At 53.1% G+C, this 52,645-nt stretch overlaps 5 protein-coding genes across 12 annotated transcripts; 3 read left to right on the plus strand and 2 right to left on the minus strand.

Annotated features, from left to right (window-relative positions):
* The first annotated feature begins 2,923 nt into the window (after positions 1-2,923).
* ZNF575 (zinc finger protein 575) lies at positions 2,924-6,372 on the plus strand. 2 transcript variants are annotated; one of them, XM_045986928.1, is made up of 5 exons: positions 2,924-3,426; positions 3,707-3,801; positions 4,279-4,358; positions 4,833-5,845; positions 5,935-6,372. In XM_045986928.1, the coding sequence occupies exons 3-4, from the start codon at positions 4,284-4,286 to the stop codon at positions 5,493-5,495; spliced, it is 738 nt and encodes a 245-aa protein (XP_045842884.1). In that variant the 5' UTR covers positions 2,924-3,426; positions 3,707-3,801; positions 4,279-4,283; the 3' UTR covers positions 5,496-5,845; positions 5,935-6,372. The 2 variants fall into 2 exon arrangements, 1 of the variants encoding a protein (XP_045842884.1); XR_006816130.1 differs by lacking the exons at positions 2,924-3,426; positions 3,707-3,801 and having other exon boundaries at positions 3,808-4,387; positions 5,777-5,845.
* Positions 6,373-10,175: 3,803 nt separating this feature from the next.
* Positions 10,176-32,353, minus strand: XRCC1 (X-ray repair cross complementing 1). 2 transcript variants are annotated; one of them, XM_045989290.1, is made up of 17 exons: positions 32,176-32,353; positions 31,710-31,802; positions 22,180-22,290; positions 15,587-15,745; positions 14,637-14,711; positions 14,436-14,541; positions 14,100-14,209; positions 13,914-14,025; positions 13,414-13,669; positions 12,994-13,110; positions 12,711-12,804; positions 12,441-12,573; positions 12,106-12,157; positions 11,874-12,013; positions 10,860-10,950; positions 10,487-10,562; positions 10,176-10,382 (listed from the first exon to the last, which is right to left on the minus strand). In XM_045989290.1, the coding sequence occupies exons 1-17, from the start codon at positions 32,224-32,226 to the stop codon at positions 10,269-10,271; spliced, it is 1,890 nt and encodes a 629-aa protein (XP_045845246.1). In that variant the 5' UTR covers positions 32,227-32,353; the 3' UTR covers positions 10,176-10,268. The 2 variants fall into 2 exon arrangements, with proteins under 2 accessions (XP_045845246.1, XP_045845245.1); XM_045989289.1 differs by having other exon boundaries at positions 12,106-12,160.
* Positions 32,354-33,449: 1,096 nt separating this feature from the next.
* On the plus strand, positions 33,450-37,272 carry LOC123931809 (phospholipase A2 inhibitor and LY6/PLAUR domain containing). Its single transcript, XM_045989401.1, has 5 exons — positions 33,450-33,519; positions 34,637-34,753; positions 36,394-36,546; positions 36,766-36,909; positions 37,118-37,272. Exons 1-5 carry the CDS (start codon positions 33,450-33,452, stop codon positions 37,270-37,272), a joined length of 639 nt encoding a protein of 212 aa, XP_045845357.1.
* Positions 37,273-39,581: 2,309 nt separating this feature from the next.
* On the minus strand, positions 39,582-47,339 carry IRGQ (immunity related GTPase Q). 3 transcript variants are annotated; one of them, XM_045987943.1, is made up of 3 exons: positions 47,213-47,339; positions 45,956-46,487; positions 39,582-44,768 (listed from the first exon to the last, which is right to left on the minus strand). In XM_045987943.1, the coding sequence occupies exons 2-3, from the start codon at positions 46,483-46,485 to the stop codon at positions 43,412-43,414; spliced, it is 1,887 nt and encodes a 628-aa protein (XP_045843899.1). In that variant the 5' UTR covers positions 46,486-46,487; positions 47,213-47,339; the 3' UTR covers positions 39,582-43,411. The 3 variants fall into 3 exon arrangements, with proteins under 3 accessions (XP_045843899.1, XP_045843900.1, XP_045843898.1); XM_045987944.1 differs by lacking the exon at positions 47,213-47,339 and adding an exon at positions 46,953-47,038; XM_045987942.1 differs by lacking the exon at positions 47,213-47,339 and adding an exon at positions 46,803-46,943.
* On the plus strand, positions 47,019-50,465 carry ZNF576 (zinc finger protein 576). Of its 4 annotated transcripts, none has more exons than XM_045987947.1 (3): positions 47,019-47,146; positions 47,948-48,048; positions 49,734-50,465. In XM_045987947.1, the coding sequence occupies exons 1-3, from the start codon at positions 47,085-47,087 to the stop codon at positions 50,159-50,161; spliced, it is 591 nt and encodes a 196-aa protein (XP_045843903.1). In that variant the 5' UTR covers positions 47,019-47,084; the 3' UTR covers positions 50,162-50,465. The 4 variants fall into 4 exon arrangements, with proteins under 4 accessions (XP_045843903.1, XP_045843905.1, XP_045843904.1 ...); XM_045987949.1 differs by lacking the exon at positions 47,019-47,146 and adding an exon at positions 47,346-47,467; XM_045987948.1 differs by lacking the exon at positions 47,019-47,146 and adding an exon at positions 47,474-47,632.
* Positions 50,466-52,645: the final 2,180 nt, after the last annotated feature.

Raw genomic sequence — 52,645 nt, forward strand, 5'->3', positions numbered from 1 at the left:
CACTTGAGGGCTCCCATGTGCCTGGCCCAAGCTGGGCAATTCTGGAGACCCAGAGGTGAGTCCTGTCCGGTTTGGGGGTTGGGGGGAGGGGGAATGGTACAGACACTGGGGCCAAAATAAAGGAAGGTTCAGGGATTGCCAGGAGCTCAGGGGAAGAAGGAAACAGGAAAACAAGGATCCTCAGACACTCTTTGCTGTGAGGGTCCCCCCAAATAAAACCTCCTCACTCCTGGGGCCCATTCCTATTGTTTTGGCAGGACTGCTAGACCCTTGAAGGTATGCACACCTTCTCGGTCAGCTGTGAGATCTCCCAAGAGGTAGAAGCCTGTGCATTGCCCTTCCCAGCTCTGTGACCTTGGGCTCAAGACTTACCCTCTTCTGGGCTTCAGTTTCCTCCTCTGCAAGGTGAGGCTGACGATAGCTCCTCCCTCATTGGGAAGATCTAATAAGTTCAGATATGTAAAGAGTCTGGGAGAGCACGCAGCACAGAACAAGCTCTCGATAGGAGCCCGCTATCATGCTCTCCTCACCCTCCTTGACTCCTTCCTCCTCTGCCACGTCCTCCCCCTTCATCACTAGGCCCTGTTACATTAACCTCTCCGATCAGGCCACTTCGCCATCATGCCCACAGCCCCAGTCAAGAGGCAGCAAAAAATACATGGAAATTGCATGGATTCCAGGGCCTGGCTGTGAGAGTTCAAATTCTGACCCTGCTACCTCCAGGCTGTGTGACTCCCGCCTTGTGCCTCTTTTTCCCCTCTTGTGTGGGGGGGGGTGGCGGGGGGAATGGGAGCACCTCCTCTTAAAAATCCACTGCCAGGATGAAATGAAAGAATGTATACAAAGTGCCCAAGACAGTTTCAGGAATATAAAAAGTGCCAAATAAATGCTGAATTAATAGCGTAATTAATATATAACGGCCACCTCACTGGGCTTCTGGCTTCTGCTCTCTGCCTCCCTACAATCTATTTTATGCAGCAACCAGAGCGAACCTTTTAAAATGTCAAAGAGACTGAAGAATCACAGAAAACACACAAAAGTGTGGATCTTGTTTAGATACCGATGCAGACACACCTAGTGTAATAAAAAGATACTTATGGGATATGATGTCACATGTAGCTTCACAATCATCAGAGAGGAGTGGGTGGGAGAAGTGAAACAACATGGGCCATCAGTAGAAAACTGTTGATGCTGGTGCCACTGGTATTATTATCGCAAAGAACAATTCTGTTTTCTCACACTTTCTGTATGTTTGAAAGAGAATATTGTTCTGGAAAGGAAACACACACATACAGACACACACACACACACACACACACACACACACACACACAAGATATACAGGGGGCCGGGGGAGAAATGTGATAATGTAAAGAAATGACTCTAAAGTTTCAAAGTTTAGTAACGATACTTTGGGTTGTGTTTAAAGATAGAAAGAAAGTCCTTATTTTTTTTAGAGACACACACTGAAGTGTTTCTGGATGAAATGTGTGGAATTTGCTTCAAGGACCTTAAGGGGCAAGGGGACGATGAAATAAGATTTGTCATGATGAACCTGGGTGATGGGCTGGTGACGGGCTGATTATACTCTTCCTCTTTCTTTTGGTTATGTTTGAAATTTTCCATAACCTAATAAAAAGTTTTTTAAAAAGAGTATATGAAAAGTTAAACTCATTCATGTCACTTCCCATGTTTAACACCCTTGGTTTCCCATTCAGCTAGGCCTCTTTCTAACTCCTTGACCTCAAGTTCTCCATTGTCCCCATCATTCTATCTTGCCATCACGGAGAGTTTATGGCTGTTAATGCTTTTCAGCATTTCTTTGATACAGAGTTATTGGACACTTCCTATGTGCTAAGCTCTATTCTGGACAGAGTGATAAACAAGATAGGTTGTTCATCTTAACAGAGCATATAGTATAGAGGACAGGTATGCTGTCTTATGTAGGGAGGGAGATGTGACAACAGAGTAATGGAAGGAAGGGGGCTCCACGTGCTAGGGTGGACAGGGGAGGCCTTCTACAGTGCCAAATATTTGAAACAAGATCAAGCAGGGGGGTCAGACAAACAATGTGATGGAGAAATGACCTTGGGGGGACAGAGGGAGCCACTAGTGCAAAGGCCCTGGGGTAGGAGGACCAGGGTATACCGGCACTGAAGTAAGGTAAGTTTGGAACATCTAGGTAGGAAAGATCCTCCAAACACAGCATGCTCTTTCCCACCTTGAGCTCTCTGCACTTGCTGTTCTGGGACGACGCTGATCCCACCACGGCCTAGTTCAATGCACAATAAAAAAAAAGAGGTAATACTGGTAACATGTACTGACTACTGTAGGCACTGTTCTAAACTTTCCATTGATTATTGATTTTCGTCCTAAGAACCCAGAAAGGTGGAGAGACTTGGCCAAGATTACACAGGTAGAAAGTGGCAGAGCCAACCAGTTACTCAGGCAATCTGGCTCCAAAACTCGAATAATCCCACCGTCTAACTCCCACAGCTCCCAGGACTTGCCAGACCTTGTGGGTTATCAGACTGAAGACCCACCCATGCAGGGCATTTTAATGGGCACTTCGCGGTCACTCCCATGGTGGGCGGAAAAGTGCACCATCACCGCCCAGGGAAAGGAGCCAAGCGTGCCCCCCTGGGCCTGGCTCCAGGAGCCCCAGCCCTCCCAAGAACTCCGGCAGTGATGCTTCGGGAACCGCTGGCCCCATTCCCACGCTAACACCAGAACCGCGGCATCGGGGTGGGAGGGGCTGAGATTCTTGAATCACCCAATGACGAACGATGCCAGGGCGCTATGCAAATAACATGTGTTTTATTGGGCGTCAGCTTGCTCTAAGCCTGGCGTTCCGCCCCGCCCACTCACGAACTGGCCTGACTTCCTTGCAAACGCTTTGAGGAGCGAAATGGACAGCCGGCTCTTCAAACTCCCTCCGGAGAGGGAACTCAAGCTGCCGACGGGATTCTCGAAAGGGAGGGTGCATAGGAAAGGAAGGCGCATATGTTGGGCACTGTCTCTGATCTCTAAGCTCAGTTTCCCCCAGTTAGGTCCTGCACGTGCTTGACTCCAGTCAGCCACCGTATGCCCCGCAAACCGCAATGTACTTTCTTACGACCCTTGTACCGGTATCTCCGCGCTTGCTCACAAACTTGCCTGCCTTGCGCACCCACCCCTCCTTCCATTTCTTCTCCCCCGCAGCAGCCTCCGCGGGCTGCGACTGCGCATGCGTACCGACGCCCCACACCGGCCTCGCGTGGGAGGAGGGGATGGAAATGAGGCTGAGCCGAGCAGCTCACGCGCGCTCCCTCCCCTCCCGTCGCTAGGCACGCGGCCGGCGGTGCAGCTTTGCCACGTCCGAGGGCAGCGCTGCAGCTGGCTGCAGCCCCGCCTGGAGCCCCGTCCCCGGGGAGGGGCCTTCTGCAGGTGAGGCGGGCTTGGGTCCGGGCCAGGACGCCTGGGTGTTCGGGAAGTGGATTGGGGAATGGACGCCAGGATCTCCTTGAGAGGAATCGATTGGCGTCCTGATGCATAGGTTCCGGAGGGACTGCATTGGTGCCTGAGCCTTGGTTGGGTGCATTGGTGCCCGAATGCCATGATTCCGAGGCATGCATTGAGGCCCGGACGCTTGGAACCCCAAGGGGAAAACCATTAGGGCTCTCTGGATCGCCAAGACACGCCACATTCTTTCTGCATCTCCCCCTAGGTCTCCCCTCTACCCTCCACGCTGGGGATGAAATTTAGCAGCAAGAAGGAAGCAGTTCACGTGGCGTCGATGGACTGAGACTAAACCAAGACTCGGCCGCCCACTCCGCTCAGGCTCCTCCCCTGGGATAGAGTTCTAAAAGACCCTTCCTCTCTGCTCCAAGGCCCCTCCCCTGGGTCTGAGTTGCTTTGGGACCTGTCTATATATCGTCGCCCATTCCCGGGTTCGCTTACACGGCTGGGAGGTTCTGGTGGGGGAGGTCCCGTACATTCTAGAGGCCTAGCCAGCTCCGCGCTCAGGGCGGCCCCCGAGTTTAAGTAGTAGAGTCCCCGCCCACTCCGCTTGAGGGCTCCTGCGCGGGGTCCAAGTCGCAAAGGGTCAGGTTTGCATAAACCCCGCCCATTGTGCGCTTAGGCTCTGCCTTCGCACAACCCCAGCCCTCGCCTCTGGATCCTAGGCTTAAAAAAACCTTGCTCCAAAACGGACTGGTGCCTGATTTTAGTTCCACAGCCCTATCCCCATCAGCCTGGTAATAACCACCATTGCCTACCTCTCTCTGGGTTCCTGGACCAGCACGATGCTGGAACGAGATGCAGAGTCGGCCGCCGGGGTCTCCGACCCTAGTCCCACTGGCAAGGAACCAGTAACCAAGGGAGGAGGTGAAAGCGGTCCCGCCTGTGGGTAAGGGGGTATTCTACAGGAACTGGGGCTAAGAAAATCATATTTTGAGGGACTCTCACGGTGAAAGTTTGAAGGCCTAGGGTCTTCTGACCATTTGGGATACTCCACAAATATATTCTGGGGAATCCTACTATTGGCTTTGGGGAACTTCACTGATTTTTAGGGCTCAGAAAATTAAGCGTCGGAGAGTTTGATATGCGGGATTTCAGGGTGTTCACTTGGGAATATACTAGAAACGGACACCTCAGTAGCTTTGGGGTTCCAGTCAGGTAACCCTTAGAAGCTCCTTAGGATGATGCATGGCAGAAGGTGGGGAAATAGAGACTTGTCATTTGAGGAATCCCAGATGACATCTGAGGTTGGCTGGGGGAAGGAAAGCCTGGCCTAGATTCAGGGTGTTGGCTGATGCCTGGAGCCCACTAGCCCTCCTGTCCTGTAGCTCCCCCGCCGCCCCCCGCAGGGCTCAACGCAGAAGCCCAGCCAGTCGGTTCCAGGGCCTGCCTCGTCTGAGGGGGTGCCTTCCCGACCCCGCCGGCGGCCCCCACCCCAGCGCCCACACCGCTGCCCCGACTGTGACAAGGCCTTCTCGTACCCATCCAAGCTGGCCACACACCGGCTGGCACACGGTGGCACCCAGCCTCATCCGTGTCCCGACTGCCCCAAGGCCTTCTCCTATCCCTCCAAGCTGGCAGCCCACCGCCTCATGCACAGTGGCGCTCGCCCACACCTGTGTCCACACTGCCCCAAAGCCTTTGCCCACCACTCCAAGCTGGCAGCCCACCTCTGGACCCATGCACCCGCCCGCCCCTACCCGTGCCCCGACTGCCCCAAGTCCTTCTGCTACCCCTCCAAGCTTGCAGCTCACCGCCACACGCACCATGCCACCGACGCACGCCCCTATCCATGCCCGCACTGCCCCAAGGCTTTTTCATTCCCCTCCAAAATGGCCGCCCATAGCCTCTGTCACGATCCCCCGATGGCACCGGGCAGTCAGGCCACAGCCCGGCATCACTGCTCCAGCTGTGACCAGGCCTTTGGCCAAAGATGCCCTCTGCTCCTTCACCAGCGCAGCCACCACCAGGCTGAGAGCCAGGGGGAGCACGAGTGAGTCCTCCCCTGGGCTTACGGCCCCCTCTGCCACTAGCCGGGGTCAGTGAAGAGGTGGCATTTTTAAGCTGGGCTTTAAGGACTTGCCTCGAGAAGACAGCTGTCAGGGAGACTGACTCCACACTGGGTTCCAGCCCAGAAGGCTTAGGAACAATTTGCTTACCTGTCTTGGGGGAGGGGAAGGTGTCATCCACAGAGACTTAGCGCTGGGCCCCAAACCACAGGCTTGGAGCTGTGGTTGGAAAGCAAGCCCTGACTCTGGTTCTTCCCTCCATTTATAAGGCGAAAGTAAGAAGTCTGCTAGCATCGTTGGTTGCCGAGGAATGTGGGGAAACGGGGTCTCTCCTTATTGTAAGTTAAATCGGTGCCTCCATTTTGGCCATTTGTCCACAAAAAATTTAAAAATGCTCACATGCTCGTGTCAACTATTCCACTTCTAGGAACTTACCCTATAGATAAACTCAAGCACTGAAAAAGGCATAAAGATGTTGGGAAACCACCCAAGTGCCCACCAAGAGGGGACCAGCTAATGAAACACAATACAGCCAGAGAACGGACTATGTTGCTATAGGAAATAAAGCTCTCTTTGTCCAGTTGGGGAACAAGTCCCTAAATATATGAAATGATAAAAGCAAGAACAAAGTGCATACTGCCAACAGTGTAAACATTTTTTAAAACTCAAGCTTTGGAGCCAGCCCGGACCCACTGCTTCTGAGCCAAGGGACCCTGCACAACTTTGTCACTTCTCTGGACTCAGATGCCTTATCTATAACATGGGAGTGCTAGGCCTTTGTAAGGGCACAAGCATCATCTCTCGCAGCACTTCCTTCCTGGAGCCTGTTTCTCCTGCTATAAAATAGGAACGAGCTAACAACAGACTGCACTTCATTCTTCAGGTGTGTATTAAGCCTCTGTAGCATGCTGGACCCTGCGCAGGGTGGTAGGCACACAGCAGTGAACAAGACAAGCCTGGTCTAGTGACAGGGAGTGGGCGCTAATCAACTGGGGGTCAAAAAAAAAAAAAAAAAAAAAGCAAAGAGGTCAAGTCCATCTTGAAAAACAAAGTAGGGAAGGGAGCCTTGCTCCCCAGCCCAGGTACCAAGAAATGACTTCAGAGTCATAGGAAAGACATCTGTGGTGTTGGTGTGGGAACAGACAAGTGGAAGAGAACTGAAGGCTCTGAAATGGCCCTGTGCTCACAGGAGGTCCTGACAAGTGACAATCCCCACAAGTAGATCAGAGGTTGGCACACTTCTTCTGGAAAGGGCCTGATAGTATATATGTTTAGGTTTTGCAGGCCACAGTGCCTGCTGCAACCACCCAGCTCCGCCCCTGGAGTAAAAAAAAAAAAAAAAGCCACACACATTATGGTACACAAATGAGTGTGGCTCTGGTCCAGTGAAACTTAACCAGAATTGTAGGTGAGCTGGAAATTACCTATGGGATGTAGTTTGCAGATCTCTGCTGTAGGTGAATGGGGCAAAGACAGGCTCATCTGTGAACGAGCTGAGAGATCTGGAAGGAAAATTAAGTGAGATCCTGTAGAGGCAGAATAATGGACTCCCAAAGAGGTCCATGTCCTACTCCCCAGAACCTGAGTATGTTAGTCTACATGTGGCAGAAGGGACTTTGTAGATTAGTGATTAAGGATCTTATCTTGAGGTGGGATTATCCTGATTATTCCAGGGGGTCCAATGTCTTCACCAGTGTCCTTATATGAGAAAGAGGGAAGCAGGAGTCAGAAGGGATGTGCCGATGGAAGCAGACACTGGAGGGATTCAGGGCCATGATTCAAGGGATGCAGGCAGCCTCTAGACACTGGAATAGATAAGGAAATGGATCCTCCCCAGAGGGGACATGGCCTTGCAGACACCATGATTTTAGCCCACTGGGGCAAAAGTTGGACTACTGACCTACAGAACAATAAGCTAATACATTTGCTTTTAAGGGTATGAAGCTTGGGATAATTTGTTACAGCAGCAATAGGAAACGTACAGATCCCAACCTCATACCATATATAAAAATAAGTTTCTGGTGATTTAAGATCTTTAAACGTGGAAAATAAAATGGATGCAAGTAATAAAGGAGACTATCTTTGTAACCTCAGAGGTACAGAAAGAATCCTTAAGACACAAGAAATGACCATCAGGGGTGCCTGGGTGGCTCAGTGGGTTAAGCCTCTGCCTTCGGCTCAGGACATAATCTCAGAGTCCTGGGATCGAGCCCCGCATCAGGCTCGCTGCTCGGCCCGGAGCCTGCTTCCCCCCTCCTCTGCCTGCCTCTCTGCCTACTTGTGCTCTCTTTTGCTGTCAAAAAAAAAGAAATGAAAATGACCACCACAGAGGAAGAGAGTGTAGATTTAACCATAAACCAAGTTATAACTATGGCAACAGATACAATATTATATAGAGGGTTAGAAAAGACCTTTTTGAGGAGGTTGAGTTTTAGCTGAGATCTGAGATCTGAAATGAGTGGATGAAACGAGATGGTCTGTGGAAGTATCCAGCATCAGGGGTGGCACTGAGCAGGCAAATGCAAATTAGCAGGCTGCTAGACCAGCTGCTAGCTAGACCCAGTCCACTGGGCAAGGCCTTGGGGAAAGGTCGTGTGAAGGGGAGGGTTAAGTCCCTTCACACTGGAAGTGCAGTTTCTATCAATGTTTAAACATACAGCTGTCCTGGAAAATTTCCTCCACAACAACCACACCACCATCAACGTTTCAGGGACACAAATGCATTTTGAGAGGTGTCGATCTTGTCCAACCACCATGGTACAGATGGGGAAACGGGCCAGGACAGATGGGTTTTGCCTGCACCCACACAGCAGGCCAGTGCTGAGCCAGGGGGGATCCTGGGTCTCCGACACCCTGACCTCCCGCTGCTCCTTGTACAAGTCAAGCCAGTTCCTGCCTGGGGGCCTTTGCACCTGCTTTTTCCTCTGGGAATGGTTCTGCCAGACTTTCCCTCACTTCTCCCAAGTCCCAGCAGAGGGGTCGGTCCTCTGACACGCCTTCCCTGCCGACCCTCTCTGAGCCACACTACCCTGTGTTCATGCTCAATGCTGCACAACACACGGTCTCTCTCCCAGCAGAGTGTCAACACCCTGAGAGTGGGGCCTCATGTCTATTTTTGTTTTTAAGATTTCATTTATTTATTTGACACAGAGAAATCACAAGTAGGCAGAGAGGCAGGCAGAGAGAGAGAGAGAGAGAGAGAGAGAGAGAGAGGAGGAAGCAGGCTTCCCACCGAGCAGAGAGCGGGACGCAGGACTTGATCCCACGACCCTGAGATCACGACCTGAGCTGAAGGCAAAGGCTTAACCCACTGAGCCACCCAGGTGACCCTAGTGTCTGGTTTTCACAGCGCAGTTCCATGGATCTCACACACAGTAGGTGTAGGAGGCAAAGTAACAGCCTCCCAAAGATGTCCCCATGCTGACCCCTGGAACTCAAGAATCTGCTTTGTGGCAAAGGAGAATTAGGATGGAAGCAACCAAAGTTGCTAATTGGCTCACTTTAAAACAGGGAGATTATCGGTGGGCTCGTGGTAAACACAAGGACCTTTGAAGGTGGAAGGACGAGACAGAAGAGTCAGCGTCAGAGCGAGTGCCATGAGGAAGACTCCACTGGCCACTGCTGGCTTTGAATACAGAAGGGGAATTGGGGAAAAGACAGGAAAGTAGATTTCCCCCAGAGCCTCCAGAAAGAGCACAGCCCTGCTTACACCCTGAGTTTTCGTCCATTTTGGACTTCAGACACCCAGAACTGGAAGGTGATAAATTTCTGTAGGTCTGAGACATAAAGTCTGTGTAATTTGTTACTGAGCTCTGACTGCCCTTGGCTCTGCTCCAACCCCTTCCTGACCTCCCCAGCTGTGGGATAATGTCCAAGCTTCTCAACCTGGAGCTCACAGCCCTTCAGGACAGCCCTGTCCTTTCGCTTCTAAGTGACATGAATGTTCTTTATCTGCGCGCCGATTACAGCAGCCACTGCGCACTTGAAATGCGGCCAGTGCGATCGACACAGTAAACATTCCCTTCATGTCACTGGAGTTCACTCAGATAGCTACCCGGGTCCGGGGGCTATGGTGTCAGAGAGCACAGCTGCAAGGACTATGTCCATCCTTCCAGACAAATCTGGCCCTAAACCCTCTTAAACAACTGGGGAGCCAGGCTAGTTCCCACCTCCCGGCCTCTGCCCGCGCCACGGCCCTGGCCTAGAACTCCGTCCTAGCTTCTGCCCAATTCTCTACTATCCCGTTCAGTTTCCAACTTAGCTGCGGTGGAGGCTGACGGTTCTACAGCCACTTTTGTGAAAGCCCTGGAGAAAGGGAGATATCCCTGGCCTAGGGAAGCTGAGACAGACTTCAGGAGAGAAGCCCACCTCCCGAGATCCAGGCCTCCAGCCCAGGACCCACAGAGGGACAAAAAAGACCCAGGAATGGGTTCAGAGGGCTAGAACCCCAGTTCCCTGCCACCTGGGACCACAGTAAGCCGCCAGGGAGAAGTAACAAGAGCTCCTTCCCTACCAAACCCCTGAGAGAGAGTTCCCCGTTCTTCCCAGGACACGGGTCTCACGGCAGCCAAGATACCTGACCCTCAGAAGGGAAGCACAAACCAAACAGAGGACAGAAAGCTGGGAGCCTTGAGGAGGTTCAGGAGACTTCCGAGTAAGAGCGGCAGCTGCAGCAAACCAGGTCATCTTTATTAAGCTCTGTGTGTGTGTGTGCGTGCGTGTGCACACGCATGTGCAAACACACACATGCAAGCACATATTTCAGGCCTGGGGCACCACCCCATACAGCTGGTGTGGAAGCAACTTCTGCTTCTCGTTGCAACTGTAGATCCACCGGGGGCGGACAAACACCAAGGAGGGGTTGTCCATCAGGGCCTGCAAGGTGGGGCAAGGCGCATAGGGGAACATGTGAGTGAGGAGAGGAGGGAGGTGACACAGGGCAGGCTGGGTGTCCCCTCCCCTGCCCCTCTGGAACCTACCTCCTCAAAACTGGGGTCCCACTCCTGTGCTGTGATCACAAACTGGACCCGGTCGCTCATGTAGTCCTCAAGCTCCCTGGCAGGACACGGAGAGAAGCGGAGAATTGGTGTCCCCAACCATTCTCCAAGGTACCTGCGGCGGGCCCCCACGGTGCTCCCAGGCCAGCCTTGCCACAGCCACAATACCGAGGGCTCCCACCACTGCCACTCCGTTCAGAAGCCGGGAGGAGTCCCGTTTTAGAGATGAGAACGAGAGGGAAAGCTACTCGTGCCCAGCCTGCAGGGTGTGCCCCTTCTCTGGCTCCCACTAGCTTTCCCTCCCACAAGATAGCACCACCCCTCCCTACCCCTGCCCCCACCCCTGTGCACTGACCCGTTGAAGGCTGTGACATAGCGGCTCAGAGTCCGCCGCTCATCCCCAGGGAACTCTCCGTACAGAAAGAAGTGTTTGCCCTGGAAGAAGTCTGCAAGGGAGAGGGTGGAGGAGCCGAGCGTGAGGCCCCCCACGATTTGAAGCCCCAGGCAGGAGCCGCAGAACACTCGGAGCAAGACAGAAGGAGGCCGGTGCTGGGGAGGGGTGTTCACGCAATCCTGGCAGAGAGGTCCAGGACAGACGGTGCTTCACAGCCAGGCTCATCAGAACCTTTTTCCGGGAGCGGGGTGTTTTCCGGTACCTTCTCGGGCTCTGACCTTCAGGATGGCTCTTTTCTTTGTTCCATTTTAACATGGTTCTCCAAACCATGAAGTTGCTGATGCCATTTTTGGAGCTTTAGAGGATCAAAGTGCTTTCCTGCTCATCACCCACAAGGAGCCGGATGGACACGGCCTCTTCCAATCACCACTAACCCTCCCCTCTGCTCAGACCCTGGCTGCCCAGCTTCCCCCTCTGTGCTCTGCTGGCCAAGGCTCTGACCCCTGCCCCCACCCCGCACCCCCTGCCTTCGTTTTGGGGTGACAAACAGCAATGCCATCACCACCTAGGTGGCCACAGAGATCAGTGCCCACGCCATGTGTGCACCTGGGTGACCTCCCACTTTGAAGACACCAAGCGTGCAGGGCAGCTGAGGGAGGTGCCGTTCGTACTGGAGCGGAAAGCCAAAGGGGGACATGCCCAGCACTGAGCTGTGATGGATGTGGTCACAGCAGGAAGTCAGGAGGGGGAACAGAGAGGGAAGGCATGGGAGGATGGATGCCTGTTTCCTAAGGCAACAAGAAGGAAGCAGAGGCAGGGAATACAGGGGAAGGAGGTGGGGAGACAAGTCACGTCCATGGGGAGACAAGCTCCCATGACTTGGGAGCAGCTGTGATCTGAGGGCTGGCTGGGGGGTCACAGCTGAGAACTGAGAAAGACAAATCCCACTTCAGGAGGCAGGGAGGGATTTCCTACCTGGGAGCTCGGGAACTGGCAGTTCGGGAGACTCTGGGGAACCCTCATTGTCTGTGTTCTCATCTGTGGATCCTGCATACGGGTCCTCGCCATTCTCCCCCTGGTCAGGGGGCTGCTTTTGCTCCCTCTGCTCGGCTACTCTGGGAGAGCCCACGGGGGTGGGGAGAGCATTCAGACCAGATCCCCCTCCACCCAAGCCTGGGGCCACCTCAAACCCCGAGCCCCACCTTACCTTCTCAGCTCATCCTCAGTATCCCCAGAATCTTCTGCCCCATTGCCCTGTTCTTCTGCGAGTGGAAGCTTAGTCAATGCAAAGCACGTGCTTGGTAACCCTCCCTCCCAGTCTCCAGTCCAAGCACGGACACAGGCATGCCAACCACCGACCTCAACTGCCCTCCACGTGCAGTTATCTGGGACCCCCAGCCCCCTTAGATGCAGGAATCTGGGTTTCCAGCCTTCTCCTCCCTCAGACCCTGGAGTCCAGGCCCCCAGCCCCCTCTTCTCTCAAGCTGAAGACCTGAGACGCCAGCTCCTCCTCCCTCAGACCCAGGCCCCTCAGTCTCTGACCTGACTGTTCCCCATCAGTGTCGGTGTCTTCCTGGGGTCCTGGTGAGGCTGGTTTGGTCTCTTCTGGGGTTTTGGGTCTCTGAGGTGAGCTGGGTCCTGCTGCCTGAGCGGTCTTGGTTTTGGCCTGGGGGCGCTGCGGAGGGAGGGGGCAAGCCTGCATGTGAGAGTGTGTTCTTGCAGAAGGCAGGGCTGGAGAGTCTGGGGTGCCATGGTGGATCCAGGGCCCCCTGCACTGCACCCTCCCCTACATCAGGGCAGGAGGCATAGGACCTTCTGGGGAAGCTTGGGGGCTTCATCCCCGCTGCTGCTGCTGTGAGAGCCCCCTTCATCCTCGCTGCTGGAGCTTGGTCCTGCCATGAGGTACCTAGGGCAGGAATATGGGCTCAGACAAACAGCATATGGTGTCTTCCAGGGGAGATGGGGCAGGGGGCGGGCGCTCAGCAAGCCACAGCGACTGGCATTTACTAATCACTCAGGATGCCCTGGCCTCCAGCTCTGGAAGGATCCCACTGAAGCCGTCGGTCGGCACAGCCAGCCACAACAGAGACCTCACCTCCGGGAGGGCAGTCGCCGCCGCATCCGGTGACAGTCCAGCACCCACTCTTTCCGCACAATGCGGCCTCCGAGGCCTAGGACCTGGCTGTACTTGGGGGTGTTGGCAAAGGCGCAGCTGGCAGGGAAGCAGAGGGGAGGGTGTGGTCAGTCAGGTGTGGTCTGAGCAGGGAAAGGGAGAGAGAGACAGGACAGGGGAAGAGAAGTCAGAGACAGAAAAAGAGACAGATCGGAGACAAACAGAAAAAGACATTAGGAGACCAAGGGAAAGATGTAGGAATCAGAAAAAGAGGCAGAGGAAACAGAGAACTGAAAAGAAAGCCAGATGAGTAGACAGGGAGAAAGAGAAATGAAGACGGAGGAGTCAGAAGGAGACGGGGGAGCAGCGGGGGGCAAGGTGGGGAGGCAGGCACAGGCCTACATGAGGTGGGTGCTGTCTGGAGTCCAGTCCGGCCGATACTTGGCCCCCAGCTCTAGGGCCTTGTCCCGGAGCTCCGAGCGGAAGGGGTTCTGGAAGCCACTCAGCACCACCACGACACCCTGAAGGATCTTCCCCAGCTCCTGCGGGCCAGCTCGGGGTCCCCTGGGCTCGGTGCCTTCTCGGGACTTTCCTGGTACTGTGCCTCGTGCTGGGGCAGGGACTGAGGTGGTGGCCGGGGTGCGGGTGGGAGCTGGCACTGGGGAGGCCAAAGAGTGGATTCACTTAGTACTGCTGGGACTAAACCCAGACCCAGGGTTCCTGCCCCCAGCCCCTCCTCGCTCAGACCCAGAGGTCCTAGGCTCAGCCCCTCCTCCCTTAGACCCAGGAGTCAGAACCCCCGGCCCCTCCTCCCTCAGACCCGAGGGTCCAGGCCCCCAACCTCTCCCCTCCGAGGACAGAAGAGCACAGGCCCCTTTGAGAACAAGGAAGCCAGCGCTCACATTTGGGTCTCTTGACAGCAGGTGGTGAGGGCTGGGCTGATGGTTTGCTGGGTGTCTTCCTTTCTTCTTGGTTCAAATCCAACTTTCTCTTCCCTTTGGGGGACTCCTGAGGCTGAGAGGTTGGGATGAGCTAAGCCTCTAGCCTCTCTCCGCCCTCTCCATCCCACCAGGGTCTGACAGTCTCACCTTGGAGGTGGCGCCTACTGCCCTGGAAACGGGAGAGGCTGAAGAGGCGGCACTAGAGGCCTGCAGGGTGGCAGCTGCGTAGCTGGGTCCTGCTGGGTCACTGGCTGTGGCTACCGAGGGAGAACGTGGAGCCGGGGTGAGAGGACTGGGCCCTGAAACCCTTCTGCTTCTACCCAGGGTACAGAGTGTTGTTCTCAAAGCCCAGTAGTGATCCGGGAGTCCAGGCCCCCAGCCATCTCCTCCCTCTGATTCAGGAGTCCCTAGGCTCCTTCTCCCTCAGACCCACGTTCAGGATCCAACCCTGGGCTCACTGAGGACTCAAGCTTCCACACCCACCTGGGGGCGTCTTATTGATCCAGCTGAAGAAGAGGGCGCCGGGTCTCAGGGAGTTGGCACCCTCATCCTCCTCCTTCACGCGGAACTGGCCAAGCTTGGTCACCTTCTAAGGTCTCACAAGGTCGGCACAGTGAGGGGCTGTTGGCAGGCAGGGGTGAAGCAGTAGGGAGAAGGCTCTGGGGGGTGGCGGGTAGAGCTTACCTGGGGTGAGGCCTCTGCCTCCTCTTTGTCTGGGGGGCTGTGAAACCGTATAAAACTCAGGCCATAGGGGGAGTCCTAGGAACAAAGGGCGGGTATCAGGAAGTCTGGCCAAAGACAGAGGCCTGGCCCCAAACCCCTTTCACTTGGAGAGACCCTTTATGGCTCTTTGCCTCTTGTGGACAAACATGTCTAGGGAGGTGCCCAGAGGACAATAAGGACGATAATAACATCAAGCTGCTAGTGAGCCCTAACTCTGGGCCGGGCTCGGCTGTAAGCCCTACATGCACCAGCTCCGTCAGCCACGTGGCCAGTAGCAAAGGCTGCTGAGGGTCCAAGTGAATCCTCTCTTGCACGCCAGAATTCCTAACCACAGAAGGGGAGGGAGCACTAAGTGCCACGTCTGGAACACAGAAATGCTTTCCAGGCTCTTTTCCACTCTTCCGGCTGGACGCAGAGCCCAGGTCCCTGGACAACTGGCCAAACACCCCCGAAGACAGGACCCCGGGAGGAAGTCTACTTCCACAGTGTGGTGTCATGACATACTCGAGTCTTGCTGTTACCACAGCTTAGCATCCCTACCTCACAGCAACCCTACAAGGAGCAGGAAACTGAGGCCAGAAAGGTTAAGTCACTTGCCCAAGGTCACACAGCTAAGAAGTGGTGGACCCAGCGTCTGACTCCAGATCCCATGATGGAAACTGTCAGACTGCTCCTCTGCCAAGTCAGCTGCCCCCTTCTCCCATTCCCCTGAGATCCTGCAGTGCGCCCTTCCCGGACATCCTCTAGGGAATCACTTATGAGAAGGATCACAAACCCACTTCAGTGACCTCTGGGAACCAGCCTCCTCCTGATGCCCGGGGGAGACCGGCTGCCCCGTCCTCCCAGCCCTCTGGGACTCCATGCTGGCCCCAGACTGAGGACCCTGCACCCACAGCTCCCGCCCCAGGTACCTTGCTGTAAGGCTGGCTGCAAACGATTTTGACGCGGTCCCAGCGCTTCTCCGCTGCTGCCCGCACCAACTTGTCGGGCCCGAAAATGCGAACACGGTTGGGGTTTGAGCCACTGCGGCTCTCAGAAGGGGACATGAAAGACGAAGTGACCAGCAGGACCTGGGGGAAGGATCACTGAAGGAGAACCAGGACTGGCTGACTTCAATGACACCTCCCTGGGGCCGGGAAGAAAGCAGGGGCCTGGGCAGGGTCCAGAGAGTCGCCAGATGTGGCCTGCACCTCCACATGCCTCAAAGCCTCTCTTCTCCCTTGCTTCTGGGCCACCAGTCAGTTCCCCCCGACACAGGCCCTGGGGATCCCTCCACTTCCAGGGCCCTATGAACCACAGCCCAGTTCTTCCACAGGCTCTTCTCTCGCTGGCCACAGAGCCCACTCCACGGACCCTCCCAGCAGTGAATAATCACAATGGTTGACACAATGTTCAAACACCTTTTGAAAATGCACAGCTGAGTTCATGGAAAGCAGAGAAAGTACAAGGGAGGCCAGGCCCGGGAGAACGGAATCCAGGAGCCTAGGAGAGCTGCACCAGCTCTAAGTGGTTCTCCTGGGGCTCAGCACTGGGACGCTGGGCAGGAACGTGGCTCCTGTCCAGCCGCTCTTTCCGGGGGGCCCTGCCAGTAGGGGGAGCCACAGAGAGGGCGAGAGGCAAAAGGAGGGAGGAGAGACATGCTTCTCCCGCAATGGTTTCTGGCGGCCCCTGCAAGCATCACCCCTGGTGCGCTTCTGCTTTGGCAGCAGCCCTCCCCAAGGCCGCGGGCAAATCTGGTTTCAGCATTTTAACATCTGCAGAGCTGGCATCATCCGGACCCTCTCAGGGATTCCAGCTGGTCTGCGTTTCAGCTCTGTGGAACTTCCAAGCTTCTAAACATTGAGATTTCAGGAATTCCAACCATGTCCTTTTGCTCCCCCCACCCTAGGGGTGGCAGCTGCTCCCTGCATTACTTCTACACTGCACCTGAGTCTTCTTGCCTCCTGGGTTCAATACATAGTTGCTAATTCGTTAGTTAAATTCTCTGTTAGAATAACTGGTGTGGTTTCAGTTTCTTGGCAGGACCCTGACCCACAGGGCGGGTGGCACTGAGGTTGGTGTTTGCCTGGGTGCTGACTCTGGGTACCAGAGAATGTAATTTTAATGGGTGGTGGGGGCAGTGGTTGGGAGCAGAAGACAAAGCCTGGGCTCTGGTCAAGGAAGAACAGTAGCTCCTCACGGACCATCACCCAACTCCAACAGAGCTGAGCCTCCTCAAAGGGCAACACCCTCCGTGAGTAAATTAGGGGAAAATGCCTTGTGGAGTGAGTCGGTGGGAGGCCTTTGCTCTGGAGAACAGAGATCTGGAAGAATCCTAAGCACAAGTCTGTACTCTCAAGGATTTGGAGCAAAAAATTCCTATGAGCTATCTGCACAGAAAAACCCAAGCTGAAGACTTTAAGTGGTCCTGATGTGTGAAACAAAGGCAGAAAAAAAATCCTTAAATTTCCTTAATACCTACAGCCAGCCCACTGACAAGTCCTTGAGACAGGCAGAGTGACATTCCTCTAGGAACTCAGCTGCCTCGATGCTAATACTTTGCTAAGGACAAAAGGCCATCTCAGCCTGACCCCCAGGATCCTCTAAGTGTACTTTTTAAAAGATTATTTATTTCTTTATTTGACAGACAGAGATCACAAGTAGGCAGAGAGGCAGGCAGAGAGAGAGGAAGGGAAGCAGGCTCCCCACTGAGCAGAAAGCCCCATGTGGGGTTTGATCCCAGGACCCAGAGATCATGACCTGAGCTGAAGGCAGAGGCTTTAACCCACTGAGCCACCCAGGCACCCCTCTCTAAGTGTACTTTAACAAATAAAAACTCCTTTGGAAACTTCCTTTATCTCTGTCCCCCAAGATATATGTTGGTAGTCATCCACCAAGCATATGGCTCACTGATATATATCTGAAGAGTTAAAGGACTGAGATTTTACTAAAATAAATGACCTTTTTCCTAACAATAGCTAGCCCCCTCAGGATCCGGGAAACCTTGTTTCCAAAATACCTGGGAGGCTTACACTATCCCTAAGCCCTTTCCAACTTGAAAGTATAATGGGCCACTCCTCATAACCCCAGTGCAGCTCTTTCTGTCCCCCAGGTCCTGTCCCTGTGCCTTAATAAAACCAGCTTTTTGCACCAAAGACATCTCTGGAGTTCTTTCTTGGCTTGGCCATCGGCTTCAAACCCTAACATCTTTCCTCCAGCAGACCTATGTACACAAGATCACCCACACGGTGGCAGATCCTCTTTGGAGGAATGTACTTCAAACCAGGTCTTCAGACATTCCCCACAGACACATTCCGAGATCAGAGGGACACACACACACACACACACACACACACACACACACACCCTGTGAGGCATATGGAAACAAGCAGCAGAAACCACAAACTGCAGACTCGGACTCCCAAAGGCTGCATCCATTTAAATTATCAAACACAATACAAAAGTACATTTAATAGTTTAAAGAAATAAATGGAGATCCTGACAGTATGATGAGGGGACAAGGAGAATCAAACGGACAAGGCAGTTCTGAAAAAGAGTGGAAGGCCTGTGTGCCCAATACTGAAGGATGAGCCATGCTTGGTCCAAGCAGTGCAATTCTCTCTACCAGTGGCTGGTCGGGGTCGGGCACATGACCCAACTGGCCAATGTGATGTTAAGAAGAAGGCTGCTGGGGCTTCTTATTTATTTATTAAGTAAGTAAGAGAATGTCTCTCTTTTTAGGAAATATCCGCTGTAGTGTACGGGGATAATGTGGAATCATGTTTGCAACTTACTTCCAGTTCACTGAAAAATATGTACCCATGTATTAACATCTGGGGAATCTGAGTGAAGATTATCAGGGAATCCTTTGTACTACTTTTCTGTAAGTCTGGAATAAATAAAGTTATTGACAAGCTGGTTTTATGATTTACATGGAAATAAATGCTAAGGATCTAGAATAGTCAAGAGACTACTAAAGACCAAGACGGAAGCCCAACACAATCTGATTTCAATATTTACTATTAAGACAGTGTGGTATTGGCACAAAGATAAACGTACATATCAATGAAACAGAACAGCGAGTACAGAAATCAACCTACACATATATGTCAATTACTTTGCAATAGAAGAGCCAAAACAGTTCAGTGGCAAAAGGAAAATCATTTTTTTAAAGATTTTATTTTTAAGTAATCTCTATACCCAATGTGGGGCTCGAATCTACAACCCTGAGATCAAGAGATGCATGCTCTACCAACTCAGCCAGCCAGGCACCCCAGGAAAATCTTTTTTTAGAGTATTTTCAACAAACATTAAGAAAAAGGAAAAAGGATCTTATCCTCTACTTCACACAATATACAAAAATTCATCTGAGATGGACCAGAGATGTAAAATCTAAAATTATAAAGCTTCTAGAAGAAAACACAGAAGATGACGGTAGGAAGAATCATGGCACCCCACAGAGGTCCATGTGCTACTCCCTGGCACCTGTGAACATAGCAAAAGGGACTTGGCAGATGTGATTAAGTATCTTTTTTTTTTTTTAAAGATTATTTATTTATTTATTTGACAGACAGAGATCACAAGTAGGCAAAGAAGGCAGGCAAAGAGAGAGAGGAAGAAGCGGCTCCCCCTTGAGCAGAAAGCCTGAAGTGGGGCTCGATCCCAGGACCCTGGGATCATGACCTGAGCCAAAGGCAGAGGCTTTAACCCACTGAGCCACCCAGGCGCCCCTGTGATTAAGTATCTTGAGGTGGGGAGATAAGCCTGGGTTATCGAGGTGGACCCAGTGTCATCACAAGGGTCTTTATAAGGAAGAGCGATGCAGAAGAGTCAGAGAAGTGAGGACGGAAGCAGATGTTAGAGTATTGTCATCACTGCCTTTGAAGACGGAAGGGGCCACAGGCCAAGAAATGCAGGCAGCCTCTAGAAGTTGTGGTAGGTAACGAAATGGATCCTCCCCTAGGACCTCCAGAAGAAACCCAGCCCTGCCGACACTAAGATTTTAGCCCACCGAAACAGAACCGTAAGAAAGTTTGTGTTATAGCTTTAAGCCACTGAGTTTGTGTCATTTGTTAGAGCAGTGATAAGAAATTAATACAGAGTATCGTGACTTTGGAAGACAGACAAATATTCCTTACAGAACCCAAAAGGCACTTAGCAGTAAGAAAGAAAAGAGGAGAAACATAGAAAGAGGGAGAGAGGAAGGGAAGGAGGAAGGAAGAGAGAAAGAAACTTAAAAAAAAACAACAAAACACCTTGATTGGACTTCATCAGCTCAATCAAAAGGCACTGTTAAGATAATGGGAAGGTCATGGGGTGCCTGGGTGGCTCAGTGGGTTAAAGCCTCTGCCTTCGGCTCAGGTCATGATCCGAGGGTCCTGGGATCAAGCCCCGCACGGGGCTCTCTGCTCAGCGGGGAGCCTGCTTCCCTCCTCTCCTTCTGCCTGCCTCTCTGCCTACTTGTGATCTGTCTGTCAAATAAATAAACAAAATCTTTAAAAAAATTAAAAAAAAAGATAATGGGAAGGTCAGTACACAGACCACAATGAGCACTGAGTGAGGCACAGAAGTGTTGGATCATTACATTGCACACTTGAAACTACTATAACACCGTATGGTAATTATGCAATTAAAAATTTTTTAAAGATAATGAAAAGGCAAGTCAGAGACTGGGGGAAAATCTGCAACACATGTATCTGAAAAAAAAAGAAAAAGAAAGAAAGAAAAAAATAAACAAGCCCATGATTAACATCTAGGACAAAAAAAAAAAAAAAAAAAAAAAAAACAATAAAAAACAAGCAAAAAACCTGAATAGACACTTCATAAAGTAAGATAAATGAATGGCTAGTAAGTACATGAAAGGTTACACAATGTCATTACTTGTCAGGAGAATGCAACTTAAAGCCATGATAAAATACCACCGTGTGCCCTCTGAATGGCTGAAATTTAAGAAATTAACGATTGGCAACATCACGGACAGGTAAGGATACGGAACAACTAGAACTCTCAGCTTCCGCTGAGAGGAACGTAAAATGGTACAACCACTTTGGAAACTGTCAAGTCCAGTAAGGTTAAGACATCCATTCACCCTAAGAGAACGTAACTGCACTCGTAGGTATTCACCCAGAAGAGATCTCCATGAAGAGGCCTGTACAAAAACGTTCACAGCAGCTTGTACCCACCCACAAGAGAATGGAGAAACAAACTGTGGTCTCAGCAATATGGAAGAATCTCGAAAACCAGGATATGGTGAAAAAAGCCAGCCATAAAAAAAGAGCAAATTCCGTTTATATGAAATTCTACCACCAGCAAAACTAGTCTGTAGTGACCAAAGAGACCAGAGGCTGCCTGAGCTGGTAAAGGTGAGGGGATGGGGTGTGACTGCAAAGGGGTGCGAGCGACCTCCCCAGGATGCTGGTAATGCTCTGTGTCTTGACTTGGGGGCCAGTTACATAGGTGCATACAGTTGTCAGAACTGAACTCCTTGACCTGTACGCTAAGATCTGTGCATTTTACTGTACGCAAAACATACTTCAACTAAAAACAATTTCTCACTGCAAGGAAAAAACCCATCTCATAGAAAACTGGTTTACTGTTTACTTAAATTGTAAACTTGCTTTTTCAAGTAGGTTTATTTCTATCCCAAGACATTTTGTGGATTAAACAGCTGGCTAACTATGGTCTCACCAACACAGCTCTAATAAATTTAACCAGTTGGGAAAAGATCGTACCAACTTTTAAAATATTTGTAACAGAGCAGGGCACCTGAATGGTTCAGGCCGTTAAGTGGCGACTTCTGATTCTGGCTTGGGTCATAGTTTCAGGGTCCTGGGCCAGAGCCCCATGTCGGGGCTCCAAGCTAAGCAGGGAGTCTGCTGGAGATTCTTTCCCTCTCCCTCTGCCCCCAGCTCTTCACGCTGGCACATTCTTTCTCCCAAATAAATAAAATAAAATAGGGGTGTCTGGGTGGCTCAGTTGGTTAAGCATCTGCCTTCGGCTCAGGTCATGATCCGGGGTCCTGGCATCGAGCCCATGCCAGGCTCCCTGCTCAGTGGGAAGACTGCTTCTCCCTCTCCCTCTGTCCTCCCCCACTCCACACTTGATTTCTCTCTCTCTCAAATAAATAAAAACTTTTTAAAAAAGTAAAATATCTGTAATAGAGCAAAAAGCATCCCTTCTTGTAAACATCTGCCCCATATGAAGTGACTAACAGAGGCATCCCAATCAATGCAGAATCTCAACTTGCCAGGACATCTGTGAGAACCTCGGGGACCAGAGAAGAGCAGTTTTGCTCTCAAGCAGCGGCTGTCCCTTAGACAAGCATGTCTAGTTATGCCCCCGCCCCTGATGCAAATGTGGGTCTCTACCCTGGTGTGCAGTTTTTCACCTGTGCCTCCTCCTCCAGAGGGCAGAGGGCAGTGTGACTCATCTCTACACCAACCTGGCACCTACCCCAGGGGGCAGGGGGTGATGGGGGCACCTGGGGCAGGGATCAGCATGGGGCCCATCTTAAAGCCCTGCTTACCTCGTAGTCTTGCTCCCCAGCGCCTCCGGCTGAGCTGCCCACCAGCACCTCCACGAAGGCCGAGCCGTCATTGCCGATGTCCACACTGTGTATCTGTTCCTCCTTCTCCAACTGCGGGATGGGGAGAGCCACTGTCAGTGCCTGCGCTGCCCCTGGCCTCACTGCGGAACCTCGGGAGAGGGATGACCCCCCATCTGGGCTGCCGCATCTCCTTGTAATGTCAGCTCAGTGACTGTGGGGGCGAAGGCGAGGGGTGTCACCGTGTCCCCGCATGTAGCACAGGACATGGCCCAGAGGTGGAACTCAGAAAATCTTCCCTGGATGAATGCATAAGCCCCCACGCTTGCCTCCCCAATGCCTCCAGACTCTGCCAGATCCGTGTGAAACCTGCCACCTTGGAGCTCTCCTTGGCAGTACCTGCCAGGTTTCCAACTTCATTCAAATAATCATGCACACAAATGGCACATTTGTCCCCTGTCTCCCTGGTCACACAGGACTCTGAGGAAGCTCTCTCAGGGTACAGGCCTGGTGCGGTTCTGCTCACCACGGATTCCTGGGTTTGAATCCCAGCTCTGCCATACACTGCCAAAATGGCCATGTCAGCCAATCTCTTGGATTGGTATCCTCATCTGTAAAATGGGGATAATCCCCAACTCCAGGAGTACACACGCGAATACCAGGCCACACTGCACAGCATGTAGGAGGCACCATGCCCAGCCAGTCAGGAGGCACTGTCAGTCAATCCTCCATAATTACTCTTCTTTTTTTTTTAAGATTTTATTTATTTCAGATAGAACAAGAGTGAGAGAGAGAGAGAGAGCACAAGCACAGGGAGCAGCAGGCAGAGAGAGAAACAGACTCTCTGCCAAGCAGGGAGCCTGATGCGGGGCTCGATCCCAGGACACTGGGATCATGACCTGGCTGAAGGCATATGCTTAACCCACGGAGCCACTCAGGTGCCCCCATAATTACATTTAAAAAAAAAAATTTTTTTAAGATTTTATTTATTTATTTGACAGACAGAGATCACAAGCAGGCAGAGAGGCAGGCAGAGAAAGAGAGGAGGAAGCAGGCTCCCCACTGAGCAAAGAGTCCAATGAGGGGCTCAATCCCAGGACCCTGGGATCATGACCCAAGCCGAAGGCAGAGGATTTAACCCACTGAGCCACCCAGGTGCCCCACTGTAATTACTTTCTGAAGGAAGAAAAGAGTAATCTATGTGGAGGAAGGCTCCCTGCCAAGGCTCTGCCATTCCTGTCTTGACAGTTAAAGAAACAGAAAGCCATGTGAGGGTGGAAGACAGTTAGAAACGGCTGACGCAAGTCTGCTCTCCAGTTTTGGGCTCTCTCTTTGGCTTCTAGAATGACAAGCCATCACAGCTCTCAAAGGTACCTAGTCCACCACCCCAGGAGCATCCACCGCTCCAGACGGCCCTATCACCCACCATCGAGAGGTCGCCCAGACTTTGCCTACCCGCTGCCACAAACAGGAACATCCCTACATGGGAGGAAGGAGCCTGGACTTCGGGGAAGGCGAGCTTGGGTTCAAATCCAACCCTGCCATTTCCAAGCTGTGCAAGCCTGGGGGCCGCACAACCTCTCTGAGCGATGGTTTCCTTTTGTGTGGAACGGGTGGGCTGTCATAATAACCCTCCTCCTGAAAGGAGCTGAGATGACTCACAAAAATAACACCGCAGGAGCACTTGCAGCAAGCACTGAAGCACTCACGTTGCAGCAGACATGTAATCCGTGCATCTCCTCTCCTCCCAATTGCTCTGCCAGGCGGGGGCTATTATTACCTCCACTTAACACACGAACGACCGGAGGCAGGAAGCGGTTATGTAACTTCCCCACGGTCGCACAGCTGGTGAGTGGCAGAGCGGCGCCTGGAGCTCAGGCAGGCTGGTTGGAGTCCACATGCACTCCTCTGCCACATCACAGGTACGCTGCGGAAAGAGGCGGTGCTGAGGGAAGGGGCTCCCCTGTCTCCACAGCTCTGAACCCTGGGACAGTGTGCGGTGCTGCCGAGATACACAGGTCCTAGTCTGACTTCTCAGCCCCCTGCCACACTTCATGGCTCTCCTCCAGCTGTGCTGGCCTTCCTTCCATCCCAAGCCTTTGCACTTGCCATTCCCCCTGCCTAAACCACTTTTCTTTTTCTTCAGTTATCACCACTTAATATTATGTAACAATGCTTTTTGCTTGCATTTGTCTAGCATCAGTTTCCTCCACCAGACTTTAAAGCTCCATGAGGGCAGAGACAATATCTAAGTCATTCCCCACTGTGTCCTGAACACCGAACAGTGTCTGGTCCTTCCCAGCTCTGGATATTGTCTGTGTAATCCTAGAGCAAAGAGTTTTACCTCACCCCTTGTGCCTCAGTTTCCTAACCTGTAAAATGGGCATTGTGACAACTTCTAACTTAGAGAGTTCTGAAGATTCAAATGACGGCTACGTGTGAAGCCCCTTGAACCCTTGAATAGTGCCTGCCACAGTCCAAACGCTCCATAAATATCAGCTGATACTGTTCCCACAGAAAGCCTTTCATAGGTTCCTGATGGACAGATGGACAGAGAGATGGAAAGCACCTAGTAACCATTCGCTGAAGGATCAAATGCCCCCTGAATTGTAACTTGGGCTCTACCCTTCCTGACCAAGTGGCTTTGGTGAGGTAGTTTCCTCAAGGTCCGCATTTGTCACAAAGGAATCATCGTGACCAACACTTTCAGATTCTCACTGTGTGCCGGGGCCCTGGTGTCCTTGTTTCCTACTGCTGCTGGAACAGATGACCACAAGCTCACTGGCTGAAAACAGTACCTCTTACAGATCTGGAGGTCAGAAGCCTGAAATTTGGTCTCAGGGCTTCAATCCAGGTGCCAGTGGGGCTGCATTCCTTCTGCAGGTTCTATGGGAGAATCTGTTTCTGTGCCTTATTTCCAGCTTCTAGAAGCCACATGCATTCCTCAGCTTGTGGCCCCTTCCTCCGCCTCCAAAGCCAGCAAGGGCATCACTCCAGCCTGTTTCCTTCTTCAAGTCTCCTTATCTGGTTCTCCTGCTTCCCTCTTTCCCTTATAAGGACCCCTGTGAGGACGCTGGGTCTCCTCCTATCCTCCAAATAACCCAAGCTAATCTCATTATCTCAAGATCCTTAACTTCATCATGTTCATAGGGTCCTCTCTGCCCAGGTTCTAGGGATCAGGAGGTGGACATCTTTTAGAGGCCATGACTCTTACCTATCATGACTGGCTGAGCTCTTTGTGGGCCAGGCATCGCTGAATCCTCACCACACAACTACCTTAGAAGGAAGGGTCTGTTACCTCTCCTGGTGTTACAGATGGGCGAACAGGCTCAGACATGTTAAAGACATAGTTCACATGTCACACACGGCTAACCATGGAGAAAAATTTGACCCAGCAGCTGCCTGCCTACAGCCTACACTCTTTCTCAACTCTCCTATTTCAACCCTTGAGGTAAAAAGCCACTATCTTGGGGCGCCTGGGTGGCTCAGTGGGTTAAGCCACTGCCTTCGGCTCAGGTCATGATCTCAGGGTCCTGGGATCGAGTCCCACATCGGGCTCTCTGCTCGGCAGGGAGCCTGCTTCCCTCTCTCTCTTTCTCTCTGCCTGCCTCTCTGCCTACTTGTGATCTCTCTCTCTCGCTGTCAAATAAATAAATAAAATCTTTAAAAAAAAAAAAAAAGCCACTATCTTGGGGCGCCTGGATGGCTCAGCCGTTAAGCAGCTGCCTTCAGCTCAGGTCATGATCCCAGGGTCCCGGGATCAAGCTCCGCATTGGGCTCCCTGCCCCGCGGGGACCCTGCTTCTCCCTCTCCCACTCCCCCTGCTTGTGTTCCCTCTCTCCCTGTGTCTCTCTTTTTCTTAAAAAAAAAAAAAAAAAAAGCCACTATCTTTACCTCTCCTCCATGACAAAGCACAAGGCTCAATCTGTATTTTGAGTGAATGATTTTTTTCCTGCATATATACTTCTACTTTGAACACGCCCACGTACTGCCTTGTATTTCCTCTCTGTGGTAAAGAATTTCCAACTACACTGTTCCCACATGGAGACAACCCAAACGTCCATCAGTCTATGAGCGGACATACATCATATTGCGTATCCATTGATGGAACGGAAAAGGCTGACACATGCGACAACACGTAGGAACCATGAGCGCATGCTGGGTGAGAGAAACCAGACACAAGGGTCATAGTGTATGATCCAGCTTATGTGAAAGGTCCAGAATGGACAAATCTATAGAGACAGAAAGTGGATCAGAGGTTGCCAGGGGCAGCTTGGGGTGCAAGGGAATAGGGAGAGGCTGTTGAATGGTGATGGGGTTTCTTGGGGCAACGAAAATGTTCTCGACTAGTAGCAGTGACAGCCGAATGCTGTCAAGATGCCAAAACCCACTGAACTTATACTTTATATGGTTGAGATGGTGAATTTCATGTTATGTCAATTTTATCTTAAAAAAAAAAAAAAAGTGGGGCGAATGGCCTCAGTTGCTAAAGTGCCTGACTATTGATCTCAGCTCAGGTCTTTATCTTAGGGTTGTGAGTTCAAGCCCCACACTGGGCTCCACATTGAGTTAAGAAAAAAAAAAATGAGTGTTCAGTGTTTGTGGTTAGGAGATGGGCTCAAGCATGAGATGCCAGTCATCCGTGGCCAGGTTCACGTACACCATTCTCAGGATGGCATAACTCACGACAGGAAAACAAATGGGGCTGGGAAGGCTCACAAAGTTCCCAAGAGACATTGTGTTAAAAAATTGTTCCACGTCCAGGAAAGGCAGGGTTATACTCCATTTAAAGGAATCAGGTAGGGGCGCCTGGGTGGCTCAGTGGGTTAAGCCTCTGCCTTCAGCTCAGGTCATGATCTCAGGGTCCTGGGATCGAGCCCCGTATCGGGCTCTCTGCTTGGCAGGGAGCCTGCTTCCTCCCCTCTCTGGCTGCTGCTCTGCCTACTTGTAATCTCTCTCTCTCTCTGTAAAAAAAAAATTAAAAAAAAAAAAAAAGAAAAAAAAATTTAGAAAGGAATCAGGTAGAACTTTACCCAGTGCCAGTGGATCTGCAAGATCTATTGTTATTTGAAAGAAAGCCGGGGTGAGGGGGAGGAGAATGGTGCATATACATGTATTTGGTCGAAGAGGTGGACAAACGTGTTTATGGGGGCTCAGCGACCCCGGAGGGCCAGGTGAGAAACTGCCAACAGTGGCTGCCTATGGAGGGAGCAGGAGGGGAGGGGATGGGAGCAAACAGGGAGAGGAGGTGTAAACCCTTTTGTGCCTTTTAAATTTTGTACCATATACATACAATACTCATTCAAAAAGTTAATAAAACTGGGGCATCTGTGTGGCTCAGTTAGTTAAGCGTCTGCCTTTGGCTTAGGTCGTGATCCTGGGGTCCTGGGATCAAGACCCTTATAGGTTCCCTGGTCAGTGGGGGATCTGCTTCTCCCTCTCCCTCTGCCCCTCCCTCCGCTCCTTCTCTCTCTCTCTCTAAAATAAATAAATAAAATCTTTTTTAAAAAGGTTACTAAAACTGCAGTGGTGTTCTCCAACTATTGAGTACTATACGGAAATGAGAACAAGCCATCCACAGCTACACCCACCGACAGGATCGAAATAACAAACACGCTGAGTGACAGCAGCCACAGACATCTATACCACGTGCTTCCATCTACACAAAATTCAAAACGAGGCAAAATGAACCTGTGCTACTAAAAATCAGGATGGAGGGCGTCTGGGTGGCTCAGTGGGTTAAAGTCTTTGCCTTTGGCTCAGGTCATGATCCCAGGGCTGGGATCCAGCCCTGCATCGGGCTCTCTGCTCAGCGGGGAGCCTGCTTCCCTTCCTCTCTCTCTGCCTGCTTATCTGCCTTACTGTGATCTCTCTCTGTGTCAAATAAATAAATAAAATCTTAAAAAAAAAAAAAAACACCATGAGGGCAAACTGAGTGGTCTGAGAGCCACTGAAAAACCACCACGAAACGTGTGCCACATGGCTGCTAGGCATTACTTCCGAAGAGCGCACGTCAGCGTGGCTGCAGAGCTACCTGGACCCCGTCCCAGCCATGCCCTCTGGCCCAGGAGCAGGGAGCCCAGAGGCTGGAATTCCCCTCCAGGAGCCGCTGACCGGTTAGCCACGGAGCCTCCATCATCAGCAGCAGCAAACAAAAGAGGTGTGTGTGTGGCCGTCAGGAGCAGGGGGTTGCACCCTGTGTGGCAATCCAGATGTTGCATAACAGAGTTGGGAGGAAAACAATACAGGGCAGAATGCTCCCCAGGTTAGTCCACAGGCGTTGGTGTCCGGACACGTCTGCCTTTCCACTCTCTTGACAAGAACCAGAATTAGCGTTGGGCGAATTTGGAGTCACACTGCATACTGGGCATTGCCAAACGCAATCAGATCGCCCCAAGTGTCTCTCACGTGGGATAAATTAACAGCCGCTGTGATGCACTTGCCCCGTGTGCTTTATTCTCAACAAGGGAAGCAGGATTTTGTGAGAAGCTAAATCCGCTTCTGGCCGTCCTTCAAGGCTCAGAGCCCTTCAGTGGCTCCCAACTCATCCAGAATAAAAGCTCAAGTACTCACAGGGGCTCTCGGGCCTTCAGCGTATTGGGGGCCCTCCAACCCTGTCCCATTAGCTCATCTCTCCTCCCTCCACCCCTGCCCAACTCCACTGCGCTCACACTGGGCTCCTTGCTGTTCCTCCAGCATGCCAGGCCACCTCCTGTTTCCTCCCCAGATCTCTATGTAGCTCACTGTGCTCAATGACACCTGCTCAGGGAGGCCTTCCTGGTCATGATCTTACAGTCCTGGGATCAAGCCCTACATTGGGCTCCCTGCTCAGTGGGGAGTCTGCTTCTCCCTCTACCTCTGCACCTCCCCCAACTCGTGCTGTCTCTCAAATAAACAAATAAAATCTTTAAAAAAAAAAAACAAAAAACCAAACCAGGCATCTGGGTGGCTCGGTTGGTTGAGCAGCTGCCTTTAGCTCAGGTCATGATCCTGGAGTACCAGGATTGAGTCCCTCATCGGGCTCCCAGTTCCATGGGGAGTCTGCTTCTCCCTCTGACCTTCTCCTCTCTCATGCTCTCTCTCTCAAATAAATATTTTAAAATAATAATAAAAGAAAAAAGAAAAAAAGAAAAACCTCTTGCCATTGCCTCCTCCCCCAGCTGGAGCATTCCCCTCTCCTCTCAAGGGTTTAATTTTCCTCCACAGCATTCATCATCCATCTGACGTTCTTTCCACGTTGGTTTGTCAGTCTTTCCCTCCTAATGTGAAAGCTCCACAGGACTAACATATTTTGGTCTCATGCATCTTCGTACAGCCCAGGACCTAAAACAGCGCTTGGCCTATAGAAGGTGCTTCATAATTACTCAGTGGATGAATGAACATGAGAATCCATTCACTCCGAAGTCTACAGGTCCTGCTCCCGTGCTGACAACTTCCACAACTCTGACTTCATCTAGGTCCCGTTCCGATTTCTGACTGCAGCCTGGACCTCGGGTGTCCCAAAGTCACAGCACACCTGGACATCCCAACTGAAGGTATCACCTTCTCAAGCTGCCACTTCTCTGGGTTTCCCATTTCAGTGACAGCTACAATATCTCCCTCGGTCTCCAAGACCAGAGAGCCCTGTGCTTCGCTCTGGCCCCTCTGGTTCCCGCATCCCCGTCACGTCTCTCCTGCCTCTGGTCTCTCTGCTCCCATTGCAACTGGGGTACAGAATGGAATGTGATTCTCCCAGGGTCACCTGATCCTAAGAGAGCCCCGGAGAATCATCACCCAGTAATAAAAATACGAATCCCTCCCTTTACACAAACATCCACCTGTTGACAGAGCACGTTTACAGACATTATGTCACCACATTTTCACAATGACCCTGGGCTCAGATCTCATTATTCCCAATGGACAGGTGAGAAAACAGGTTCAGAGAAATGAAAAAATGTGCCCGAGGTCACAGAATGAGTAAGAGGGAGAGACGGGGACTTGAATCCAGGTCCCAAGACTAAATCGTGAGCAACCTGTACCCTCCCTCAGTTTATATATTTATTTGTCTGTTTGTTTTGTACCTCCCTCAGTTTAAAACACTGGCTCTTAGCCAAGTGCCATAACCTCTCTGGGACTCAGTTTCCTCATCTCTCAAATGGAGATAATACTAAACTCTAGGTCATGGGGTTTTTATAGATTCAATGAGAGGTGATCCACGTGAGGTGTTCAAAACCAGAACTGGCAGTTTCAATGTTGAATCAAGGCCAGCTCTCAATATTATTACTCTGCTAAGGACTGAGGAGATGTTTAAATGTCTAAAATCAGAAAGTCTTATAAGACTGCATATTTTTCCAGGGGAGAGATTCCTCAGCTTCTCTCTAATTCTAAAAAAATTCTAAAAAGGCTCTGTGAGCCCCGACTTTTTCGGAACCACTGAGCAAGAGAGGGGCCAAGAAAATGTTTGACACAATCACGTAAGCCTTGCTCTGCAACATCCCTCCCCAAAGACCCTTCCGTTCAGAAGGAGTAGTGTCAAGATCAAGAAAGCCAGTGTGTGTGGCGCCTGGGTGGTTCAGTAGGTTGGGCTCTATCTTCGGCTTGGGTCGTGGTCTCGCGGTCTTGGGATCGAGCCCCATGTCGGGCTCTCTGCTCGGCAGAGAGCCTGCTTCCCCCTCCCTCTGCCTGCCTCGCTGCCTGCTTGTGATCTCTCTCTCTCTGTCAAATAAATAAAATCTTTAAAAAAAAAAAAAAAGAAAGAAAGAAAGAAAGCCAGTGTGTGAACACAAAGCAGTGTGACAAAGCGTTCAGAGCACCAAGGTGGGTCTGAGCTTTAGCATGCTCTGACTGATGGTGATAATGGCCCCTGCATCACACCAAGCTTGTGAACAGTGACACCATCCAGGCCGGTAGCCAGCACAGAGCAGATGCTTCAAACACGCTTAGCGCTCTCTCCTCCCACCAGTTTCTTATCCGTGACAGGAACAGCCCGTTTGGAATTCTGTAACCATCTGGGGTCAAACCACGCTTTCCTCCGTGCCTCTCTCCAACTTCACAGCATTGGGATGAAGAGTGGGTGAGAGCACTCAGAAGAACCTGGCAAGCATTCTAGAATGGCGCTTAGCCTGGCCATGTCACTCCCACCCCACTCCTGCTTCAGTTTCCCCATCGTTAAAATGGGGCTGATGGGTTTCCATGATCTTCCAAAACACCTTCCAACCCTGAGACCACTGACATCAGAAGGCAGGATACTGAAAATTATTCACTCTGTTCCAGCTGAGGAAACTGAGGCCCAGAAAATAAAAGCAACCTACCCAGGCCACACATTGATTCCTATGGTCATCCTGGCCTAGTCCTGGAACCACCTTTGCCCTCTGCTAAGGGGCATAGCAATCACACTGCCCATTTTTCAGGTAAGGAAGCTGAAGTCCAGAAGGGAGAGTGTCTTAACCCACTGCCAGTTGGCTCAAAAGCAGTGTCTGGACCCTGAGTCTCCAGACTCCTATAGGAAGGAGACAGGGGGAGGGCAGGATCACCTGGAGCACCACCGAGATGGTCTTCTCGCCTGCCTTGGCTGCTCGCCATTTTCGGTAAGTGTCCGCCTTGAGAAGGTTTTCTGCACAGTGGGTCTGGAGATAAGCGTGGAAAAGGGAAAGTAAGGGTACAGGGAAGAGAGCTCGGTCCCCGACTCTCAGATTATTCCTTTGAGTCCTCCCGAGCCCTCTGCACTCCCCCAGATTTAAAAGTCCCCGTTAATCCCACCACACCCTGCCTCGAGTCCTCCTATAACATTTTCTCCTGGATGCTCCCCAGTTCCTCCTTTCCTGACCGGAAGTTCCCCTATTCCACATCTCTCCCAGAATTCCCTCATAGTCTCCTGGAATTCCCCGACGACCCGCCACAGACTTCCGTGAAGTTCCCTTTCACACTCCCAAAGTTCCTTTAGTTACCCCACATGGATTCCCTGACGTCTTCCAACCTCCCCCCAAGCCATATCCTCACCAAGTCCTGGCTACTGCAGGACACCACATGGCGGAGACGGATCTCCGGCATGTCAACGTCTTGGGCTTCGCCTGGCGCGAAGGATGAAAGAAGGTCCGAGTTTGGGGGACGTTCGGGACGGAGGGGGGGTTTGGTAAAGTGCGCAAGCGCATAGGCCTCGGGCCTTTCAAACCGCGGCGCGCCGGCTCTGGCGTCGACACCGCGCAGGCCCAGTCGCGCCTCTCCGGAGCGAGGCTCTTAGTTCCCTAGCAACGGGCTTTCCTCCAAGTCCCGCCTCCCGTCGACGTTCACACGCTGCTCTCTGGGCGCCTGGCAACAGGAGCGGCCTCCGGGATTGGCCCCTAGAAAAAATTCGCCATTCTCATTGGACGACGCAGTCACCGCCCAAACTGAAGCCTTAGGAGCACGCAGACCTGACTGGTTTTTCCCAGGGAACCTGGTGCATACCGCTACGGGATCCTCTCCAGCGGTTCCTACTGTTACACTCTTACCCGCTACCCCACAGCCATGCACACACGAAAAAAATATCCGATCTCTCCAGGGTTATGCCTGAGGCTAAGAAAGAGTGGATCAAAGACCTAAATAAGACCCAAAGTATGCATCCAAACCAGAGACACCAAGCTAGAATGCTTTCACCGATGCCTCAGTTTCCCAATATGTGCCCTGTGGGCATCTGTCTCCTATCACGCCCGCCCCTGCCTGTTGACAGGCATCCCTCTGTTCGGTCCCCGTGAGACCCAAAGGTACAGCCCCAGGCGGGGATGGAGCTGGGGACAGCCAAAACACAGAACAGGGAATATAGCCAAGCCCACGAAGGAGGAAGAAAGACAGGGCGCCTATTCCCCCGCAGAACGAGCCTGGACATGCTGGGCGCTCCCAAATAGGGCCCCACCCACGCTGGGTGCCTCCTTGGAAAGAGAGAGAAGAGAGAGGGGATCTCAGACCTAGCAGCCACCCTACACCTACAGGGAATCAAGTGACCCGACTCTGACCTTGGACTTCAGGTCAGAAAACAGAGAAGTGACTTTCTGGGCCTTGATGGAAGAGGCGGCTAGAAGCCTAGAGTCCTGGGGTCCCTGCAGAGCAGATGGCTGAGCACGAGATGCCCATGCCCCTTTTGGATTCTGGTCCCATATCCCCAACCCAGAGCCACAAAGACCTGCCCTGAGATCTGACCTCAGCTATTTCTCACCCCAGGGTGAGGGTGGATCCAGACCCGCCCCTCCTCAGCTTCCTATAAGGGCTGGGGACCTGGGACTACAGGTTCACTCACCATGAGGACTCCCGTGAAACCGGTGACCTTCCTGCTGGCCTTCACACTGCTCTGCACCCTCCTGGGTCTGGGTAAGTGACAAGGGGTCTGGACCATGAGGACCGTGAGAGAGCACTCAGCAAGGTCCTGGAGGGGGAAAAAGGTGGTGTCCTGGGAATTCAGATTCAAGGTAAAGGCAGAGTGTAAAGGAAGAGAAAGCCTGGGGCCCCAAAGGAAGAAAAGCTCAAAAGCTCATGGGACTGGATCCCTGAGAAAAGAGGGAGCTTGGTGGGCTCTGAATCCTCTTTCCCCCAAGCAAGTTCTCAAAATAAGACATGAATTCTAGGAATTGGACAACAGCATGACTAGAAAGGGTGGGGGGGAAGCTGGGGGGCAGGCGGCATGGGGGAGAAGAGATTTCCTTTCTCCCTGGATTCTAGAATTCAGATTCCCAGCCCCCCTTCCTTTAGGTGTGGGAGTCCAGACAAGCTCCACCTTCCCCAGGACCCAGGTGTCTGGGACCCCAGTTGCCTGCTCTCTTAGGACCAAGGAGTCCATCCACTCTGCCTTCCTCATCTTGACTCTCCCTTCTTGATCTGGGATGAAGACCCCAGCCTCAGATTCCCCTGCCTGAGCTCCTACCATTCCCAAGACCTATACCTGTTCTCATGTCCAGTAAACAGCTGGACCATGGGGCACCTGGGTGGCTCAGTCGTTAAGCATATGCCTTCGGCTCAGGTCATGATCCCAGGGTCCTGGGATCGAGCCCCGCACTGGGCTCCTTGATCAGTGGGGAGCCTGCTTCTCCCTCTCCCACTGTTGCTAAAGAAACAGCTGGACCTGAAGCTTCACAAAAGCCCATGGAAACCTTTGCCAGGATCCCTCCCTGTCCCCGAGCCTTCTCAGAGGACCCTAGCGTCCCAAGTCCCCAACCTTGTAATTAGGTAAACAGGCTCCCTGGTGGAGTCGCTTCCCGCCCCTGGAAGCAGCTTTGCTGGCTTCGCCACCGCGTCCCAGCCAGAGCACTGGACAGTTCCCTGGACAGCCGTCAGTGCTCCACCCATGAACAATTAGGGAGACACCTGTCCCTCCTCCCTCAGGACTCCAAATCCGGCCCCCTTTGCCCCATCTCCCTCTGGACTCTGAAGTCGCACTCATGGTCCGCTGGCCACGCCCTTCATGTTGCCGGCCTGGCTGTCTACACTGCAGGGTGCCCGCTGAGCTGTGAAGTGTGCAGGGGCTCCGGGCCCACTTGCAGCGGGAAAATGAAGGTCTGCGAGGCCGGCCAGGACGCATGCGTGGTCATCGTCGGGGAGTCGTGCACAAGTACGAGGGGGGCCTGGCGCCCCCGCTGGGGAACTGGGGAAGTGGTGGTGCCTTCAAGGGTGAAGATAGCTCCGCGCCAAGGGGAGGGATCATCACGGCGCTCACGTGGGAGGTCAGGGAAGAGGGAAAGACGATCTTGAGGTAGTGCGCGGAAGGAAGCGAATTCAACGGGAGGACAGAAACCATTGTTCTCAGGGATTTCGGGAAAGAGGACTCTCCAAAATGTTAGATAGGGGTGGGGGTCGGCGGCCGATATAGAGACTTTGTTAGGCGGGAGGAAGCGAGGAAAGAAAAAGACATGGGGAAACAGAACAGGTGAGAGGTAGAATGTAACAGCCAGGAGGTAGGCCGGGGGCGGGGGAAGAATAGAAGACAGTGGGTTGGGAAGAATGTCATCAGGTTGACCATTTAGGGTGAGAGGAAGGAATCACCCAAAACAGGAGGACGAGACCCCCGCCCTGGGGATGATGGGGTGGTGCGGGCTGGAAGGGACTATTCTTGACAGGAGAAGGAGATACTGAGACACTTGAGGTCGAGGGAGAGACATAAAAGGGACCATGCCAGGCAGGAGAGGAAAGATAACGCTGAAGTATGAAGCAAATCACCGCGAAGAGAAGTAGATGGAGATGGGGAGGCAGGTGGGTGACATGGAAGAGGAGGGTGTGACTTCAATGGAAGGGACCGCCCCAGACCTGAGAAAGGTTGGGGGACTAGGGGAGCGATGGAGAGACCACGAGTGGGGAGGGCGTGGGGTTTTTCATTCAAAACAGAAAAAGACCATTCGTTAGGCACAAGAGAAGGGATGATGGGGTCGGGGCAGGTGTGAAGGTGGTGTCAGGGGCTGAGGGCCACCTGGATTGTAGGAAGAAACTACACCTACCGGAGAGGGTGTGTAAGGAGGGTGGGATAGAGGATGGCAAGCTGCCCCACCCACCCAGCAGGCATTGGCAGGTGGGTGAAAGGACCCGAAGGGCTTGAAGAGGCCACCCCAGGAGATTCAAACCCTGCGAGTCGGGGAGAGGAAGATGGGAAAAAGCACCTTTTGGGGGTGATGAGGAAAATCTTTGGATTGGGTTGGAAGAGACCACCAGTTGGTGGGGAGGGGGAAGGCAATGGAGACTGGAAGAGACCACTGCAACCAAGACGGGGGGGGGGGGGTGGACAGCAAGAGACCACGTTAGAGGATATGGGTGTTGGGTGGGGGCGGCTCCCAGGGTTTGTTGGAAGGCATTCAGAAGCTGCATGGGAAGGTGGAGAAGACTGGGAGACACCATTTCACACAAGCATGGGGGTAGCCATAGGTAGGACCTTGGGAAGATGAGAGTGGGACAGGCCGGGGCAGAAGGGACCCTGTCAGGCAGGCTCCTAGGCTTGGCAATGGGGAGCTTCAAGAGACCATCAAGGCAGATCGGGGGCTATGGCAATGAGGTCAGTGGTGGGGGACTTATAAACTACTCTAGACCATACCCCAGGCAGATAAAGGGGCATGACTTTGGGACGCTAGAAGAGACCACCCTAGGCAGTCGCGGGGTGTGGGAAGTGCAGGACTGGGCGAGCCCCCTGCCCCTGGCTGGGGTCTGTGTTGGAGCGGGGTCAGCTGGTGCTGCCTGAGCCCTCCCTTCCTGTTCCCCATCCTTCAGAGGGCCACCACTCACTGAACACCTACAAGGCCTGTATGAAGTACAGCGACTGCTACTCGGGATTCGTGTCCACCACGATGGGCCCCAAGGACTACATGGTGTCCAACACCCGCTGCTGCCAGAGTGACGGCTGCAACCAGGGCTCGGTGCCCCGTGAGTGCCAGCACAGCCCCGCGACAGCACTGGCTTCCAGCCCGCCGCCAGAGCCCGCTGTGTGCGCCCCCACCTGTCTCTGACCCTCGCCCCTCAGTTTCCTTACCCATAGAGGCAGTGTCACTTCGCAGCCCATGTTGCCCCCCCCCAGGGGTTGCTATGAGGTGAGGGAAGGCTTTCCTCGTCCCCTTGCCCCTTACCCTCCGCCCTCATCCCCAGCTCCCCAAAACAATCGGACGGAGAACGGCCTCCAGTGCCCAGCCTGCGTGGCGCCCTTTCAGGAGACATGTCCAGGGACCCAGTCAGCTCGCTGTGTTGGCCAGGAAACCCACTGTGTCTACTTCGCTGGCAACGTGCAGGCTGGTGAGGGGAACTGGCTCTCTAGAGGAGGGGCAGGGCCCCCGAACTGGAGGCCCATACTGCCAGGTTCTAGGGGAGATGGTGGCTCCGCGGATCTGGGGGAGGGCATGCGGAGTGGGGCATGGCAGGGGGAGGGGGCGCGGAAGCCCCCTGGGTGGTGAGGAAGGAGGGGCTAGGGGCCAACTCCATTCTGAAATCCCCCTTTTCCCAGGTCTCATCAACCCCAAATTTGCCACTCGGGGCTGTGCTACCGAGAGTGCCTGCTACGCCAAAGCCGGGGCCCAGGTGCCTTCAGCCTCTTATCTCTACTTCCTCCGCCGAGCCGACTGCCTTCCAGCCCCCCAGTTTCCTGGCAGGGTGGAGTGAAGAACTGAGGAATATGTGGCTTGAGGTTTCCATGTGTCCCCAGCCTCCATCTCCCCATGTGCCTATACATTAAACAGGTTAACCAAGCAAGCCTGAGTTCTCATGATGTGACGCATCTCAGGAAGGTAGGGTGCAGGAAGCAGGGGTCTTAACCCTCGGGAACCTCCTCTTTGCAAGGAAGGGAGAGAAGACCCTAGCGTTTATTAAAGGAGTTCTCCATGCTGGGCTGCTGTGCCGACCGTTCTCCATGCTGTACCTCAGAATCCCAACTACTTTGTGAAGTGGGTATTATTATCCCCATGTTACAGATGAACAAACTGAGGCAGAGATTTTGGGTCACTTCCCTTGGGTCAAACCACTAGGAAGGGGCACACGCCAGAGTCCATGATCACCTCTCCAGATGAACCTTTCCCTCTTTTTGCCTCTTTTCCTGTCTGCAAAATGTGGATAGTAATAGTTATGACTTATTGGGTCATTGCATCAAATAAAAGAAAACTGAAAAAGCATTTAGTGTGCTGCCTAGCACCTGTCAGACAATGTTGGTTCTAGAGACGATATGTCCATAAGTAGTAATCATCTTACTAGCTGCTACTTAATGAAGGTGATAAACACTGGCCTCCACCAGATTATGCTATCATGACAAGCAAGTCCCTAATCTCAGTGGTCGAAGGCAATAACGTTGTATTAGTCGACTACTGTCGCAGTAATGCTGTGTAACAAACCATCCCCAAACCAAGCCATTGCAACAAGCATTCTTTTTTTTTTTTTTTTTTTTTTTTTTTGCAACAAGCATTCTTTCTGAGGGTTTGTGGGTGGCTGGCTCTTCATTAGCTGGTTGGGCTCCTATCTGGGAGGAGGATTCAAGTTCTTGGGATCAGTGGCTCCTGGGCTAGTGTTCTTACAGCTGATTGCAGGAGCACAGAGCCCAAGTGCATTAAATGCCCCTGCTGGGGTCCGGGGTGCTAACATTCCACCGAATCAAGTCACACGGTCAAAGCCAACATCAAGAGCGGTATTTGCTGAACGAGTCCCCGCTCATAAGTAGTTGATTCTTCCTTCGCCCCTACATGTAGCACTGTTCACAGGGTGTCCTGCTCACCATAATCGCAGAGCACTCACCAACTCGAACATTGCTGTGTACAGGAAAGCACAGGGAAGCCTCATGTGGGTAATTCGACGCTGTGACCCAGAAGTGACTTGATGAAACTCATGGGATGGAGCTAGTTGGATGGTCCCCCAAACCCCACAGGGTGGGAGGGGGCAGGCTGGGAAGTGCAGCTCTGCTCCAAGACTTCCTGAGACCATGGACTTGTTTCGTTTAGTAAGCAGCAGGAATGGCTGCCTAGCGGAGAGTTTTTGTTTTATCGTCCCAGCTCCCGGGGTGATAGGCACTGTGATTCTCAGTCCTCTTTTCAGAAGAACCTGAGGCTTGGAGGAGGGATGTTACGTTGGAGTTCACGCAACTACAAGGTGGTGGAGCCTAAGATTTTAATCATCACATCACCTCAAGGGGGAAAAAGGACCACAGCACAGAGAGGGAACAAGCCTCTATATCTGTTATCTTTGGCTGTATCTTTCTGTAACCACTCCCAAACTTAGTGGCTTAGAACAATTGACCCCCTTTCATTTAGCTCGGGATTCTGCCCTCCGCAGTTTGGGATGATCTTGATCATCCGGGTGGCTCTGCTGCCGGGTTCAGCTTGTCAGTGAGGCAGCTGTTTCCAAGGGTTCGCTGGCTGTAGCTTGGGGTGTGAAGAGTGACTGGGCCACATCCCTCTACTCACCCAGCAGGTTAGCCCGGACTTCTTGGTGTGGCATGGGTTCCAAGGGCAGCGAGAGAGGAAGCCCTAATGTGTGAGCACTTTTCAAGCGTCTACTTGGGTGGTGTTTGCTGTTTGTTGGTCCTGCGGCCAGGCTGGGCAAATCATGCGGCCAGGTCAACAGTCAGATGGGACTCTCCAAGAACACAGAGAGGAATTAATGGGCTAAGTTGCTTCCAGCACCTGAACGCTTTACTATCACAACCCCCAAGGTCTAAATGTCACTTTTCCACCTGTGCCTACCCCCTCCCCCGCCACACATACACTCTCGGGAGTCTCTGGATTCCAGGTCAAGGGTTCTTTCCCATACAGACCCTCACCATCCAGCTCTCCTCCCCCAGGACCCAGGACCCAGGACCCAGGAGTCCCCACCCTTGGTCTTTTCCTCCTTCAGACCCAGTACTACCTCCAGCCCCTTCCTTCCCCAGACTAAGCAAAACCCCAAGCATCTTCCTTCGCCTTCAAGCCCCCAAAGAAGAGACACACAGTGGGATTTCTACTCCTTTTTATTCACTCCCTCAAACAGCACCACAGGCCAACCACACCCTTAACAAGCCCTCCCTGGTTCCCCACCCCAGTGCATACAAGTCTCTTCATTATCCAGAAATGTACGAAACTCAGCTCCAGTGATAAGATTGTCTCTTCCACTTCCGCTTCCAGGAATGGGCTAAGACTTAGCATTCATTTCCTTGAATTCTTGCCCCTCAAGAGTCTTCCAGCCTGGAAGTATGATGTCGACACACCCTGAGGGCAGCCAGGAATCAGTTCTCTAGGGAGTCTTAGTCTTTCTGCTTGGATGCTCCCAGAGACGGATACCTCACTAGCAATGTGATGCCTGTCATCAAAAGTCATAATTTAAAAGACAACCACCCCACCCCCAAATTAGTTACAACACCCTAGTGTTGATACACACCAACAGAAACACAATGAGCACTCCCCAACAGGGACAGAGGCAAACAAAATCGGGTCTTGCTTTCTCAGATATGATCCCCAGCACGAGTCCCACTGGCAGGAGGGCAAAGGGAATTTGGAGCAGGGAAGCATGGCACAGAGGTACCAGGGAAGACCAAATCGGAGTTGGCATGAAAGTGGCAGAAAGAGAGGAGGTCACTCTGTGAGCAAAGGCCATGGCGTGAGACAGAGGTGCCCAGACCAGAGTTGTCTGGGTGCCACCTGGGGAACGGGGCACAGGCAACAAGACTTATGGTTGAGCTGCCCGTGGGGCCAGGCTTCTCTGGAGGGCTACAGGATGCTGATGTGTGTGCAAACGTGAGTGTGTGTGAGAGAGAGAGAGAGAAAAAACATGCATGTACATAAGTACATACATACACTGTTCTCACAACGACCCTGTGAGGTAGATGCCACTTGCTAAGCAACTTGCCCAGGGTTACCCCAATGTCAGGACCATCTAACCCTAGAGCGACACCAATAGGATTTCCTGTGCTAATGGAAGTGTTCTAGGTCTTTGCTCTCCAGTGCTCTAGCCACGCATCACAGGTGGCCACCGAGCCCTGGGAACGTGGTTAGTGTTAACTGGGAAATGGAATTTTAAACTTTATTCACTTTTGATTAAAAACGGATACACACCGCAGTTATTGGGAAACTGGTCAATATAATTGGGACAGCTTGGGTAGAGCAATCACTTTTCTCCACCGACGAATTTTCGGAAAGTTAAATAGAGGTACTTCTGATGAACATTTATCATCTGAGTGAGATGTACACTAGGTGTAAAATATCCCATTCTCTTCTCCATTGATTACAGGTTGAATAAATATTTCAGATATACTGGGTTAAGGAAGACGCAACTAGCTTCACCGTTTCCTTTTACCTTTGTAATGTGGCTGCTGGGACATTTCCAGTTACAGATGTGGCTCCCATTCCGTTTCTGTTGGACAGGACTGCTGGGCGCCTCTCCCATCTCCCCGTGGCTGGTGAGCTGGACTGAGAGGAGACCATGGTGGACTGGGTATTACAGATATAGGCAAACACCTTTCCCTGAAGCCTGAAAGGCCTTCGAGGACAATGTGTGATGCTGTTCAGTATCGAGCCAAATGCTTTTTCCCATCTCGGCCATTCTCAACTGAGGGGGCAAACTGTCTCCTGCTGTCAAAGAAAATAGGATCTTGGAAGAGGTTACGGTTTTCATCTAGCCCTTTCATTTCACAGATGGGAAAATAAGGCACTGGTCCAAGTCACCAAGAGTGCCAGTGGCGAAGCCTTGCTTGCCTCCCAGATCCCCTGACCTCCGACAGGGGCTTCTCTCCCATCAGATGCTTGTTTCTCCTACCTCACTCATTTCCCATCTTGTGGCCATAGGCTGACAATCTAAGTTCCAGTCTGCTCATGAATTCGGTATTTACTAATATTGAATAATTACTAATTGTGTGTGCCAGGCACTCTTCTAGGTGCTGGGGGTATAGCAGAGAACAAGACCAGTCAGAGGATCATAGCTATTAAATAGGTAAAGAAATAAATAAGGTAATTATTTACAGTAATAATTGCTACAAGGGAAACACTGATGGGCTGAGATGAATAATAGCGACATGTGAGGTACTTCAGTTACACTGGTCACTGAAGGCCTCTCTGAGGGGATATGTGAGCTGAGACCTACTTGACAAGTAGGAACCTGTCATGGGAAGATCTGGGGGCAGAGCATTCTAGGCAGGATGAACAGTAAATGCAAAGGTCCTGTGGTAGGATCCAAGATGGCCCACCCAGGCATCAGAAGGAAGATCAGGCTGGTTGGGGGACAGGGTGGGCATAGGGAACGTGAACAGGCAGGGGCCAGACCACACAGGACCTTGCTGTGTGCTGTTAGGCCTAGAATCTGTCCTCCCTGGGCTCTGCTCTTCCCATCTCTCATAAAAGATGTTCAACTTCATTGCCTTTCGGGTCCCCCCTTTTTGTTTTTTGACACTGAAGAATTCCGTGACCTGTGCCATCTTTTCTACCTATAGTTGGCAGTCTAGAACATTCCAGGCACTGTGTTTTCTGCCTTCGCTTCACTCATAGCACACTCCCACGGTCTGGAACACTCCCTAGCTGTTCTGTGGGTCTCTTGTCCTCTGCAGCACTGTGTGTACACCAGAAGGCAGAGCCTCTTGGTGACACCTGAGGTAGCCAACACAGAAATGTCTGGATAAGTGCAGCACTGACAGCTGCTTTTCCAAAAAAGGCAAGAGTATAAAATACCAAGACCAGAAAGGATTAGGCTTAATGACAGAAGACATCAAGACCAAAAAGAGAAACCACTAAGGGAGCAGGGGGACAAAGGAACAGACTCACCAAGATCCACTGAATCACTCAGCACCTATAAAATGGGGGCAAGTCATAGCCTTCCCAAACTCACACAAAGAGAGGCAACAGCCAGGGTCCAAATCTGTAAGGGATTTGTGGGAGATACCTCTGGGGTATGGGTTCCTGCCCTTCCACACCCAGAAGGTCTCATTCCTGGTCTCTGGCTGCCCCCAGGGCCCACCATGCCCAGACCTCTTGCCTCCTCCCCTCTTTCTGTAGGACCATCCACAACAGCTAGGGAAGGAATCGAGGTCATCAGGCCCCTGGTGCAGCAAATATTAGACATCTCTCTATTCCCCAAGGTGGACCAAAGGTTCTCCAGCAATTCTGCACAGTCCCCTGCACCCTCCTGTAGATGGAAACCTCCCGCCACCCAGGAATGAGACCAAGGTCCACCCCAATGAAGGTTCAAAGCCACTGCCTCTTGAGGAACTAGGAGGCTGGATGCAGGCCCACTGCCTCTGAGAAGCCTAACTCCTACATCCCCGTGTGGCTCAGCAGTTCCAAGGATTCCTGCTCCCTGGGGTACCCAGACTCCTTCCTTCATACTGGAATCTCCAGAATGATGGAGACCCTCCTCAGCAGAAATCAGGGCTTTCACCTCTTCCCCCCGCCCCTCCCAGGGCTAGAGGACCAAAGAGATCCAGTTTCTACTCCCCTGGAGACCAGGATTTAAGCCCTCAGTTTCCTTCAGGACACAGTCTGGTGTCATGCCCTGTGGTCCCCAGGGAAATCAGTTCTCTCCCCCAGACTCCATTCCCCTCCAGGAGCCAGAAATTCGGGGCACTACAAGTCACACATCCCAATCAGTAGTCCTAGAGCCCTTGCCCCTTCAGGCACTCAAGATTCTGAGTGGCGGCCCCCAGCTCTGTTACCTCGGAGGCTCAGACATCCCATGCCAGATTCGGGACTCCCAATTCCGCCCCCTCCCTCTAACCGGGACTTGGGAGTCCTCAGCCCCTGGCCGAGCCAAGCAGCAGGGACGCTGAGCACCCCGGAAGCCCCGACCCTCATCCCACCCCTCACTGCGCTGGCCCATGGGGCGCCAACACGGCCTCGGCATCGGCCTGCATCTCGTTGAGGGCCTGCAGCAGGACGCCGTGAGCGGCGCGGTAACCCAGGCCGCCGGTGGCCGCCGCACCGCCCGCGGGCCACAGGAAGGACAGGGCGCCCAGCGCCGCGCCCCCCGCAGTGCCCTCGCCCGCCCATGCGCCTAGCCGCGCCTCCACCTCAGCGCGCGTCACCGGGCCCGGGAAGCGCGTCCGCTCTGCCAGCTCCCCGGGAGTCAGACCTAGTGCGCGCTCGCGTCGAGCCAGTGCCGCGGGTTCGAGCCCCAGCGCCCGCCGCCACTCCGCCAGCTGACCCCGCAGCAGCGCCACGTCGCAAGCCCAGCCGAGCCCTGGGACTGGTGCTGCCGCCGCCGCCAGGCTAGCTAGCAGAGCCGGCCGCCACGCACCGGCCCGCAGCGCCGCAGCCTTCAGCCGGGCCCCGTGGGGAGACGTGGGGGGCAGCGCCAGCAGCAGCGCCCCCGCCTGGGCCGGGGGGAGCGCGCGCCGCAGCCACTCGCAGAGCCCGGGGAGGCCCCCAGGCCGCAGGGGGAACACGGGTGGCGGTGCCTCCTCCAGCACCTCCCAAGTCTCATCCTCCGGGCTCAGTGCGGCCACATGCTCTGAGTCCCCGTTGCCCGATTTCTTTCCGCCACCGCCAACACACGTCAAACTCTCACTGCCTTTCTCTGAACCTTCCCTGCTGCCTGCTTTCTCGGACTCTTCCCCGCTACCTTTCTGCAACCCGGTGCCACGTTTCTCCTTTCCCTCACTGCGTGCATTCTTCAACCCCTCTCCGCCTGCGTTCTCTAAGCTCTCGGAGCCGGCATTCTCTGCCCTTTCCTCTTCCTCCAGGTACTCCGGATCCTCGCCCTCACCATCTGTTCGCACGCAGACCAGCGGCGCATCTGGCAGCACGAAGGGCCGAACCTGAGCCCAGTCCTCTTCAGTGGGGGCCCCCGGGGTGACGAGGATGAGGGCATCGTAGTGGGTCGGATGGGGGGCGGCAGCAGTGCCCGCGGAGCCCAGTGGCACGTTCCAGAGCACCACGTTGGGACGCTCTGGGGCCGGGTAGGGCTTGGGCCCCGGGGGCGTGAAAACAGGCTCATCCTCTGGGTCACTGGGATCCAACCCGAGCAGCATGTTCAGCACAAGGCTCACATCAGTCTTGCCTGCCACAGCCAGGTCCAGCCGTGCGCTGCCCAGCCGCTCCAGGCCAGCACGGACCCAAGACAGCGCCGCCTCCAGGCCACCGGTCTCAAAGGCCTCACGCACTGCCTCCAGCTCGGCCGCACCCAGGACCTCGAAGCCATCCTGAGCGGGTGGAAGGAGCCTGAGGGAACAGGAAGAGGGAGGGTAAAGGGCAGAAGAGGGTTTAAACGCTAGAGGGTTGTTGCTACAGGCACAGACCTAGGCTAGGATGATAAAGAGAATTTCCCGAATGATCCCTGAAAGAAGAAGGAGCAGGAGAGGGAGGGGCCAGACTACTGGTATAGCATACAGAAACCAGGGCTTAAAACCGGGAGGAGGCGTGTTGGTTGAGGTCAGGTTTCCAACAAAATCTAAAAGGGGGTACCTGCTAAACAGTCTCTGGGACTCAGTCTTTGGGGGGTGGGGCTTTTCCAAGGACCTGCAGGGTTAAGAAAGGCCAAGCAAAACTCCCAGAAGGTCGGGCTCAGGTAAAGACAGACTTGCAACTGAATTGTGGACTAAAGGAAGGTCAAGCACCTCCTGACCGGAGCAAGGTCACCCAGGGCGCTCTTTGCTGAGACAAGGCATAAGGAGGGGAATTAGAGCCAACGAAGGGGAAAAGCCTCACCTATCAGTGCTTACCAAGGAAGGAGATGTGGCTAAAGGAAAAAAAAATGCATACTGAGCCTCATCTGACTTCTATGAAATAGGTGGCCAGGGGCTGGGGTAAAAAAATGCAGGAGGTAGCCAGCAAATGGGCACAGAAATGAGATGGGATTAGAGAAAGGAAGTGGGGGAGTGAACCCAGAAATAATAAGGCTTACCGAAGGTGTGGCTTTACAAGGACTGGTGTAGCTGGAGAACAAAGCAGATGATGGGGAGGGCGAGGAGAGCCCGAAAGTGTGAATCTTGGGGTAAAATCTTTGCGGGCATCACAAGCTTCTGAGCTGAGTGAGCCCTCCTTCAAACTTTTGCTGGGAGCCAGTATTTGGGCGTTAGACTCTGGCCTCTCCTACGATCCACACTGGGGCAAGGCTTTTGATCTCACAACGCTGGCAGGAGCCTGAAGCTGGAGGACAGGTCGGAAGCAATGCCTGACCCTTGGGTGGGGCGGGGCCTAGAAATGGGGTCCCGCACTGAGCTTGGGCTTGGGGTGGAACCTCGATGACCTCAAACACTGCGCTGAGGGGTGGGACCTGGACGAGAGAGCAGGGCCCCCAGCAGCTATCCTGTCCACGGGGCTGGGGGCTCTCGCGGATCTCAAAGAACATTTTCTGTGTACTAAGTCTAAAGGACCGGGCCTCCAACCCTCCCCAACTCCTCTCTTACCTTTGCAGCACCTCCGCCTGGCTCCGCAGCGCCACCCGCAGGCGCTCCAATTCCTTGCAGCCATCTCTGCCGCCGCATTCCGCCGGCAGCACGAAGAGAGTTGCGGCCTCCAACCCTGTGCTCTTCAGCAGGGCGGTTGTCCGATCCCGGGCCTGGGCTTCATTTTCCGAATCTCCAGGACGGAGGTTCCGCACAGCCAGCAGCGGGGTCCCTCGGGCCAGGGCGGCCCGCGCTGCCTCTCCCAGCGCTGGGGCCAAGGGTTCCCCGTTCCCCTCGGGGCCGGGCAGCACCAATACTAGCACATTGGCCTCCGCCGCCCAGGGCCCTGGCTCCGCGGGCGGACAGCTCAGCTCTCCCAGGAAGAGGCCAGGGCCCGCAGCTCGCAGGCTGGGGATCCCGGAGTCCGGCCGTCCCTCGGGAATCTCTATCGTCTCCACATTCCCGTCGCAAAGCGCTGCGATCAGCGCGGACTTGCCACAGCCCGGAGGCCCGAGGAACAAGGCGGTCACGTCACCCCGTGGCGGCGGCATACCTGGAAAGCAAGGGGGTGGGGCACACCCGGGTCAGGGAGAGCTGAGCTTTTTTCTTTCCTAGTCATCCCATTCTGGTCAAAGACTTCAGCCCTTCACCCCATCCCCTTCCCTTCTTGGATGTCATTCCCAGGGAAGAATCCGGCATCCACGCCCTACCTATTCCCCAGGGATCCGCGCGTCTTGTCTGTCCTCTTTCTGGATACATTTTTCTCTGTTTCAAAATCTCAGAAATCTGGCCTCCAGCCCCCTCTTCCCCTCCTCCCCCAGAGACATGTATGTTTTTATCCCCAACACCTCCCTTCCAAATCACTAACCGAGCAAACCGCCGGCACAACCGGAGAGCACAGCTGGCAGCGACTGATCCGCCGCTGAGAAGCCCCGCCCCTAGGGCCTGGCGGACGGAGGCCGGAGAGGTTAGAGGGCCAGGATTTGGGCACGTCCAGACACGTTCGCGGGGCTCTAACCTGACGTCACTCTTTTAAGGAGGGGGTGTGTCTTGGAAGCTTGACCTCAGGGCTATAGCCCTTCACTGCGCCTGCGCAGAGCGCTCGAAGCAAGCCCACTCCTCAGCTCCCGCTGCCGCAGGGATCGGAACAATGAGGGAATCAAAGCGCCTGCGCGCCAGGACCGCCAAGACACAGCTGCGCCAGAAGCGGAGGTCTGTACGGCACGGGCGGCATGCAACGTCATCATAACGCACCCCCGGGCAGAGATGGACCCCTACCGTTACTCTGAGGACCCGGTTGGCGCGACTGCGTCACTGCCAGATAGCATCCCGGACTTGGGCTTCGAGAGGCTCATCAGGCGAAAGGGCGTGGAAGCAAGCCCCGGGACCTTGAGACTCCGTGGGCCCTACCCCGCTTCCCTCCGGGTGGCGGCGCTATCACGAGCGACTGACAGGCGCAACGAAAGGCAGCCCTCTGTCGTCTGGAGAAAAGCCGAGGCCTGGGCTCCCCGCCTCGGGAGGAGGGAACCGAGGGCAGTGCTTGGGGCAGCGGGACAGGGAGGCTCAAGGCGCGCATGGGAGGCGGGGGCCCTAGCTGGAACGAGGGTTACAGGATGTCAGAGAACGATGCCTCCCGGGAAGAGGCGGGCTAAAAAGTCTGGATACCACCACTGACCTCAAGACACGTGGGAGACGGGAGTGAGGCTGGTGTCAAAAGCTCAAGGGTTCCGTGCCCCGAGTTCAGGGAGGTAGTTTGATGTCGGAGGCTACAGGTCTCAATCAGATGAGAAGGCTCAAAGGGGTGTCACCTATCTAGGGAGTCCAATCTTTAGGGAGGGTCGAAGCTTCCCTAGGGAACAGCTCCATCGGGTTAGAGTTCAAGAGGATGGCATCTTATGGGGGCAAGGAGAGCCTGTCAGAGGTCACGGGATTAGCGGGCCCTGTAATGCTGTCAATAGATAAGCGACTTCACTCGATTTACTATTCTGTCATGCGTGCTACTCTCTTGACTAGAGGGATCCCAGTCACTATGGAGGACCCGCGTCCTGAAGGGAACGTGGAGCAGCAGGATTCGTCCAAGGAGCGGAGTCCCCGCAGTCCAGGAGGCGACATCTGTGAGTGCTGCTGGCCAGAGGGTGGGGTGCCGGAGCTGAGGCTAGTTAAAAGGATTTCTATAGCGTTTCAGTGTCCCAGGCGGTCGGTACAAGGACTTGCCTGCTGGGAAGGGACTGTGATAAATGGCTTCTAAGCTGCCCTACCAGGAAGTGCCACTCTCCACCCTTACCCTTACTCTGCTCAGATGTCCTCACCCTGCTCTGTCCATGTCAGTTCGAGTAGGCCATAGTTCACAGGAACAGAGCGGTATCCAGAGAGGCTTGGGGTGGGAGATGTGAATGGGAAAGGTTGGGCACTGTGAGAGGAGCCCCAAGGTTCCAGTTCCAACTCTACCCCGGACTTTCAGTGCAACTCAGGCTTGGGTTACTCTGTGAAAAGAGGTTGCCACTACTCAGGTGACTGGGGATTAGCTGCAGAGAAGGGGAAGGTCAGCTCTTAACAAAGGTAGCCAGTTTCTACCAATACTTATGATGCCTGTGGGCGCTTTTTAAGAGTGCCGCCTTCCTTATCTCAGTCCTCCTGGCAGACCCTAGGAAATTCCCTCAGGTAACGCTATCTGGCAGATGCTATCAGGTAAGGGAACTGAGGCAGAGGTTATCTGTAATGAGGAGAGCGCTGGAGTCAAGGCCCTCCAGCCGGAGACCACGGGGAACTACAGTTGAATGAGGGGAACACACCTACAGTTGAATGAGTTGGGCTCATTGCTCTTTGAGGAAGCACACAGGCCCCGTGGTGCTGTGGGGCATCTCAGTATTAGAAAGGATTTATCTTACGTGGTTTGGGGGAAGGGTTCGAGGAAGGGTTTTGCTCTGCATTAGATGCTGCAAATAAGCAGGGGCCAAAGATCGATTGGTGAAATCTTATCTAGGAGGGGGGTACATAGGCTCAAACTGCGAATTGACGGAGCAGCAGCAGCCACTCCTAGGAGCCAAGATGGGGGCGCTGTTTGGTCTTTTTTGTGGCTTGGACAACGTTCATGTTTTGTCTGTGTTCAGACGTTATTCTGGCATGGTCTTGACTTGGTTCATCTCAGTCACAGCATGGCCTTGTCTGACAAGGTTGTGTGAAGCTGCTTATGTTCAACAGGAGAACACCAAGGCCTAGCTGGGAATGCCAGGCCAGCCCCCGGCTGTCAAGCTGCTTTTCTCTGTCTCAGTACAAATAATCGCAAACCACTGTGTAGCACTGTTCTAAGCCCTTTCTATGAATTAGTTCATTCACTCCTTCCAGCAACCCAATGAGGTAGTTATAACCATGCTAGTCAGTTATAACCATACTGATAATGGTTATGACCCCACTTTCCGGACGAGGACACTGTCGTACTCGCCTAGGAAGTGGGAGATCTGGGATTCAGTGCCAGGCAGTCTGGCTCCCGACTGGCTCCCGAGGCTGTGCTCTAATCACGTGGCTCTGTTGGAAAGGCAGGTTCCCTGGGTTCTAGTCCTGACTCCATTTCATTTCCCCGCCTCATGACTGTAGGCAAGTTGCCTAGCCTTTCTGAGCCTCAGCCTGTTCACCCATAAAACAGGTCCTGTAATAGTTTGCCTGTGCCACTGTCCAGCCCTGGCATACAGTCTGGCCCATAGTAAGCCCTGAGTATGAATTGTTGGCGTGACTCTGGGGCTTGGGAGAGGTCCTGGTGACTCTTGCTGGCTTCCCCCCGACCTCTCCCCACGTCCCTCAGGCCACCTGGGGGCCCCGCAGTGCACCCGCTGCCTCATCACCTTCGCCGATTCCAAGTTCCAGGAGCGTCACATGAAGCGGGAGCACCCAGCGGATTTCGTGGCCCAGAAGCTGCAGGGGGCCCTCTTCATCTGCTTCACCTGCGCCCGCTCCTTCCCCTCCTCCAAGGCCCTGATCGCCCATCAGCGTAGCCACGGTCCAGCCACCAGGCCTTCCACACCAGTGGCGCCCACCGCGGCCCAGCCTACATTCCCCTGCCCTGACTGTGGCAAGACCTTTGGGCAGGCTGCTTCTCTGAGGCGGCACCGCCAGGCGCATGAGACCCACACCCCTCCTGGCCCTTTTGCCTGCACGGAGTGTGGTCAGGACTTTGCCCAGGAAGCTGGGCTGCATCAACACTACATCCGGCATGCTCGGGGAGAGCTCTGAGTGAGGGCTAAGCCCTCCCTAGGACAGTGGGTGGGTGGGTGGGTTCTTTGGCTGCTAGAACCCACCTCTGATACAGGATGGGGGCCTTGGAAGGATTGCTTTCCCTCCCTGGACAGGCAAAGGACTCCTGATGCGTAGGACCCAGAAGATGCTCATCTACAGCTTCAGTCTTTGGAGGACGCAAAGGCCTTCAGGGATATAGTGGAATTAATGAAATCTTTTGTTTAAAAAAAAAAAAAGAAGCAAAAAGGAAAAGTGTTATTTGTATCTCCCTCATCCCCAATTAAATAGTTTGAAACCACAACAACTAGCTGCAGATTGTGTAATCACCTTTAATTCTTCCCAGATGATGGCGTGAGCTGTAGGAGCAAATTCCCTGGGATGTGTGCCTGGACAGGGGCAGGGAAGGTGAGGTGTTGCAGGGCTGTAATGTCACTAGAAGGGTCCCAGACGTGGAGCACCTTGGGCCTTTGGGGAGGGGATAGCAAAGTTGGGGGCTGTACTCTGAGTCATGTGGGGGTTGCAATTCAAGTCCTTGTCTTCTCCCGCCCCCTGTCAGTCACTCCCACTCATGGAGTGGCCTGGTATTGGAGGGATTTGGGCTCCCCCCGCCCACCAATAATCTATTGCTCACTTAAATAATTTTATGGACCATTCTGGTCATGGAATATTTTCTATATTAGTAGGTGAGATGACATGAATAAAACAACAAAGTATCTAAAAACAAAAGATCTATGTTAAAATGTCTCAACAAGGAACTCTGGCTTTTGAGTAGGAATTCCCAGAAAACATAAGAAGGGCACAGGGAGGGGCGCCTGGGTGGCTCAGTGGATTAAGCCGCTGCCTTCGGCTCAGGTCATGATCTCAGGGTCCTGGGATCGAGCCCCGCATGGGGCTCTCTGCTCCGCGGGGAGCCTGCTTCCTCCTCTCTCTCTGCCTGCCTCTCTACGTACTTGTGATCTCTCTCTCTGTGAAATAAATAAATAAAGTCTTAAAAAAATAAATAAAATCTTAAAAAAAAAATAAAATAAAATAAAAAGAAGGGCACAGGGAGGGGATGCCTGCATGGCTCAGCTGGTTAAGAGCCGGACCCTTGATTCCAGCTCAGGTCATGATCTCAGGGTTACGAGATCCAGCTCACTTACAGGCTCTGCACTGAGCATGGAGCCTGCTTCAGATTCTCAGTCTCCCTCTCCCTCTACCCTCTTCGTGTGCATGCTCTCTCTCTCTTCAAAATAAATAAAATAAAAAGAAGGGCACAGGGAGGGGGAAGCTCAGGTTAGAGCTGGCCTGACCCTGCTGGGAATCTGGTTTGAAATCAAACAGAGATAGCTTCTGTTTCCTGTTGTATTTGGCCAACATTGGAAGAGCTCCCATTAAAATCCTATTTTCAGCTCTTGAAAAGCCTAACCCTAGGCCGAGTCCCACCGGGCCAGTGCTGAGTGTGGTCAGGACTTTGGATTACCTGTCCTGCCCCCCACTTAGAGACAATGGTTGATGCCCTGCATATAAAAATCACAGACTCTGTCTGAACCAAGGGACGCTTTTAAAACCCATGGCTGAGACAGATATGGTAGAGACAGATAGTGGGCTCCCAATTTTTATCTAGATACATGGCAGCTACAAACGCTCCATCTCCCAGGGTCCTTTGCAGCTAGGTGTTGCCCTGTGATCAAGTTCTGGCTGAATTCTGGATAGAGTTCTCAAGCATCAGAAAGGGACGTGCCTTTTCCTCTACCTTCCTGCCTGGAGTATGGACATGGTATCCGACCATCTTGGACCATGAGAGCAAGATACAGCCTGGCAGAGCAGCAAGACAGCAGAAGCCTGGGTCCTTTGACCGTGGGTCCCTGGGACCACGATGACTTCATGGGGCAGAGTCATCACACCAGCCCTAGACTATCCACTTGTGTACTACCATGTAAGAGAGAAATAAGCCTCTGTCATGTTTAAATCACCCTTATTTTGGGTCTCTGTCACATGCAGCATCATTTAAAGCCTGTGTCTGCAGCGCAGAACTGCAGATCTGAGTAGTTGCAGCAGAGACCGTATGGCCCACCAAGCCTAAAATAGGAAAGGACCATCTGGCCCCTTACAGTAAAAGTTTGCTGACCTCTTGTCTAACTGACACACAAACAACCTCCTCCGAGCCTGGCGGCCAGGACTCCCACCCTGGGAAACACTACCTCTAGTAGGGGGCTGTGCGGACACGTGTGTGTTTGTGTAGGATTTGGGCAGGGCTAGCTAGCCTGGATCTCTTGTTGGCTTGACTTATGGGGAAATTGGTCTGGAGTCAGTTGGCCAGCATTTTTTCCTAAAATATCAACTTCACCAAAGCCAAATATTTCCTCTGCACCTGGCAACAGCTCAGAAGTTTCCAACCCAGATGTTTTACACCTCCCCCACAGCGGTTCCCTCCAACCCAAACCTAAGGCTCAAATCACACATGCTCCCCTGAGATAGACAGCAGTGGGCCCATGTTCT

Source organism: Meles meles, chromosome 19 (assembly GCF_922984935.1).
Source record: "Meles meles chromosome 19, mMelMel3.1 paternal haplotype, whole genome shotgun sequence".
Classification (NCBI taxonomy): domain Eukaryota; kingdom Metazoa; phylum Chordata; class Mammalia; order Carnivora; family Mustelidae; genus Meles; species Meles meles.

Excerpts from the sequence above, each read along its gene's own strand:
- XRCC1 (XM_045989289.1), bottom strand. The coding sequence starts at position 32,226 with ATGCCGGAGATCCGTCTCCGCCATGTGGTGTCCTGCAGTAGCCAGGAC. Across the intron at positions 14,210-14,435 it reads GATCAATAAGACGCCCCCAG|CCACAGCCAGTGACCCAGCA; the intron begins GTGGGTGTGGAA and ends CTCCCTCGGTAG. Across the intron at positions 12,805-12,993 it reads CGGCGACTGCCCTCCCGGAG|GTACCTCATGGCAGGACCAA; the intron begins GTGAGGTCTCTG and ends TTCCTGCCCTAG.
- ZNF575 (XM_045986928.1), top strand. The coding sequence starts at position 4,284 with ATGCTGGAACGAGATGCAGAGTCGGCCGCCGGGGTCTCCGACCCTAGT. Across the intron at positions 4,359-4,832 it reads GCAAGGAACCAGTAACCAAG|CGCCGCCCCCCGCAGGGCTC; the intron begins GGAGGAGGTGAA and ends CTGTAGCTCCCC.
- IRGQ (XM_045987943.1), bottom strand. The coding sequence starts at position 46,485 with ATGCCGCCGCCACGGGGTGACGTGACCGCCTTGTTCCTCGGGCCTCCG. Across the intron at positions 44,769-45,955 it reads CAGGCGGAGGTGCTGCAAAG|GCTCCTTCCACCCGCTCAGG; the intron begins GTAAGAGAGGAG and ends CTGTTCCCTCAG.
- LOC123931809 (XM_045989401.1), top strand. The coding sequence starts at position 33,450 with ATGAGGACTCCCGTGAAACCGGTGACCTTCCTGCTGGCCTTCACACTG. Across the intron at positions 34,754-36,393 it reads CGTCGGGGAGTCGTGCACAA|AGGGCCACCACTCACTGAAC; the intron begins GTACGAGGGGGG and ends CCCATCCTTCAG. Across the intron at positions 36,547-36,765 it reads CAACCAGGGCTCGGTGCCCC|CTCCCCAAAACAATCGGACG; the intron begins GTGAGTGCCAGC and ends CCTCATCCCCAG.
- ZNF576 (XM_045987946.1), top strand. The coding sequence starts at position 47,820 with ATGGCATCTTATGGGGGCAAGGAGAGCCTGTCAGAGGTCACGGGATTA. Across the intron at positions 48,049-49,733 it reads CAGTCCAGGAGGCGACATCT|GCCACCTGGGGGCCCCGCAG; the intron begins GTGAGTGCTGCT and ends CACGTCCCTCAG.